Source organism: Hakea prostrata, chromosome 3, assembly GCF_041222555.1.
Source record: "Hakea prostrata isolate BN-2017 chromosome 3, UWA_Hpros_2, whole genome shotgun sequence".
NCBI classification, from domain to species: domain Eukaryota; kingdom Viridiplantae; phylum Streptophyta; class Magnoliopsida; order Proteales; family Proteaceae; genus Hakea; species Hakea prostrata.
Window position 1 is genome coordinate 40157860 of NC_142602.1, and position 72089 is coordinate 40229948.

Sequence of the window (72089 nt, forward strand, 5' to 3'; positions counted from 1 at the left end):
GACTAGAGAAAGAATCAAGACAGCGTAGTCCTGACAGAAGTCTTACGCAAACAAAAGGAGTGACATTGAGTTTCAAGTTGGAGAAAGAGCTTTTCTGAAAGTATTGCCTATGAAGGGAGTAATGAGGCTTAACATCAAAGCATAGCTTAGCCCTAGATACATTGGATCTTATGAGATCATTGAAAAGGTCAAACCCATCGCATATCGGTTAACCCTGCCATCATCATTGGCCAGTGTGCATGACATGTTCCATGTGTCGATGCTATGTCAGTGTGTGGAGAATCTAGAGCACCTCCTACAACAAGAACCAAAAGGTATAGGTGCGGACCTCACCTATGAAGAAGAACCAGCTGAGATTTTGGATCATAAAGACAAGAAGTTGCAAAACAGGACCATACCTTTGGTGAAGATTCGTTGGAAGAACTATACCCCTGAGGAAGCTTCTTGGGAGAAGGAAGATGAGATGAGAGCAAAGTACCCTTATCTTTTCGGAAACCCAAGTACGCTTCCAATTTCGAGGACAAAATTTTTTAAGGGGGGGAGAATGTGAAATCCCCCATGATCCTAACTCAAAAATCCATATTGTAGGTTCGAGACCATCCAGATAAAACCGTTGGATCTTAACCTAAACCAATCGAAGTGGATGGTGAAGTTAATGAAGTTGGAGAATCATTGAAGTTTGGAAGAAGATCTTACTCAAACGCTGACGAATATGGTAGCTGGATCAAGAGTTCAACGGCGATACGTTCGGAGGGTCCCTGAGATCAGGTAAGAACTCCCCTAAGTGTGGATTTAGTGTTGGAGAAGATCCAAAGGAATAACCACCTACAAAACTGCTCCAATAGAAATACCGAGGGTATGGGTTGGTTGGTGTATGGGTCTCCCGAGGCAACCCCTACCCACTACTTGAGAATAAAAAGGGAAGATTAAGGATTTCGGTGTTTTAAACCCCTATTCAATGGTTTCTTCGACGTAAAACGTGTTATTTCACTCCTAAGTCATCAGAGAACATCTAAGAACTCGTGGCAAAGAGGGAGGACATTTCTGAAACTGTCCGTAGAGCCGTCCGTTCACCAACTAAGTTTTCTAAGGTTATTATATTTTTTCTTCTTCTAGTTATCTTTCTTTTCTTATTCTTCGCCGTTAGAAGATCTTTGTGGGAAGATCTTTGATTGAAAGAGACCCAAACCCTATCCCTATCTTGTTGTTGAGTGATTCCTTAGTCACTCTCTTTCAGTTGTTTTCTTTCTGGATATATTTTGGAAAATATCTAAATTAAGGTTCAATAGTTTTCATTTCAATTCGATTATTTGAATGCCTATCATTGTTAAAACTTGTTCTTAGATGTTTTCAAAGTTTTCTACTTGCTTTAGTTGAGTTTCAGAATGAAATCCCAAAGCCCACAGTGTACTGGACCATTTTTTTGTCCGTACTCAGACCTAGGTCTCCCGACAAGGGTCTCCCCAATCAAACCCCTATCAGACACTATTCATGCAACCCGTACCCCTTGGGTTGATTGACCATGGGTCTCCATAAGCAACCCATATCCCCCCTAGGTTGATTGACCATGGGTCTCCCCAACCAACCCATACCCCCCCCCCCAAGGGCTGATTGAGCAAAGGGTCTCCCCAACCAACCCATACAGGTACTGCTCATGTGGCCCATACCCCCCCCCCCTTGGGTTAATTGGTCAGGGTCTCCTCGGGCAACCCCTACATGCCAATTTTGGTTTTGTTTCTATTTATGACATAGGACCTCAAGGGTTGTTTCTAACCTTTAACCAACATTTAAATAGGATTATTTGGGGATTGTTAAAGCACTTTTTGCTTCCTCTTAAAGTAGCACAAATCAATCGCAAGGTGAGGGAATTCATTACTTATGCTTATTTTTTGTTCTTAATGCGATATTTGACTTGTATATGCAATCACATGTCGTTGTTTGGAGATGTTTTCATTCTTGTAATGCACTGAAATTATGAATTATAACTATTCACATGAACTATTTTGAGTTAGAATAAAAGTAGACTCAATCTGGGGTTGTGGTTTAACCATTACCCTAGGAACCTTGGAAGAACATATAGGGTAGAGAACATCCCTAGGTGGTCTGGTTAGGCAACCCGTCATGTCATTACCCTATTGGTAGGGGTACTGAGGCCAAGTGACCCGTGGCAGTAGTGTGGGGTGGTAGGAGCTCAAAACCAGTAATCAACCTGTGGGAGGACACAACCACATTGTGGGGGTCATTCATTAGTAGGATTTTCTATAATAGGCTTGGGCTCATGAGCGCTCAAGATTAGTGAGACTTCACGAGAGGACATGAGAGCTTCCCGCCCATTATATGTGGATGATCAATAAGGTTAAGGGAAGGCATAGTCCGAGTTGGTTGGAGCCATAGTATACGTTGCCTCTAGATAAGAAAGAAACTGAACCAAGAAGGCAAGAAGCATGAGGGGAGATATACGTACCTAGAATGATATAACTAAGTAGAAGACTTTACATTGGGCTAGGAAATACCCGAACACATGCCAGTTCTCATACCAATGGTCGCAGTGAGACAGTGTGGCCCTAATCCTTAGGCATGGTCAATGATTGGACTGTTATTCATATATCTCGGTTGTGATGCTCATAATCAGTGAGAGGTCTAAGTGAGACTACCCAGAGGAGGCTGGTGTATATCTTAATGTGTGTCTACTCAGTTAGGACTTGCATTGGTTATAAAGAAAACTACTACATTGCATTACATAATCATGTCACTTCATATCATGCTAGTATGTTATATTTTTACTTGATGCTTGAATGAAAGATATGCATAATTATATGAATTACTCATTGTGTTCTTCGGAACTCACCCTTGTGGTATGTGGTTTAGATTTTGTTGCAGAACAGATGCCATGGCAATTCAAGAATATGAGATGCATACTACTGATCTATACTGTGTACCGGATTATGGGGATGACAACATGCATGGAGACACGAGTGCATACTACGACGATGCCTACTATGATTAGTCCCACACTCCAAAAGACGAAGACGACTCGAGAGACTGAACATTTTGAGTTTCATATTTACCATTAGTTAAAATACTTACTTGATGTAATTCCTTAGGAGTTATGACTCATTCCTTTCCAATTAGTTTCCTTTGAGAATTAGTTTTATCAATTTTGACATAACTTCCTCTTATTTGTTTTGAGATCCTTGATTACTTTTGATATTCATTCGTTAATATTAAACATCTGATTTATTCTTACTCATGATTATGTTATGATGTGGAATGGTGTGTGATATGACCTGAAACTAGATCTTGTGACTGTGAATTACTCCCTCGGGTATTCAGGTAAATGGATATCGGCTGGGCGAATGTGACATTGTACGTCGTTACTCTTGTAATTCAATACATCGTATACATTGGTCGCCGACATCTCGTAATCTTGAAACATCGAAGCATCTTGATCTGCAATAAAATCTAAAACAACAATTCCAAGAGGGATGAGTTCCGAAGAACTCAGTGAGTAGTTCAAAGAAATATGAAAATCCAACATAAAAACATGAGATAATAATAATTACATGTCGATATGATATGAAGTTATATGATGGAGCAATGCGATGAGTTAATGCTCCCATACTCTAACCAATGCAAGTCTCTATCAAGGTTGACACGTATTAAGATATAACACCATCCTCCTCCGGGTAGGTCTCGTCACTCTGATCCCTCAAGGACTAGTTACCTCTATTGGGATCTCGAGTAAGGGGTACAATCACTTCACACCTTGGCTGGCGTTTAGGTCACCACTCTCTCACCAACCATTGGCATGTGTACAGACATGTGTCAAGGAAAAGCCTAACCCAATGCAAGTCATCTACTCATTCATATCATTCTACATTCAAATACCTCCCCTATGGCACCAACCAACTTGGTTCAGTATCCTTCCCTATCTAGAATCAACGTATCCTACGACTCCAACCAACTCGAACTACGCCTTCTATTAACCCTATTGGTCATCCATATATAATGGGCTGGAAGCTCTAATGTCCTCTCACGGATTGGTTACCGGTCTTGAGTGTTCATGAGCCTAAGCCTATTATATGCAATCCTACCAATGAATGATCCTCACAATGTGGTTGTGTCCTGTCATGGGTTGATTACTAGTCTTGAGTGCCCAACACCCCACACTACTGCCACCGATCACTCAGCATCAATACCCCCCCCCCCCCCCAATACGATAATGACATGAGGAGGTATCTAACCATGTTTCATCTAGACAACCTAGATATGCCACCTAAGCTATATGTTCCTTCTAAGGTTCCTTGGACAAAGGCTACTCCACAACCCCAAATCAAGTCCACTTTTATTCCAACTCAACAATAACACTTATAATTCAGTAAACAATCATGATTCTTCAATTTTAGAACATTAAATGAATATGAAAGTCTCAACAATAGCATACAATTCATTAAGCAAGTCTAATATTATACTCAGAATTAAGAATAAGCATATATAAATGATTGTCCTCACCTTGCGAGTAAATTGTACTTCAAAAGAATCAAAAGATAATCTAAAATGTCCCAAACAATCCTATTTAAATGTTAGTTAAAATTCAAAAACAACTCTAGAAGTCTTACGTTGAAAATAAAAACAAAAGCCAAAACAGCAGGTTAGGTGTTGCTTGGAGGGTTGCCTCGGGAGACCCCTGTTAATCGAACCTAATGGGTAGGGTAGCTTCAATAATGCCCAGTAGGGTCGCTCGGGAGACCCCTGCCGGGAGACCTCTCTCCGATCACGGACAAAATTTGCTTCCGCAATTTAGACAACTACAAGATTGGGTTCTAAACCACTTCTAGATCGAATAGAAAATTCTAATAACACCTAAGAATGAGATCTAACAATGGTAATCATTCGAATACTCAAATCAAAACAAAAACCTGACAAATCACAAACAGATATTCTCCAAAATCTTTCTAGAAAGAAAACAGCTAAATAGAATGATTGTGGAATCATTCTAAAGTAGAAACAAGAATAGGGTTTCGGTTCCCCAATATTATGAATTTCTCCACATAGTTCTACTAACAGAAAAAAATCAAACGGAGATGGTCTATACTAACAAAGGAGTAGACTAACCTTATAAAACTTAGTCGAAATATGGAAAGCTCTCTATATGATCTCCACAATGTTCTCCTTCGTTGCAGTGGACTCTCTGATGTGGACAGACGCTCTCTGACGGCCAAGAAGTATAAAAAATATGTTTTAGGTCAAAAGACACTTTAAATAGGGGTACAAAACTCAAAATCCCAAATTTAGCCCTTTTGACTCACGAGCACTAGGTAGGGTCGCCCCACCCCTAAAAATTACCCAAGAGCAAGTTTGGAGCCCCATGGCTCTACTTCAACACGTAGCCCACACCCATAGGGGGTCTTACCTGATCTTTGGGACCTTCCAAACGTGTCGCCATTGAACTCTTGATCCACTTTCCGAATCCGTTAGCATTCGAGTGGGATCTTCTTCCGAACTTCAATAAAACTCCAGCTTCATCATCATCACCATCCACTTCCATTGGTTCAAATTCCAATCCAATGGTCTCTATCTGGATGGCTCACAATTGCTTTATACTAGCATTTCGGGTTCTCGAACCTATAATACGAGTTTCTGGGTTAGGATCATAGGGGATACCACAACATGGGAAAGGAAGAGTCCCTTCACTAAAAGAAAACCTTTGCTCATCAAAAACTACATAGAGGGAAATAATCAACTTTCCAGTGAGTTTATCTAGACATTTATACCCACGATGTCTAGAACTATACTCGAAAAGACATGAATACCAGATCTATAATCAAGTTTATGCTTATTAAAAGGCCTAAGTTGAGGATAGAAAACATAGACAAAAACACGAAGAATCTAATAATTAGGGTTTTTTCCAAACAATTTAAATAAGGGAGATACATTTCCCAAAACCCTAGTAGGCATTCTATTTTATCAGAAAAACCAAAATCTCAAAAGCATGAGCCCAATATCTTTTAGGAGTATGGGAATGGGCTAACAATGTCAAACCTGTCTCAACAATACGTCTATGTTTGTGCTCAACAATCCCATTTTGCTCATGGGTGTGAGGACAAGGCGATCTATGGTCAATCCCTAACCAATGAAAAATTTGGAGACTGAATAAAATTCTCCACCCCAGTCACTATGAAATTATGATGCTATGACCAAATAAATTTTCAACCAACTTCTTGAATTTTTGAAAAAACACCAAGAACTTCAGATTTAATAGTCAAAGGATATAACCAAATAAACCTACTAAAGGCATGTACACATGATATCGGTAGACTTCAACGGAGAAGTAGGTGAAGGCCCCCAAATGCCTGAATAAATCAAGTCTAAGGCTGCGTTTGTTTGCTGGAATAAAGGTGGGGTGGGAAAAAAGGGGTGGGAAAATTCTTGAAAAATGTGTAAATTTCTTACTTTTCCTTTAAATCCTAAAATGGTAGAGTGTTTGGTTGCTTGGGGTGGGAAAGTGGGAGACAAGGTTCCTTGAATCAAGGAACCTTGTCTGCTGATGTGGCAGTTCAACTTTCCCACCCCATGCTATTTTAAAACCCCACATATTTGATGGGATTTTGTGGGAAAGTTGGGAAAAGTAAAAAGTGGGACCCACCTCATCACTTTTCCACAAAACCCTTTCCTTTCCTTTTCTTCTCCCTCACCCCACTACATGTGGGACCCATATGTTTTTTTTTCCCACCCCTTTTTTCCCACCCCACCTTTGCAAACAAACCCCCCCAAAAAAGAGCAAAAAAAAAAGAAAAAGAAAAAGGGGGGGGTTTTTTCCCCCCCCTCCCCCCCACCCCCACAAAACAAAAAAAACCATTCCTCCTTTCTTAACAGAAAAACAAAACAACCAAAAACTATTTATAAACCCCCACCCCCCCCGCCGCCCCCTCCCCAGCCCCCTCGGGGGAGACGAGTTGCCCCCCCCCCCCCCCCCGCCCCCCCCCGGCATACCCAAGTGTGTAATCCACAGTCCCGAAGATCAAGTATCGAGAAAACCAACCTCCCACATACACAATAACATAATCATAAACAAGATGTAATCAATGTAACATTATATAAACAATGAGATCAAGATAAGAAGAAGAGAGAATGACAATATAATCAGAGTGCGAAAAGCATGATACCAATATATAATAATCAAAATGTAGAGTGTGCAGAAAATCACTCCACAACTACAACAGAAATGTAGCTCGAACAAAAAGGAAGATTACAACCGATTCTCAAAAGAAAGGAAAGAAAAGAAATAATCAAACTAAACTAATGTCTCTTCCGTCTTATAAATAATGTCTTCATACACATAAACAAAAGAAACTAAGCATGGCCGCTTTCACTCCAGAGTAGGGCTAATCTTGGTACGCAGCATAATCACTTGAGGGATCTTCAATGTAATCTTCGTAACCGCTAGCACCTTGAGTGAAGTGTGCTTCATCGGTTTGTGTCTGGTAGTACTGGCCTTCATATTCTTCAATACCTACAGGATAATCTAACAAATATATTTGCACAAAAAGGAGTGAGTTCAAAAGAACTCAGCAAGGCAAGCTATTCCATAACAACATAAATAACATGATAGCAAAACATAGCATGATGCAATATGATATGAAACAGACAATGCATGTATGAGCCTAACTCTATGTATGTTGGTATCTATAGGCAGGCATGCTTTAAGGCATAGCACCATACTTCTTTGGAAAGGTCTCAAATCACTCAGAATCGGTTGGTAATGGGTCATGCATCCATCTTGGACAATCCATGGATGGGGTTTAAGTCACCACTCTCTCACATCACCATTTGGTCTAAGTATAAGTGCATGTCAAGTTAAAGCCTAGCCCAATGCAAGTCAACTACTTGGTTATATCAACTAAGATCCAGAAATGTCCATTCCTCACCCTGGGCCATCCTTTCCGGTATCCTTCACACTAGAGTCAGTGTATCTTATGGCTACAACCAACTCGAACTATGAACTCATTAAACCTATTGGTCATCCACAATAATAGACAGGAAGCTCTCATGTCCTCTTACAAATATAATTCACCGGTCTTGAGTGCCCATGAGCCCAAGTCTACTATTTGAAACCATAACAATGAATGGCCCCCACAATGTGATTCATGTCCTCTCATGAATATAACTCACCGGTCTTGAGTGCCCACAAATCCCCATTGCTACCACGGGTTACTCGGTCTCAATATCCTTCTGAATCAGGTATGATATAACAGGGACATCCTAGCCAAACATCGCTAGACAAGCCCTAGGTATGACAACCAATAATCCAGGAAAGCGTCAAAGGGAACCATCGAAAATATCCCATACTATTTCCACTGATGTCCAAGGATAGAAATGTCAAAAGGACATTCCCCAATCCCAAATCATACCTAATCAATCACAAACCCAATTCAATCATAACATACACAATCGATATCCCATTGTACAAAAGGATACATAATAACATGATCAATCGCATATGTAAATGACAAGAACAAGTATTCATAATAATAAAAGAATACATGAATATGGTACTACTGTATTTGAAGTACTTACAGCAGTAATACAATACTAAGAAAATACAATAATGGTAGTGAATCTAAGAAATTTCCAAAATAGGAACTAAGATTCACGCAATCTATGTAATTATAGAAACAATTGTCCTTACCTTAAATAGATTCGAAGATATTCTAGAAGTCAAAGACATCAAGTCCAAAGTTAGCAAATAAACCCTAGACAAGCATAGATACAACATCAGAAGAAAAACCTATAAGATCGCAGGTCAAACAGATCAAATCGAACGAAAGCATCAATGCTGTCCACAGTTGGTTGACTGATGGGTTGGTTGATTGATCTAGTCGACCAGGTGAACAGTAACCGAAGCCAAACTGAATTTTTTATCCGAAATACTTTCAGGACTCAAAACACTCCGAAATTAGAAAGAAATCTAAGGAACAGTAAACTAAGACTATCTAGCAAAGATTAAACATCAAACAAGGATCAAAACCATGACTTTCTATTTTGAAAACATGACTTTCTAATTTTGATCAAAGCATTGTTTAAAATGAAAACAACCATGGATGCAAAGGAGAATGGAGGATCATATCACAATGATCATTAGCAATGGATCAGGGATGAATACTATCATAAACTTAGATCTAATATGCTAGAGAAATCAGATTAGAAGAATGATCATGCTTCCATGAAGAAAATCATATAATCATGCCTAGAATCAAGTATGATGATCATAGCATTCATAAAATGAATGGAGATTCATTCTAACTCAAAGGAGACTGTAGAAGAGATGTTTGCAAGGTTGCAATACCTTCCTCATAATCACAGTAGTAAGAACTAGATCAAAACATGACTAAATCAAACAGAAAACAAGAGATTACTAACCTTGAAGATGAACTTGAGAGGAAGAACAATAGATCTTGCAAGAGTTCTTCACAACCACCAAGGAGAGGCTTTGAGAGAGGCTTCACTCATTCTCAGAGAGTTCTAGCAACAAAGGAGGCTAATAACCACGAAATCTACTTAAATAGAACCTTAAAAGACCTAAAAAACCAAATATTCTCGGATCTCAAAATCAGTGGCTAACTGATTGGTAGACTGGCCAGTCGACCAGGCTAGGACGGCAAGCCTAGACAGGGATTTGACAGCCTAGATCAACTCAAAAACAAGCGGGCTTCTTCCTACTTCTCAATTGACTAGTCTAGGTTAGAGAATTACCTTCAAATCATGTCCAAGGGTGCATTAGGTCCATCAACTAATCTCTCCTTCTTCAAGGTGCAGTTTCTTATCAAACACTGCCAAAAGCTTCCAAGTATGGAGCACCATCATCAATCTCCATGGGTTCGGAGTCAAACACCATGTCTTCTATTGAGAGGGCCCATAGTTGTTTTCTTCCTTCACTTTGGGTCTTCGGACCTACAAACAACAGGGTTTCCAGGTCAAGGTTAGGGCTGGATTTCACACTAGTCCTTTCACACATGAAAGCCTTTGCATGATTATGAAAATTCTTTTGGGGGGAGAGATGAAACTGGTAAAGCCCATTGTTAGTCCTGCCTTGCAAAAGACACCTCCTCGTTTTGCAATCCTTCCATAACATACATCAGGATGAAATTCAAAAATGATATTGTTATTTGTTGTATATTTGAAATAAAGAGCAAATTTTTCTTGATATCACGAACATATAGAACATCTTGAAGAATCAAAGAACTAGATGGGTTTAAAGAAATATTACAAGTATTCATGATGGGCAAGGATGTCTCATTGCCGATTTGGACTTGAGCTTCTCCATGATATGGTTGAGGTGAATTGATGGACCCAAAATCAAAGGTCATATTGCGGGTTGCACCCGAATCTAGATACAAGGTTGAATCCATAACTCGTGAGTAGTTATAAGCTGAAAAGTTTGTTGCAAATAGATGTATTTGACCCACTTTGAAAAGCATGGTTAAAACGTAGCCTACAGTCCAAAGCTTTATGCCCTCTTCGGTTGCAAATCTAACAAATTTTTTGAAAATGCAGGAATTCACTGTTATTGTTAAAATTCTGAAATCCATTTGCATTAGGAAAAGTCTAAGATCCATGACTAATGGATTGGTTATACTGATTGGAAAAGGGCCGACCTCTATTATTGTCGCCTCGGCAACCAAAATGACCTCTATTGGTGGAGAAATGAGGTAGATTAGGTTCAGGAACAATAGTAGTTTGAGAACCAATAGCCACATTGGCTGACGGTTGTAAATCAAAGGAAGCAAAATCATCTTTCAATCGGATCTCTTGGGTTAATAGTACAACAACCCCCGTATTTCTAACCCGAGATCCGTATTGCAGGTGTGAGTACCCGAAGGTCCCGCCAGAATAAGTTGTGGAGTGTTCGGATTGAATTTCATGCTCCATACCCTAAATCTATGAATCTAGATTATGTTGATGAAGAACCTGCCATCTTGGGAATTCAAAGGAGATCCATTGGAAACCCTAACGAACTGGGAAAGTGGATCACCAGCCAGAGACAAGATGTGATTGAAGATGTCTGAAATCAAGGTAAGATCACCCGCACATGTTGGTTAGGGTTAGGTTTGATTTGGGGATCAACCACTTGAGCAAATCACCCAAGTACTGAAAAGTACTAGGGGTGGTTGCTTAAGATGGTTGATTGACCAATCGACCACCCCAAGCGACCGCCCATGTTCGTTTGTAGGATTTAAACCCTAAATTGCTCCAGTCCACTATAAATAAGTAACTTCGACCTTTTCTCTCATTATTATATTCGGGATTACTGCTGCGGACGGTTAGCAGTCACAAAACATGTGGTGGAAGGTGAAGGAAGTGTGATTTGCGAGGAAGATCCAATCCCTTGTCAGTTTAGAGAATCATTCGAAGGTAAGTTGATCTCACACCCTCTATATCCTTCCCTCATCTCTTTGAATGGTGAGAATCTATCCTCCTTGATTCATAGTGAGTTATTTGTGATGGTTCTATCCTTCCATCAGTGATTTTGGTTAGATCATGTCCGAAAATGGATCCTTGTATCCAAATAAAGGATTGATCTTATTAAAGGAGATGATGTGGTTATTTAATCATTAGAATTCTAGGGTTTTGGTTTGTGCTTGTGTTGTAGCCTCCATAAGGACGAAATTCGGATCTAGATCATCCCAAAATCGGATAAAAAATTGGGAAATTAAAAGTCGGAATTTTGGACTTGGAAGTTGTCTAGAATAGTGGAGGTTGCTTAGGGCGGTCGCTTGACCAACCAACCGCCCCAAGCAACTGGCTAGTTCATAGTAGCTAAGTCAGTCCAGTTGTTGCTCTGTTTTGACTCCTATCTTTAATGTATTTTTACAACCCTATTCTAAGTAGTCTCTGAAGTTCTTTGGACTTTCTAATTGTGAGGTTCGACTGCAATTATAGTAGTTTTTACATTCCAACAGGTAAGCACACACTCTTATATATGATGATATATGATCTATGATGAACAATTTAATTAATTGTATGCGTCATTATTCTTATAATTGATGTAATGGTATGATGCAATGATTCGTAGTTGAATATATATTGTGGATCATGTTTAGATGTATTTCAATTACTTTATGATGTTGAATGACTAATTATGTAGTGATGAGTTATGATGTGCTGTAACTATGGTAGAGGGTATCCATTCCTTAGGATATCAAGGGTTGTGGTATGAGACACTGCTTACCGATGCCCCCAGCACTATCATGGTTGTTGGATGACATACCTAGGAGGTCTAGAATGCATGGCTAGGTACCCATACATGCTACTACGTTTCGGTAGGGCAATTAAAGCCGAATGACCCGTGATGATGGTGATGTGACTCTGTCTCATCCTATAGTTGTAGCCAGTCCATGCAGAGATTCAATGGTTCACTATTGATCATGCATTGGAAGGGTTGCATATGTTAGGGTTTGGGCTCATGGACATCCAAGGATCGGCCGGGAGTCGTGAGGGGTCATGAGAGCATCCATCCCAATAGTATGTGGATGACCATAGGGTTAGGGAATGGAGTCCAATAGAGGTAGCTAGTCCATGAGGATTCTCATTCCTAGGTAGAGAAGGATAATGAACTGAGTTGGTTGGTGCCATAAGGAAAGGATCTGGACTACATGTAGTATGTCACTATATGACCTTGCACTGGATTAGAAACCCTGACATGTGCCACTACTCATGCCAATGGTCGTGGTAAGAGAGTGTAGACCTAAACACCAGCCATGGTTGATTGACGAGGACTGAACCCCTTGCCCAGGATCCCAACAGAGGTAACCAGTCCGTGAAGGATTAGAGTAACTAGACCTACCCAGAGGAGGGCTGGTGTTATATCTTAAAGCATGTCTACCATTTAAAGACATGCATAGTTAGATTTATAGCTACATCCATATACTTGCATATCATTCTTTATATATTTTGATTACCATGATATGATGTCGATATGTATGTGAGATGTGTTTCCTTACTGAGTTCATCAGAACTCATTCCTTTTTGTATGTTGCAATATATTATACAGATGGGTATACTAGATCAGGAGAAATTCCATACGACTGGAATGACCCCTGTGAAGAGGTTATGGAGGTGCCAATTGGAAATGATAAGCATGCATTTACCATTATTTATTTGATTTAATTCCTCGTACTTATTTAATTGAAGAGAGCTAATTGAGTATTTTTGTGTATTTTTCAAGAATAAGGTGATTTTGGATATTAGAGATAATATGGAGTAAAGTTGGCAAATATATTAGATATTGGTGGATTTTAAATCATGACATTCAATCTTGCTGCCCAAGAAATCATGAAAAGTGAGATCTTGGCTAAATTGGAAACAGGTGGAGGTCTAAGGAACAAAATTGGTAATAAATCTGAAAATCGGGTAAACAGACCTGCCTTCAGTATTTTGGGCATATCTCTCTCGTATGAGCTTGGATTGCGGTGATTCAAGATGCTATGAAACGATATTGAAAATATATACAACTTTATAGGTTTGAGTTTTTCCAAAATCCGAATGAATAAAGGTCAAATTGACGGGTGAAGAGAGGGGATTCATTGTGTGCGGGAGACATAAAAGAGAAGCCAGCCACAGAGAAGAAAAAGACGGCGAACGCGGCTCTCATCTCTCTCATTACTGAAGAAGAAGACCACATCTCTCTCTCTCTCCCTATGTTTCATCTTTATTTTTCTTATGAACTTTGTGATAATGAGTAGCTAGTTCCTTTTCTTTGGGATGTAGATGAACCATGCTTATTTCATTAATTTGATTGTTCTGTATCTTCTAGTTGATTGTGTTTGAGTTTGGCCAAAGATGTTCTATAGCTCAGCAAACTAAGCGTGCCAAGCTTCCGCGAAGGACAATAGTCTTGCGAAAATAGGGCATATCTAGGAAGATCATCCCTAATTTGCTTTGAAGTGTAGAGTTATATCAGTTAGGGAAAGCATTGGGGATTCGAAATCCCAAAGATCTTCATGTATTCATAGTTAACGTTTTTGCATTAATTAGTAGATTTAGTTTAAATTTAGTTTTGTAGAATTCAATCTTAGTGACTTAGCCTTTTAGTTCCCTATAGTTCAACCCCGTACTTTCTACTTGCTAGATTAGTATAGGATTTTATTTTTGATTGGTTAGTGACACAATCAGAAATGGAGATGTATATCATGAAGCGACCTGCGGATGCCTGGAATGCGCTTATAGCACCCATCGATGGCAAGAAGAGGCAGGTAGCACACCATTTTGAGAAGTCAGTGGAGAAAGCTAGATGGCTCCCTTCATTGCAAAATTTGAAGAAAAAACCATTGCCCTCGAGCGAACTAAAAGAATCAAACTAAATTAGTTTAACTTTTGCTTCTGCTAAACTCTACAAATTTTGGAACATAATTACTTTATTTCTTTTTCTTTGATTATTCCTCTTGAGTATTGGACTTATGTAATCCCCTTTGTCTTATTAGTTGGATAATTTTTGCTCTTGATTATTATTGCGTGCATTATCATTGATGGTAAACCATGCATCCTGTGACTGTGAATCGCACCCACGAGTTGTCATGCAGGACATACCAGCAAGTGGGGTGTCACAAACAGCATACCACACAATTCATATAAAAAACTGAATTCTCAGGAGTAGAAATAGAGGTAACAAATGCAATATATTCAGGACCAATACTATTTAAAATATATAAGCACAGATCCTCATGGTTACAGTCTTGCAATAGAAGCTAATTGATCTGCAATAGTTAAGAAGATAATCATGAATGGTGTTACCTCCCTTTTTAATATTTTGAAGATGAAGACGGAGTTGCATCACCCAGGCAGTGGAGGAAGTGGACTAGAGCTCCTCCAGTTGATCCTAGACTTCTTTAGAATTGGTGCAACCGATTACTTGGGCATGCATACTCTCAGTTAACGATCCAATGAGCCAACACATTAAGAGCTGATGCTAGTGTATCCGATGGTTGTACTTCATATCAGGAACTTGCATTGGAGGGATGGAAGTTGTGGAAGATGAATCTGCAATGGTGGCAGGTGGGCATGGATCCATCCCATCAACAATCCCATATAGATTATACGTACATAGTAGTGGAATAAGTTGAGACTTCCACATGAGGTAGTTACTTTCGTTCAACTTGATGGAGAGAAAGTTATTGAGGGATGGAAACGCATGGGATGGGAGACCGACCTTGGCTTATGATGCAAAGTTAGAAATTGATATTGTATTTGAGAAATAGAAGAAGTAATAGAGAAGAAGACACAAGGTTTTAACGCAGTTCGGTTGCTTGATTTAACCTACATCCACGATGGTGAAGCAGTTGTGATTTCGTATATTGATGTTGAATGGTATGTACTTGACTTATAAAAGAATTCATAAAGAATTTCCAACTAAGTTACAACTCTTGAATTCCAAATCTTGTTTGAGAGAGTCCAACTGCTAAGATTTGAATCTCGAATCTTCATTGGATAAGCGTGAGAATCGTTTGAATGAGTCCAACTGCTGAGGTTTTAGAGTTGTCTTCTGATTTTGAGTTTCAAATTTGAGTTTATTTAAAAGGAGATCTCCATGTTTGATTGAAACAAGTTGAGGTAAGTCACTTGAGATAAAACCGTTCAAATTGGCCTCTGCGATTTGCTGTGGTAGAGTCCCTGTGGGACTCGTGGAGGTTCACCAATAGTTTCAGCAAAGAGTATTGTTATGCGGACACTCTCAGCATGCTATGGCTTTGGGAAGGTGCCACTAAAGATGGAACCCTTTAGACAACCAATCCAAAATAAAGAAATAATATTGAGTTTCTTTCAAGAAGCTCATTGCCAAGATTAGCAATAGAATACCCGAAGTAGAAAAATGATTTTACAGAAAAAGCCCACTGCACCACTAGCTGTAAGACAGCTTATTGTAGGAAGAAAGCAAATATTGCTGCTCCGCAATCTAGAGCTCTCAAAGATTGAAAAGAAAAAAACACAAAAGTGTGAAGGAGAAAAACATCATTTGTCCAAACGAAAGGCCTCAATTCTACAGTATCAAGTTTCTAGATGAAGCATGTTATATATGTATTTTAAACAAGCGATTTTCAAGATGTTTCAGGGAATTAATTCTTATATATTTCACATTTTGTTCTCCCTTATAATTAGATCCAAAACCTCCACTCTGGATGTTGATTATAAAAGTTTCTGAGTGTTGATTATAAAAGTTCTTCATGACAAGAGTTTAGTGAAGTCAGGGAAGGACTGGGCTGATTATCACTCGATGGTTGTATCAGTTGGAAGGAAATTTGGACGGAAGAGGATGGCCACGGAGAGATAAATTGTATAGGGCATCGCAGTTGTTCTGGCTTATGAATTCTGTGAAATTTTGGTCATGAACTACTATCATATTATGAGGGTAGTTGATGTTGTTGACCTAAAACCTGTGTCAATCATCATCATCCTTAGAAATAGCAAGTTCAGCCGACTTGTGCAAAGAGAGGTTTTCCAGCAGCAGACAGTGCACAGAGAGATTTTCCAGCAAGGGTGTGGTGGCTTCCGGTGAAGGTGGGCAGCTTTTGGCGAAGAGAGGTTTTCTTGCAGGGGACGGTGAGCAAAGAGATTTTCCAGCAGGGGTGTGGTGGTTTCCAATGAAGGTGGGCAGTTTCCAGCTAAGTGTAGGTAGAAGATGGGTGAAGGGGCCCACCCAAGGGTTGGGGTATGGGAGGTTTTAAATGGGGGTAGTAATGCCATTTGACTTTAATGAGAGGGTAATATCATCATTTCACTCATAACTTAACAGAATCTGGGATGGAATGTTAGAAGTGTGCAATTTGTAGTTCTAAGAATGTACAATCTATAATTTAGGGCATTAAAGTGTGCAACCTAGAGTTTATGCCCCACTAAAGCATGCAACTTGTAAAAAAACTCTAAGATTTATCTTGGTTTTAACCGATTAAATTGCATGTTTGGGTCACTTGCTTCTTGATATTGTCGACCTGAAATAGACCGACTAGGGTCGCGCATGAATGAACTAAATCGACCAAGGTTGACCATGAATGAACCGCAAGGTCAGGACTTGGTCGAACATGGGTGACCTAAGTAACGTGACGTACGTTAGAAGAATTAAAACAAACTCTCCGTTAACTTCCAAATAAGATTTTTGGTCTAACATGAAGTCAGGATTAGTCAACGAGTTCTGGTTGAACTCAATCACCATTATATCAGGGATGACCTACATCTGACAATTAGCATGTTCAATCACACTGTCAAGGTAGCTTCCTAAAACCTATTTAAACCTAGCACTTAGCCATAATCAAGTACGCATTCCCTAAGTACTCCACCTAGCATTTAAAGCTCTACAACTTGTGTTCTACTTCTAATGTTATGTGCATTCCCTAACTTGCTTGTCAGAGGCGTTCCTCAACCAACCAGGTATAGCACATTTTTGCAGGTCAGTTCGCTTGCACTGACGAACAAGATTTTGGAGCAACACTTCTTATATTCCTTGATCATTATACTTTTCTAAACACTTTAAATCCTTCAAAGACCTATCTTGGTTTCAACCGACTATACATATGTTTGGGTTTCTTTTTTGATTCCTAGTCACTAATGTCTTCTATTCCAAATTAATCTACTGACATGGGTTCTGTAGAGAATTCAAACAATTGAAACCTCATGTTGTGTTCATTTGGTTATCATGCTCTATCAGGATCTAACGTTTAATTGAGGGAGGGAGTTTGGGGAGTCTGAGGAGGACGAAGACTCAGAGAAGTAGAGAAGCAAAGAGAGAGAGAGAGAGAGAGAGAGAGAGAGAGAGAGAGAGAGAGAGAGAGAGAGAGAGAGAGAGAGAGAGAGAGAGAGAGAAGGAGACCAAAGAAGATGTTAAACTGTTCGCCCTTTTTCATTACTTGGGGTCCCATTATATATTGTGGGTCTTCATAAACCATATTACAAAATTATGGTCTCATAGACCTTATGGATACTTCTTTCATTACGTGATATAGTCGGTGAGATAAGTGGGTCGGTGTTTGTTTCTCCTGGGCCTTACTGGGCTTGCCTCTTCTAGAGTATTCGTGACATTGCACCTCTGAAAAAGATACCTTGTCCTCAACGTGTATGTCAGGAAAGTGACAGTGGAGCTGTTGGATATCCTCCCAGGTTGCTTCTTCAGGAGATAACCCATCCCATTGTACCAGCACTTGGGAGATGCTATGATTTCCTCGGTGCAACCAGCGTTTGTCAAGAAACTCAAGTGGGCGGAGTGATGGAGTCGGATCTGCTGGAAGAGGTGTCACGCATGGAGCTTCCCCAACACAAGGTTTCAATAGGGAGATATGGAAGACAGGGTGTATGCTTGATCCCTCCAGCAACTGCAATTTGTAGGCGACTTTGCCGATGCGGCAAAGGATGACATATGGTCCGTAGTAACGTCGGGACAACTTGTGACAAAGCCGATGAGCAACCGTTATTTGACGGTAAGGTTGTAAGCATACATAGACGAAGTCGCCTGGTTGAAATTCCTTTTCTCGACATTTGTGATCCGCTTGGAGCTTGATTAGTCCTGAGCATGGCGAAGGTTTTCCTTGAGTGAACGGAGTAATTGATCCCTATCCTGCAGTTTAGAGTCTACCATAGTGTTAGACAAGGTGCTGGGTATGTATTGAACGAGTGTGGGCGGCGGGCGACAATATAACGCTTGATAGGGTGTGCAATCCAGAGAGGAATGATGCGCGGTGTTGTAGGAATACTCTGCCCAAGCTAAGAATTTTGACCACTATTGCGGTTCGTCATGAACAAAGCATCGTAGATAGTTCTCCAAGCAGCGATTGAGTGCTTCTGTCTGACCATTGCTTTGTGGGTGGTAGGCCAAGCTCATTAACAGTGTGGTGCCCTGTAATTGAAAGAGATCTTGCCAAAAATTGCTAAGGAACACGAAATCGCGATCGCTAACGATGGACCGAAGGAGGCCGTGTAATTTGACCACTTATGTCATGAAAACTTCAGCAACCTTACGGCTGGTGTAGTGGACAGATAAGGCGACGAAGTGAGCATATTTCGACAATCTGTCGATAACCACCATGATTGTCGATTTGCCTGCCGACAGTGGAAGCCCTGTGATGAAATCCATCGATATATCATCCCATACTTGGTCTAGAATGGGTAACGATTGCAGGAGCCCCGCTGGTGAAGCTTGAATTGTCTTAGTCTGCTAAACGATATGGAAATTGGCAACAAACATTTTGGTATCTCGCCTGATACTCTTCCAATGAAGGTTCTTGGTAAGTCGTTTGTATGTGCGAAGATATCCGGCTTGGCCGCCGTGAGGAGTTGTATGAAATTCAGTCAAGAATTGGTGTCGTAGTGGTGAATCAGAAGCAATGACTAACCGATTATGTCGAAACAATAGACCATCCCTTAAAGCAAGTTCTGGGTATGTTGACGGGTCTTGTTGCAAAGCTTGACATAGTTGTTGTAATTCACTGGACTGTTGAACCTCCATTCGCAGTTGATCCAGTACGTAGGGGGTAAGGTTTGTAAAAGCCATTAAGGAGGGATGTTCCACTCGAAACAAAGCGTCAGCTGCAATATTGTCTTTGCTAGGCCGATACAAAATTTTGAAATTATATCCCAATAGTTTTGAGAGCCATGCTTGTTGCTCCGGCATCTGAATTACTTGAGTAGTGAGCTCCTTTAGGCTACGATGATTTGTATGGATAAAGAATTTGCGTCCCAATAAGTATTGGCACCATTTCCGTATGGCTTGAGTGATGGAAAGCATTTCGCGAGCGTAGGTGGACTCTACTTGTGAGCAAGAAGAGAGCTTCTTGCTGAAGAAGGCAATGGGGGTGTCCCTTCTGAGATAGGACCGCTCCTATGCCGACCCCAGACACGTCGATCTCAATTGTGAACGGCTGAGTGAAATCTGGAAGGGCCAGGATGGGTGCGTGTGTCAAACATCGCTTGAGTTGGATAAAAGCTTGTTGGGCTGGTGATGTCCACGTGTAGGCCCCTTTCTTGAGTAGATCAGTTAATGGGCCTGCAATGCTAGCATACCCACGTATGAATTTACGATAATATCCTAATAACCCAAGAAAGGCACGTACCTCTTTGAGGCACTGTGGGTTGGGCCAATCACATATAGCTGCAATTTTAGAGTGATCCACCTCAAGGCTGTATGCTGATATGACGTGGCCCAAGTAGGCTATGGAGGTCTGCCCAAATGAACATTTGACCACTTGGCATAAAGTGTGTGGGCTTGCAGAGTACTCAAGACTTGTTGCAAGTGATGTAAGTGATATCTCCATGTGGTGCTGTAGACTAATAAATCATCAAAAAATATTAGTACAAACTTTCGAAGGAAAAACCGAAATACACTATTCATCATAGCTTGAAACATGGAGGGTGCATTTGTAAGGCCGAATGGCATCACAAGAAACTCGTAGTGGCCCTCGTGGGTGTGGAAAGTTGTCTTGGGTATGTCGCTATCTTGGACTTGTATTTGATGATAGCTTGATCGGAGATCTAATTTAGGAAAAATTTGTGCTCCATGGAGCTCATCAAACAGTTCATCAATCATTGGAATAGGAAATCGATCTGGCACCATGACCGCGTTCAATGCCCTATAATCAATACAAAACCTCCATGTCCCATCTTTTTTTCTTTTTACCAATAAAACTGGAGACAAGTACGGGCTGGTGCGTGGGCGAATGATACCGGAGGCCAACATTTCACTGATTTGTCTCTGAATTTCATTTTTCTGAAAATGGGGGTATCGGTAGGGTGTTACACTGATTGGAGTCGTGCCATGTTGCAAGGTAATAGCAGGGTCTTGTGCTCGTATGGGTTGTAATCCCTTCGGCTCATCAAACATTGTGGAATGGGCCATAAGTAGTGCAATCAAATCTGGGTTAGATGGATCGATTATGGAGCCCACGGATTGGTCTAATTCCATCTTAAAATAACACATACCCGTTTGAGTGGTTAGCATGCGCCTGAGCTCATGATACATAATTTGTTAGGGGGTAACCGTGGATCCCCTTGTAGCTTAATGGGCCAGCCCAAATGTTGGAATTCTAGAGTTAATTTTTGATAATCAGACAATGCATGCCCTAATTGGGCCATCCAATGGACCCCCAATATCAAATCTGCGCCAAAAATGGGCAGAATATATGCATCTACTTTGAATTGAGAATTTTGAATTTGTAGTGGTAGATCTCTTACCAAACCCTCGCAAACCAGTCAGTTTCCATCGCAGATGATCACAGTCGTTTGAGGCACAGTTTCGGCTGCACAACCGAGCCACCGGGCAACTTGGCTTTGGATGAAACTATGAGTTGCTCCCCTGTCCACTAAGATCTACACCGGTTGTCTCTGTATGTACCCAGTAAAACAAATTGTTGTTGGAGAAGGAATGCCATTCATGGAATGGTAAGATAATTCTTTCACAATCCCGCTTGAGTCAGAGGCAGGGTTTTCTCTAGGATCAAACTCATTCTCTAACTGGGAATTTCCTTCATCATCATATTCCAGCAAGAGGAGCTGCTTCACCTTACAATGGTGGCCAAGAGCAAAGCGCTCATCGCAATTGAAACACAAGCCCTAATCTCATCACTGTTGCATTTCCGTAGGAGGAAAGGCTTTTAATCGGTAGAGTGGTGCTAGGCACTTTTGGAGTCAGTAACAAAGGAGGTCTGGTTGAGATCGATACGGTTCTCGAATACATTCGCTTTGGCTCAGTGCTTCTAGTATCGGTGAGTTTAGATTATTGTAGTTTATCTAGATCTACTGCTTCATTCAGATCTAAAGGTCTAAACGCTAAAACTTCCTTACGAATATCAGACCTAAGTCTCGAGATGAAACAACTTACCAAGGCAGAGGACGATAGTCCTGTGACTTGATTAGATAAGGCTTCGTAGTGGCTCTGGTATTCAGCCACAATCGTGATTTGTGTTAGCTTAAACAGGGCTGCTTGATGATCCTCATATGCTAATGGACCAAAGCGCTTCTCTAGTGCGTGCGTGAAGGCTTCCCAGGTGGGTAATTGCTTATCCTTGTACATCCATTGGAACTAGTCCAGAGCTGAATCATCCATATGAAATGCAAAAGCTAGCAGGCGTTGCTCATCCTGAATAGCATGATAATCGAAGAAGCTTTCAGCCTTGAAGATCCATCCGGTGGGATTTTGCCCAGGGAAATGGGGAAAATTTAACCGAACTGATTTAGAATGATTTTCATATTGGAAATTTGACCCAGAGGTTCGGGTGTTGCCTGAATTTGACGAAAACGAAGGTGAATGCTCTGCTACTATTGGCGTTCGCATCGCCTGAGCCATCTGTCCACTAAGGGCCATGATTTGCGCCACCAATTGAGACATGGTATTCTTCTGTTCTTGGACCGATGTTTGCAACTGTGTCATGGTTTCCTTCTGCTCAACAACAGAAGAACACAAGGTAGTTAAGATCGCACCTTGCTCATTAGTGATTATATTCAGCTACTTCAAGGTTTCATCCATTACTTGCAGTCGCGTGTCGTCGGCCATCCGGCAGGTCAGACCAATTGTCAGGATCTAACGTTTAATTGAGGGAATTTGGGGAGTCTGAGGAGGACGAAGACTCAGAGAAGCAAAGAAGCAGAGAGAGAAAGAGAGAGAGAGAGAGAGAGAGAGAGACACTAGAGACAAGAGAAGAGGTTAAACTTGTTCGCCCTTTTTCATTACCTGAGGTCCCATTATATATTGTGGGTCTTCATAAACCGTACGTATTACAAAATTATGGTCTATGACCTTCTGGATACTTCTTTCATTACGTTATATAGTCAGTGAGATAAGTGGGTTGGTGTTTGTTTCTCCTGGGCCTTACTGGGCAAAGGCCTCAATAAGCTGTATACCAAGTTTCAGGCATTCAGCTCATATATAAGTTTGAGCAGTGGATAAATTAATTCAGATACAACTCTACACTTTCGTTGTTCTTCAAGCACACCATGAATATATTTTGAGAAATAAGAGCAAGGTTGGTGGCTTCTTCTTTAGATATTTCTTCTTCTTGCTCGTCATCATTTGTGTCATGTATGGTTTCAGCAATGTAAGCCTTCTTCTTTGGCTCTTCAATTTTCGAGTAATCTAATTTGAAGTGCCCTGGTATTCTACACTCAAAGCAGACAATATCTATCGAGTTATATTTGTCTCTTGATGTAGGCTTACCTCTTTGATTTTTGGCTAGTGATCCTTGCATGGTTGTCCTCCGTTCCTTCTAAGAGACTTGTTGAACTTTTGGTTATGATGGACATCTCCTTTTCAAGACCAAATTCGTTTTCTTCATCACTTTCTTCAACGTTGTTGCTTGTGGACTCGAGGGAAATAGGCTCTCCTTTAGGGTCTTCTGTTTCCTTATCTCGTACCTTTTCTCCTTCTCAAGTCTAGCTTCATGGGCTAGAAGTGATCTTATGAGTTCATCGAGTGTCAGATTTAAGAGGTTTCTAGCTTCCTGAACAGCAGTCCTTTTGGGTTTCCAAATGGGAGGCAGTGCCCTTAGGAATCTTTTTGTTCGACATTGCTAAAACCTTTCCCAAGCTATGTAGATTGTTGACAACATTAGTGGAGCCATTAAATTAAGCAGTAATATTTTCATCATCTATCAATTTGAAATTCTCATAATGTACCATGTATATGTCAAGATTCATCTCTCTAATGAGCTCAGTTCCTTTATAAGTGACTGGCTTTGGCAGATTTACAAGTGCCACATTCATTCTAGATCTTTTTGCTAAGAGCACATTGAAGAAACATGATTGCTTTGTGGTTCAATTAAACCTTGGCTTTGTCCAATGCATCTAGTTTTCTCCTTGGCCTTTTCATTATGTTTTGTCTATTTCGTCGTGACAATTGAACCTTTTTCTATTACATCTCACACATCCAAATCATCTACACAGATGTAATCTTTTTAAACGGATTTTCCAGTAGGCATAACCTTCCCCCCCCCCCCCCCCCCCCCCCATCAAAACAGAAGTTAGACATACTGGGCATTAGATCTTTTACTGAAGCATCTGGTCAAACTATTGAGAGTTCTGATTCCAGTTGAAAGTCAATCTAGAGGGGGTGAATAAGTGAGACCAGGAAACCACACTTGTTTTTGGGAAAAAAAATAATTGAAAAATTAAAGTGCAAAAATAGATCAAGTAAACAAGGCAAAATGATTTATAATGGTTAGATTAATCTAAATCTACGGCCATTACCCTCTATCACCTTCGGAGGATTTCACAGTGTATTTACTTTTAGTACAATGAGCGGGAACACAACCCTCCATCACCTTTCGAAGGATTTCACTAGTGCATTTACTTTTAGTATAATGAGTGGGAACACAATGCCAATTACAAAACCCTTGATTCCAGGTAAGAGCACCCTTTAAAGTCTTTACTTTCAAGCGAGAGTATCCTACCGAACCTTTGCTTCTGCCAATTATGGATAAATTTAAATAAGAGCATAAATCCAATTTAGAACACTTTTTCAAAATCTTAATGAAATGAATGCAAGTGAATGAAAGAGTTTCTACCGGACAAGTCTCTACCTTGAGATCTACACCTCAGCCTTCTTGAAAAAGAGGGAAGGGATCCCCAAGGGGATTTGGACTAGGTGAGGCTAAATGGCTATGATAAGTGTACAAGAATAGTAACTTGAAGCTCCTTAGTATTCATGCTAAAGAGTACCATAAAAACCTCTATTTTTAGGCAAAATTCCTAACTTGAATTTTACATGTTCCCTTTTCTAAAATTGTACGTGGACTTTAAAGAAAGTCTTCACGTCAATCTTTGACTCTTGAGCGTGTATTTGCACGTGGGGAGGTCCATTTCTTAGTCTACCGCACCTTGAGTCACAGTGGTCTTCCTTTCATAGACTTTGGACAGCTTCAATGCAAAATACACTATTTGGATTTGGCTTTATACATGAGTGTCCCTATCTTTGAGAGCAAAGACAAGTAGATCATTAGCTTAGGTCAATTCATTACCCCAAGGGCAGTTAGGCCAATTCCCTAATAGAGGCTACGATTATGATCAGCATGCTGATATGATCAATAGGTTCTGATTATGCTTAGAATATCATAAGGGTGTCAATTGTGTACCGAAACCGTTTAATCGTACCGTTCAAAATTCGATACAGTACGTACTGAAACCGAATTTCTTCGATACGATTCCGGTTTTAGGTACTCATACCGTTGGTACATACCGAAACCGTACCGAGTTGGTACCGTACCAAATTAAGAGATATAAATTGTAATTTTACAATTAAAATACTTAACCTTTTCCCTAATTCCCTATTTCAATTTTTCGTTTCATCATTCACTTCTCTTCTTAGGTTTACTTGTTTTGTCTCTATTAATTAGATTTATTTGTTTTATCTATGTTAATTTCAAATTATATCGATTAGTTGATCACAATTTCATTAGGATCTTAATGAACTAATAACAGAAGTGGCATAAGTTCATTTGTACCAAAATTGTACCGCACTAGATACCGTGTTTAAGCCGTTTTCCCGTACCGATTTAATACCAAAAATGTACCGAACCGTTTTTGTAAATACCAAAACCGTCTGTACTGTTTAAATTCGGTACGGTACGGTTCTGATTTTCGGTATTCAAAATTGATACCGCATCGAAACCGTACCGAATTACCGTAACAGTACCGATTGACACCCTTAGAATATCATACCAAAAAAATGATTATGCTTTAGAATCGAATTTATTTTTCTCAGGTATGTTGCACTAGGTTAAAATTGACTAACCTAAATCAAAATGATTATGGTTAAATCTCTAGTTTCAGAATTTTATTTGGGTTCTTAACAGATCTGAAACAGTAATGCTGATAGAAGTATAGGGACAAATCAGCCAACGCAAGATTGCTCGATTGGTAAGACTGGCACCTCTTAGTGAAGAGATTATGGATTCAACTCTTGCTGATAGCATATGTAGTATCCCACAACAACAACAACGACAACAAAAACTCTAATCTTGTGCAACATAAATTGAAAGACAATCACAAAGCAAATAAACAACAAACCACCACAAGAATGAAAAGGGAAATGCAAACAACACACAAGAATTTTATGTGGTTCACTAACCCAAAATATTCTAGATTAGCTACATCCACGAGGAGGGATTTCATTATTTTAATTTTCAAAATATCCCAATATTTGAGTGTGATACAATGTTACCTTAACCGGTCATATAACCTCTCAAACCTCCTTAGAATACCCTTTCACCTTAAGCTCTTGAAGAAAACCCTTCAATCCAAACTCAAGCTTCAATGGAGTTGCAATGAAGAACACAAGAGAGAAGAAACCCTTTTCTTGCAAAACCACAAGAAGAAGAAGACTCCAAAAGCTCAATCTCGTTTTTGCACAAAACCCACTTTAGAAGTCACTAGAAACTCACTTTTTCTCACTCCATTTACCTCTCTCAAGGCCCTCTTAATGATACCAAACACCTACCCATGTTAAACACTAAGTGGGACCCACCAAATTCAAAATTTGAATTCAAACAAAAATAAAGTGATTTTTATCACTAAACCCAACAATCTCCACCGGAAATCACTTACTTGTCAAATCATGTTTCTTGAAACCAAGAGAAGATAAACACCAATTCAACTTCTCTTCTTGGACAACCTTGGTAAGCATATTCGCCACATTCTCATTGGTTCCAACTTTTAATAATTGGATCATTCCGTCTTCAATGACTTCTCGAATGTAATGATATTGTACCAATTGGATTCTTTTTTATTTATTTTATTTGTTTTAAATAATGAAAATGGGATATCACATAATATACCATCAACAACAGGATCAAACTACAATGGTTATTGAGCAGTTACCATCCCCTCCAGAGTGTATACGATCCAGAAGTATGAAGATAAGATATAGAAGAATCCTTGCTTGACAAATGAAGTTCTCTATACTAATTTACAGTCCAAATGTACAAAGATGAACTCACTCAAATGTGGTGTATTAAATACACAAATTATCTCATGAAAAAAGCTGGCACCTCCGGTACTCAGGAAAAAGTTCGCTGTAAAGAAGATAATATCTCACTCTTGACATACATTATTTATTGTGATTTTTTAAAACTTTTAACACGGTTTTCTTCCATTGCAAAATGAACCTTCAAAATGGAATTAGTTTTCGCTGGAGTTGCCTTCATTTAGCCGAGGAATTCTCTTATACTCAAAGCTGTTTATGTCAACTTTCTCTTGCAAGGCCTGTAAAAGATAAAAATATCAACTAAGCTTTATTGCTGCAGCATCAAATAAATACAGTGATAAGGCATGTGAACAAAAAGTACACAAGTCACACAACGTTAAAAAAGCTACCTTTAGCTCATCTTCAAGTGAAATTTTCTTGGGTTCATAAGCTTTCACAGGTCCAGTTCTTGACAATGCTTTTCTAGCTTCAATTATCTCCCACTCTTGATCGTCTTTCACCTTTTCCACATCTTTACTGAGTTACCAAACCAACTCAGTAGGAAATGTTAGAGATGCATTTGTCATTAAGATAATAACAAACCGGCAGAGTAAACAATTCATCTAATCCATCTCATTATGGAATTTAGAACTTCATAGAAAGTAAGTTTTGTGGAAATTAACTCAGACAGAATGATGGTGAAATTCTCAAGAACTGGAGAAGCCTAGAAATTAAAACAGACAAAAACTAACCTGCCTTGCAAGAGCTGGGCAAGGCCACCTGCCCCAAGGATGGTGAGTGAAATCATAGGTAGCCCATATCTAAGAAATGGGTTCTTTCTTCCCCACCTTTTAAACTGTGAAGCTGAACCCCTGATCCTAGCAGTAACGCCACTGGCTGCCATCTTCATCCCATTAGAAGGTTCCGTTGCTGTTTCGAAGCTCATCACGGTTGCTGTCAGAGCTTCGTTAGGGTTTGTTCCTCTGTTTACCCGCAAGCACTATTGGTTGTTCAGGACATTGAAAGAGCTGTCTGTTTGGCATTTCTGTAATTCAAAACATATACCTGGTGAGCATTTTCAGTCTTGTTTGAATGGCAAAATGCCGAAATCTTTCCCGCACAAATTTCTGGGTGAGTAATTGTGTAGCAACAAATCCACAGATGCATCAACCATGATTTAATATATATAACCTGAACAAATGTTAAACCATAGTTTCGCAGAGATATACAAAGCTTAATTGATAGAGTAAGAGCTCAAAGTAAAATCCACAAACCCAAAATAGTGTGTTCACCACAGGAACTAAGAAAATGAATAATACCCATCTCACCAGCCAAAAATACTAAAAACGACTCAGGAATATGAAAGAAAAACAACGCAAGAGAGGCAGGAAATCAATAACATACATGCAGGCCAGCACTGATGAAAGCCTCAGCCATCTAGACAAACCCAATCAACATCTCTGGAGAGGGGTATCCTCGTTTTATGAGTCGAAGATGGTGAATACTTCGAAGGAACCATGGCATCCTTTCAAGCCATCTGAAGAGAGCTTTTGCCAACTCTATCAACAATGGGACAAGACAGTGAAAGCCACTCTCACCCTCTACTTCAATCTTAGAGTCCTCCCAATAAGGAAAAACAGTACTCTTTTGTGCTAACTTACACCAGCAGTATTTGTTGCTACACAATCACTCACCCGCCGATTAGTACGGGAAAGATTACAGCATTTTTGCTACCCAAACAAGACTGAAAACGCTCAATAAGTTTATATGTTCTGAAATTACAAAAATACCCTTTTATAAGGAAAGCTCTTTTAAAGTCTGGAACAACCAATAGAGCTTGCAAGTAAATGGAGAAGCAAATCCTAACGAAACTCTAATGACAACTATGCTGAGCTCCGAAACAGCAATGGAACCTTCAAATGGGATGAAGATAGCAGCTAGAGGCATTAGTGCTAGGATTAGGAATTCAACTTCACAGTTCAAAAGGAGGGGGAGAAAATAACCATATCTCAGATATGGGCTACCTATGATTTCACTCATCGTCCTTGGGACAGGCGGCCTCGCCCACCTACTGCAAGGCAGGTCAGTTTTTTCTGTTCTAATTTCTAGGTGTAACCAGTTCTTGAGAATCTCACACCATCTCCGTCTATTGAGTTGATCTCCACAATACTAAATTTTCTTTGAGTTCCCGTAATTTCTTAATGAAATGGATCAGATAAAATTGTTTAATAGCAGTTTGTTGTTCTTTTAATGACGAATGCATCTCTAGCATTACCTTCTGAATTGATTTGGTAATTTTGTTCAGTTAAAGATGCGGCATAGGTGAAAGATGATCAAGAGTGGAAGACCATTGAAGCTAGAAAAGCATTGCCAAAAAACAGACCAGTAAGGTTATGAACCCAAGAAAAATTCACTTGAAGATGAGCTTAAGGTAAGAGTGCCAATTCATACCATGTATTGTTTACCAAAATCATAACCGTGTTGCTTATGCTGCGTTATGCCGCCCCAAATAAATATGATATGATATCAGTAAAGACATGGTTGTACCATTTAATAAGTGATATCGTAATGGTATGGGCAAAATGATACAAATGAACCATACCACACCATTACCATACCAAATATCAAAAAACATTTTGTATTGAATAAATATGATATGGTAATGGTATGACATTCGTTCCATTTAGTATTTGGTACAATAAGGGTATGATGTGAATTTATTCAGTACCATACCGACACCGTACTAAATAACAAATTGACACCTTTAGTTTAAGCTAGCTTTAGACATTTTGACCTTACGTCCTTATGTACTTTTGTTCACATGTTTTATCACTATATTCTTTTGTTGCTACTGTGATAAGGCTTAGCTGATATTTCCGTCTTTTACAGGCTTCGCAAAAGAAAGTTGACACAAACAGTTTTAAGTATAAAAGAACTCCTCGGCCAAATGAAAGCAAGTCAAGCAAGAACTAATTCCATTTTGAAGGTTCATTCTTCAATGGAAGAAAACCATGTCTTAATAAAAGAATCACAACAATCTACCAGGAAAAATCACAATAAAGAATAAAGAATCTAAATCAAAGTGAGATATTATCTTCTTTCCAGAATACCTTCTCCTTGAGTACTGGAGGCGCTAACTCTCCTCATTAGATAATTTGCTATTTCATGCATCACACTTGAGTTGGGTTCATGGTAGATTTGGTAGTCTAAAAGTTAACACTAGGTAAGTGTAGGCTGTAAAGACAAACTATAAAGAACTTCATCATTTGACTTGAGAATTCATGTCAAGAACTGACTATATATTGTCTGGATCCTCTACTCCAGCGAGGACAGGAACTACTCAACAAACACACTACATCCTTGCAATTTATCTGTTGTGTAACCAGAAAACTTTTAAATTACAAGGTGAAACCATTTTCATATGACTAAACATATTGTTTTTTCCTTTTTTTTTTTCTTTTTTTTTTTTAATTTCCTATTCCTAAATGCTAAAACTGTTGGACCCCTGTCTCCTAATTCTCTCAATGGTGTGCCTATTCGGAACTTTTGCATGAACCTCTCCCATCTCCATCCTCCGGGGAACCAACAAGAATGTTGGGGCTTGATTATGCACCTCTTAGATTGGCTTTTTCTAGCATTTCCTTGGCACGTAGAGTGTACACTCGTAGTTTATGGAGACTAGGGTTTAAAACTTCTTCGCCTGTCTCTCTTATCCCACCGCTTCATGGGAAGCTAGGCTCAGGTTGATGTGAATTTTTTTGTAGTCTATTAAGGTTTTGGTGGCATAATGAACTGTTTAAACCTATTCTTTTGTGATTGCTATTGTCATAGATAGAAAATCAAAATATAATCCTCTGAATCGATAATCAAATGAGAAGCTTTAACCTAACGATGGCATTGCTTGTTGATCTGATGCAGAGGAATAGCAAATGGTAGGTTCCTTAATTGGTGATTTGATTGTTAATCATCCTGATGAAAATCAGATCTAGCGCTAGGGGTTTTTGGCAAATTTCCCAAGATTTTAGGGCCGCCCAGGAATTCCAGCAAGAGGGATGGGTGTTTCAGGGGTCTGAGGATCTTCTAGAGCTTCAGATAACCCAGCAGCAACTGAGTATCAGATCTGAATTTTAATGTAATTTAAATTCCACTATTCCAGATCTGAAAATTTGAACTAACAGTCAAATTAGGGTTATGGCAGGTTTCAGTTAGGGAAGGAGAGGGTTTTGCAGCTCTGCACTTCAGAACTAGGTTTCAGTAATTTAGAGGTTTAAGAACGGTCTGAATGAACTAAACTAGGGTTTTCAGAGGTTTTAAGATTCTGAGAACTTCAGATGAAGAAGATGAAGTGCAGAAATTTCAGAAAGTGAGAAAACAGGACCTAACCTAGAGATTAACTGTAGGATTAATATCACAAAGGTGGGGTGATCTAAGGGAAGAGGAAAGGAGACTAGAGGGGATGGGAATTAAGGGATTAACTGGGTATGGGGGGTTGCTGCCATCACAGGAAGAAGGGAAAGGGGAAGGAGCTATGATTGCTTGGGGGAGGGGTAGGGGCAGGCAGAAATTAAAGGGAGGGGAAGGGGGAGGGAGTATTGGTGATGAGGTTGGGCCGGGATTCTAGGCCTGGGCAAGACAGGGGGAGGGAATGTACTTACTTGGAGGGACGCTGGAGTTAGGTTGCTTCTGAAGCTTGAAGAAGAAAGAACATCTAAAATTGCAGTAAACACTGGCACAATTCCATTCCTCCACCTTGGGAAACCCACGACTTCTCTCAAGTCTTTCTTCATCTCAAATTTTATTCGTCCAAAACAGAAAATTACATAGACTCATTTAACTAGTTATAACAAAAGACTTTTATTAGGGGTGGAAATCCTTATTTGACAAGGATCCCACCTCTTGACCAAAACACTCAAAATGGAATCTAATTACTTAAAGACCACAACCCTAGATCTAGAATCTACTACACCAAATGTTTAAAACTTTAACTTAAAAAGCACATGCTAATTAAGATAACTTAGGGCTTAAGCAAACAACTTCCTATCGAAATAAACTCTTAAATAACTCACAAACTAAGACTCTAACTAACCAAAGAAAGTAGAAAAGGACTCCATAAAACTAGCTGGGGACTTATTCCAGCGAAATAGGACTCGGACCAGGGGGTGGATAATGATCAAAATACCCCTGTATTGGTTCGGCCCCCCAGGTTTGCCACAAACTGCTAATGGGCCTGGGCCCAGGCCCTCTTTCAACCCTTCTTGGGCTTTCTCTGGCTGGTTACATCACATCCACATTTTTCTGTTGTTGAATTCTCTCACCCTGTGCCTCATCTCCCTCCTGTTTTGATGAATTCCTTCAACTGATCAAGTATCTTTAGCTCCTTTTTCTTCTTCATGTCTTTTCATCCCTTTTCTTCTTTACTCTATTTTTGAGTATGAAGTTTCCTCTTTTAATTGAATTGAATCTGGTGATAGATAGTGTTTTTCGTAATTGACGGAGAAAGAGGGGGTGGAGGGTGGAGTTATGTAATTAAAAGTTTATGGCTTTGCATGTGAGATAGCTTTGTTTTGCATGGGGATAAGTGGGTCCATGACTGTGTATTGAGGTGCTAAATTGATTCAGGGCCCAGCCAGAGGTTCATGAGGGTGGTCGCTGTTACCAGACCACCATAAGTTTCTCAACTTGATTTTCATATTAGACGAACAGCTGAAGATGAATGACACTTCGTCAGAAGTAGGAGGAATTCACAGGCCTCATAGCCTTTATGTTAAAAAGAAAAGCCATAATATAACAATGACCAATGTATTGCCAGTTATACAAAGGACACGTGGCATATCACACACATGTCTGTATAACTTCTCTCCTTTGTGGGGGGACAGGTTCCTGAGTCATCTTTCAATAGATGCTTGATTGAAGCCCAACCATGCAAAAATAAATCTCCAAGCTCTAGATTGGGTTAAAAATCCAAGCTTCTGCTTTGTTCAAAGTACATATATTTGCTAGGTTAGAGCAGGAGTAATCATGTTATTTTGTTACATTAAAATGCTTATTGAGCTGGATTCATGCTTACATTCTTCTTTCCACTGGTAACTAGCAAAACGAATCTATGCATCATTGTCATCACATGATACCTTGGATGATCACTCAGACGGGATTAATTGAACGGGAAGAATGTATAAGAGGACCATCTGCCATTCAGGGACAAAACCACTGTAAATTGTTCCTGGACAAAACCACTGTACAATGGAACAATTTACAGAATGATCATATCTCTCTCTTAATAGCAGCATGCCAATTGCCACATCATGCTTAGCCAGACTTGGATGAATTTGAACTTGAAGGAAGAAGAAACACTCTGCTTTTTCTGAATCATCATCCCCACAGACTTGAGTGCACAGGTCTAATGGGTTATCATCACTCAGGTAGGACTTGAAAGTAAGGGCCTCCAATTTTTGACTAAACTACAAACATGGATACTAAGCAAACCTTTTCCTTGGCTCAGAAGTGAGTCCAATTCGGCTAGGATTCACCACATGTGAGATTATCACTAATATCATATGTAAATTATGACATTTGGTGTAATAACAGTATTAGGATACTGTAGTGCTTCTAGTGAGTTCACAGATTTTAACTATTACTCAGTGATTTCAGACTTGTTTGCATGGCAAAATGCTGATATCTTTCCTGCAGGAATCACGGGGTGACTGATTGTGTAGCAACAAATCCTACTGGTGTAAGTTAGCCTCAGGGGAATATAAAGCCATAATTGTAAGAATTGGTGAAGAGGAGAGATGGGACATTGACCTATGGGTTAATAACTCTTTTTAGTATTTATCCATTAAAAGAGTTGATTAGCTAATCCAACTAAGTACTAACAGGTACAAATCCTTGAGAATTATCAATCTGTACCCACTGATTTATTTGGGGCACGCACCAATTTCTAATACACTTTACACTGTAAAAGCTAAAGTATCTTGGAAGTGGTGCTAGGTGATACAAACTATGAAGCATAAGCTTCTCCTTCAGCAAACTGAACTAAACCAGAAGCAATGAAAATTTCTGAATTATTCAAACCCCCCCCCCCCCCAAAAAAAGAAAAACCCACACACAAAAAAAAAGAACACTGAATTCTACCCCATTGATAAAGGGCCATCAAATCAAAGGGGTGTTGATACATTTAACCGATATAGTTGTATAGCCTCGTACATAACATCCAATCAGAAGTTTAAAGGGAGAAAAAAGCACACTAACAGAACAATGAGAAATGAAGGGTACCAAATTAATAACAATCACAATTGAATGGCAAAACACAAATTTGATGAAACTAAACATCACATATCCACCATCCAAACAAACAAAATCCATGTCTACAATTCGACAAACATCAATAGAGGTGACAGAATATCTAACAAACAAATCAATAAACCTAAAAATATAAGAGTTCAAAACTAAAATTACCTCATCTTTGCTGCTTCCTTCTGGCAGAACCCTGTTCCCAAAATAAATAAATAAAGGATTAGTCACACCAGTAGATCCAACTTGACATGTATATATAAACATAAATACATATACATAAAAATAAAAAAGCACAAAAAACTTAAAAATCTTTAGCTGTAATCCAAGCGCAGACCATAGAAGAAGAAAAAAATTCGTTCAAAAACTTAATTCAGGTGAAAAGATTTTGAGCTTCTAAATCAAGAAGAACAATCATTACAAAACCTGGTATCAGAAATAGGTATTAATGTCAAACCTTTCAAATATATTTTATTTCTTTGCCGAACGTAAAGAGAGAGAGAGAGAGAGAGCACAAATAGATCAGATAAGAAAGACAGAGTTCTTCACCCTAGAGTTTATAAATCCGAATATGTGGTACGGGGATAAAAATACTCCGCTGAGTACATTTCTTGGCTGCTCATAGCAGTGCAGCAAAAGAGAATGACATCTAGAAGATTCAAGTTTTGCAGTTGAGATTAAAACCCTCTTCTAACTGTAAAAACCCTAGGTTGAAATGGATCAACTCTACCCTCTCATGGAAAACCCAATTCAACCTTAAACATAGCTAGGGTTCTCAGTTAACATTTTACAAGGATTATATTTTCCAGGGTAAAAGTTTACTAGTACTAAGACAACAAAAAAACAAAAGGTAAGATAGAGATTGAGGGAGGTCATGATTGGAAATCTACTGGTGGACAGAGAAGTAGAACCTGATTTTATCTATTACAATTTACAAGTCACATTCAAAATCGGCTTCAGAAAACAAATTTTCAACCAAAAAGCTTCTGGAATGCAACAAATAGAATCACTAGGATATGATTATCTTTGGAGAAAAACTATATGAACTCTGTGAGAGAAGTACTTTATTCGCCATGAAGTTCAAAGAAAACCAGAAAAAGAAAAAAGAACAAGACTGAACCAACCAAGTATTTTGGAGAATGTTCGGAAGGTTAAAAGAATCCACAAAATTTTTCTGAAACTGAGACAAATAGAAGCAGAATGCTCTCAACTCTGATAGTCCTAGGCAACTTGAATGTCGATATCCTTTGTGAGAAAAGTCCAATTAAAACCATCCAAAGTAGCTCGAAGAATCCCAACACAGTAGAGGCCTCCAGCCCCATCAGGAGGAGGAAAGAACAAAAAGTGAACAAATCCTAAAAATTTGCAAGCTGATTCTGGGACGATTGAATTGACTTGAACTCTGAAAAGAAGCAAACATTAGGCCTGTAGTTCTTGATATTAACTTTAATTTCCTTCCTTGTCAGTTGACGCCCATTCCATGCCAACTGAAACTTAAGAGTTTCGTGGTGCAGAGGATGGTTGAAACCAGCCAACCATCAAAACCTCAGGAAAGAAAATCTCAGCTTCACCCATACTAGTCTTCTTCCAAACATTAACTGGAACAAGGCCATCATTTTCTTCTTCTTCAGGTTCATCTTCAAGTTCATCGACCAAAAGAAACTCATCTACTTTCACAATGTTGGGCTTCCTAATTCTCTTAAAAATGTTTTGCAATTCAAAGAGATTGACAGTGATGCCATTTGGGACCCAACCCAGAAAGAGAACCTAAGGTTGAGCTTAACCGATTCAAACTTATTAGCCGAGAGACTGACTGTCTCAAGAGGTCTCACCGGAAGCTCAAGCTTGGTGGACAGAGCCAGGATAAAACATTCATCTACAGAGGGGGAAGGGGGTCAAAAGACAAGGAGAAAAAGGAAGGATTCATGGTGTCAAAGGTGACAGTTATAGAGTATCTGACAAGGGTTGTTACAACTAATACTGAGATCAGAGGACTTTTCCAGGGTATTACAAGGAGCTGTGAATCCCAAACGTGAACCCAGGGGAGATAAAAGGATGAAAAAAGAAGAAACCCGAAGAGCGAAAACTGGAAGAAAAGTTAACATGCATAGCCACCTCCCCAGAAGACCAAAGGGGAGACCTCAGAAAAAACAGACCAACACAGCCTCAAAAGACAAGAATCAGGAAAATGATAAGAGCATAAGCATTCGAAAGGCTAGAAGGGCTAGGTTAGACAAATTCAATACTTAATTCACCAAAACAACATAAGATAAAACCCATCAAAGCATGTAGGAGCTCAAGATAAGAAGAAGATGATGAATCAAAACGGGAAAACCAAAAGCACATCACAAAACGCATGCATGTAGAAGCACATATTCTCAAAGCAGAAGGAAAGCTGGAATAATTAGTAAAAAGGATATGCTTACCCGGCAATAAGATAAAAACCCTAAAACCTGAGGGTCAACGACCTAGATCCTGAAGAAAACGGAAGTGCACCGCCTTGATCTGAGAGGATATAAACAGAGGGAAAAAGATCTTACACCGAAGGAGGAAAAACCCAAACCGCTCACTGCCAGATGAAATTCCAGAAACGAGCTGCTCGGACAAGGTTGGGAGAATCAAAAAGAGGAGTAGAAGGTGATCGCTGAAGCAAGGGGACGAAGAAATGGTGCGGGCGATGAGCAACGGAATTCTCCCTCTTGCTCTCTCTCCGTTTCGTTTCACATTGTCTGCCAAAAAATAAAGGGGAGGCGGGAAATTTCAGGAGACCCCAAAATAATTGACAAAAGAACATATTCACCCCCAAAAGCCAAAACCATGCCATATTCGCACTTGGCAGTTACTCTTTCACCCCCAAAAGGCCAAAACCGTGCCATATTCGCACTTGGCAGTTACTCTTTTTCCCTCTTTTTTATATTTTGGTAAATGCCTTCTTTACCGTGTCAACAATGACAAATATACTATTTTTGATGCATCATTCTACATATTATTTTATAATACAAAATAATAAATGGAAGAAGAAAAAAGAACTGATAGTGGAAGAAAGAAAATTTTATTTATAAGAGACAACATTGTAAAGTCATGGTGGTGCGCGCCTATATTAATTATATAAAAAGCGCCTTGAGGATGTAGTCGTGGTGCGCGCAAGCTGGCCCAAAAAAAAAACATTGTAAAGTCAGAAGAGATTAAGAATAACATAAGAATTATGAAATTATTTAACTATGGCTTAACAAAATGTATTAACTGAGTGTATTATTTTGCAAATCTGAGAGACATTTGAAGTGTTTCTACCAATTTGATATATTTTTTGGTTTTGTACTTTTTGCCAATTATCTTGGAATGTCTCTAAATTTTTTTCTTTTTTAAGAACATTCAAAGTAGAAGATCTTTGGGTATTTACTTAATTAGTTACAATTACATTCTTAACAAAAATAACCACTCAATGTTTCAATTAGCAAAAATTGAGAGTTTAGAGTTTGGGGTTTGGGTATACAAAACTAACGGAAAGAGTGGTTATAATATGTTTTTGACAATTTTGCCTCTTGGTTTTGCTTGACTTCTTCCTCTTGTAAAAATAGAGGTTGCAACCCCTATTCTCTTCATCTTTTTCCTCCTCCTTCCCATTGTAATCCTTTGCACTATTAATATGAAGATGAATCAATTTCTCATCAAAGGAGGAGAACCCTTAAACGAGTGGACAGATGAGCAGGTCTCCAAGCTTAGAGATGATTGGTGTCCTTCGGCGCAAAAGAGGAGCTATGCTATCTTCAAGATGCGAGCTTATATACGAAGAATTCTATTGAAACTCCTCTTGTGTGGAGAACATTAGGGGTTGCAGACCCTATTTTGGTCGGAGGAAGAAGAGGCAAAATCGTCAAGAATAAAGGAGAAAGGGACAAAACTATTAAAAACAAATAATAGCCAATGGTTTGGCTAACTTTATAATCGAACCCAAAACACTCTATTTTTATTAATCAAGTACAATGAATGGCTATTTTTGTTAATACAAATGATATTGTACCCATCTAAGTAATTTTCCCAAAGATCTTAATCAAGTGGGCTGCAATTTCTCTGGAAGTGTGGTTATTAAATGGGTCGGTTTTAATGAGAGTTATATGCCCAAATGATATGATTTGCACCACCGACGACCTTCCAACAAAAGCCTTCAATCACTTCAAGCTTTGTTCCGATGAGCTTGCGTAAACATATTGGTATGTTCTTCAAGGGTGGAGTAAGGGTGAGAAGCAAAACAAGTGATTTCTTGTTATTTGAGAGCTTGAAAGTACTTGGGGAGTAGCTGATCAATTGGCAAGGTTCAGGCTCTTAAATGGGGTGAATTTGGCTTGTATAGATGGCCTTCAAATGCCTTAGCCCAACCCCCAACTGATAGAAAACGGAAAAATTTTGCCTAGATGGACTGCCATCTATCTCAGACCGATGTCTCATTTAAAATGAAGCCGTTAAAATTAGTCGTTGGAGCATTTTTAACCAGACGAAACTCCGTCTCAGACGGATGTCCCTTTAGTCATCTAGTCAGACAAAAATTCCTTCAAAGCTTTTGTGACCAGACAGACATTCATTTGCAGCACATAAAACCTATTATAGGGAAATACAAGGACTTACAGGGGTTTTAGGGATTTCTAGCCAACCCTAAGCCTCATACATTCTCCAAACATGTTATAGATCAATCTAATGACATAATATGTGTACAATCGAGTGCAATTACATATGAGTGTACATGAAGTGACTTAAGTCCTAATTTGTTAAGTCTCCTTGCTTGAGCTTAAGTTGATGATCATTGATGTTCTTAAGTATTCTTACACTCCATTCTTCATGCTCATCTTGACTTAAGCTTCATGTCCATCTTGGCTTGGTCTTAGCCTTGACTTGGGCTTAAGAATTCAGCGTTGTGTTGGATTTGGTCTACTTGCTCTCATATAAACACAACTCAATATAGCCATTAATAATTCATGTTTGTTGTCATCAAAACAAATGAAGGCTAATGTAGCAATGTTGACATGGCATTTCCCAACAATCTCCCTCTTTTTGATGATGACAAACACATGAATGATGGAAAATATGAATAGTCATTAATAACAATAAATCATCATTTATATGTTTTCTTCATACAACTCTTATTGCATCACATTCACACAAGGGGTAACGTGTCACACCCTTGATTAGGTAGTCTCTGACCATCTATTATATTTGTATGTTTTCAATTATAAGTCTAGGAAGGCTAGAATTGGTTTTGGGTGCTTTTGCCAATGAATAAAGATTGAAGAGGGTGCTCTTGCTTTATATAGAACAAAGATTGTAAAAGGGTGCTATTGCCCCGTAACAAAGATTGTATGTCACGACCCCAGTTCACACAGACTTAGGGGGACCCACATTACAGACATCCAACCGAGACACATGATAGTTCTTCTTAGTTGGATGCTCTTGCCTTAGGATAAACAAAGATTATAAAGGGTGCTCTTGCCTTATATAGAACAAAGATTGTAAAAGGGTGCTATTGCTTAGTAACAAAGATTGTATGTCACGACCCTAGTTTACACAGGCTTGGTGGGGCCCACATTACAGACATCCAACTGAGACACATAATAGTTCTTCTTAGTATCAACCTGATTAAAAGCTATTAAAAACAATACTAAACTAAATACCTCCAAGGACTAAGACAAATAACCAGTTTGACAGTTTCTCTCATATGCATATGTACACATCCCAATGTTATGTTTTGATTTCACCCAAATTTTCAACAGTACCTAGTTAAGTACATATAGTCTCAAAAGAAATATATACATTCCATAAACTAGTTTACCAAACATTAGTTGCAACAAAAAGTTTCCATCTTCTACTTTAAAAGTGTTGTTGGGTAGCAGCACCCTTACCCTTGTCATGTATCTAAAGACATGTCAATGTTTACAATAGTGAGTTTCGCAGCCCAGTAAGCAACATAGACAACCAAGTAAGTAAATTAGCCAAATCATCATGCTTCCCTTATCACATCAAAGTCATATAGAATTATGTATTCCAATTTTCTTTTCATTTTCATTTTTCTTTTTCTTTATTAAACCAGACCTAAGCGCTACCTGTAGAGAAAACACCCTCAGTCTAAACCATACAAGTGGCATCAGTCTCAGTCTCAAAGGTTCACATTAAGGATTCTATTTTTAGTCTTTTAGCACAAGGCCAGGTGTTCTCCACAGGAGGTCATCATCGGTCTAACATTTTATTATTTTTTTAATCTCGTTATTTCCTCCATTTTCTTTCCACTTTTTCAATCTTGCTTCATGCCCTCCCATTTGGGTAAACTAAGTACCAAGACTTACAGAAACTATTAACATTATATTTCTTATTTTTATATTCAATTTTAGTATTGCACTACTATACCCTGTCCATTTCAATATACCTCTTGCATTTCAATCATCACTTAGCCTTATCTGAATAAAATTCATACAATCCAATCATTTAAATAAGAAAACATAATAATTATAAATTTAACAACCATAAACATCATTTCAAATTCATAATTTCACAGTTCAATCATACTATTAGCATTTCAATTCCAACATTTCCATCAAGTTCTTAAGTTGTCATTCGATCTCATGCACTTATGTTATATTCACAAAGCAATATGCATATAAATTGCATAAGTGAATAAATAAGGTAGATTTTATATTAACATGTGAATGCTACCTGTTTACTAAGTGGAACCATCCACTTATAACATACATAGGTTAGTTAATATCACTTCCATGTTCCTGTTCCATGTACATCTCTTGATCTTGACTTAGTGAAAGCCCGCCCTTTCTCATGTATTTAGGATGATTGTCAGCTATTTTAGAGTATGCAGGAACCAAAAGGCTTTCCCTCACTTTCTCTCTCTTTACTTTCTCTCTCTTTACTTTCTCTTTTCTCTCCTCTGTCTTTTTCTCTATGCGTTCTCTCTCTTCTCTTTTCTCTTACTATTCTCTCTCCTCTCCACTTCTCCTCTCTATGTTCTTTCTATTCTCTCTCCTCTCCACTTCTCCTCTCTACGTTCTTTCTCTTCTCTCTCCTCTCCACTTCTTCTCTCTCTTCTCTTTCTCTTCTCTATCCTCTCCACTAGGGGTGCAAGTTTGGCCCTGGCGGCCCTGACCCGCCCTAAGCCCACCTGAGCCCGAATAGGGCTTGGGCTAAAGATTTTGGCCCTAAGGGAGGGTTAGGGCCAAAATATTCTGGCCCTGAACTAGGGCCAAGGGCGGGCCTCGTATTACTCTTTGGCTCACCAGCCCATCCCGGTTTTTGGCCCTGTCCCAAGCCCTGATTTTGACCATGATCTTGGCCTTGATTTTGGCCCTGATTTTTTGCCCTGATTCTAGCCTTGATCTTGGCCCTGATCCTGGCCTTGATTTTTGCCCTAATCTTGGCCCTGATTCTGACCTTGATCTTGGCCCTGATTTTGGTCCTGATATTGGCCCTGATCCTAGCCCTAATCTTGGCCCTGATCCTGGCCCTGATTTGAGTCTAGAGACTCTAGAACCTCCACTCACATGGAGAGGAATTAATTGTAATACATATGGGTGGATACTTGACACGTGTCAAATTTTAGAAACATGATCATGTTTTATAGAAAATTAATAAAAATAAATTATAACATCATTACCAATGTAATAAGCATCTATTTTATTTTGGCCCTAATCCTGACCCTAATTTTGGCTCTAATCTTAATATTAATTTGACAATGATCATGTACTACAATACTAGATTTTTACCCTGATCTTCATACTAATATTGATATAAGTCTTGATTTTGACATTTAGTCACTTTGATCATATTAGACTATAAATTCACTTTTTATATTATTTTAAGATAATTTTTATTTTTCCAACAAAGTCATTTTTAGTTCAAAAAAATATTGATTTTTTTTTTTGACTAAGGCGAGATAATATATTATAAATAATAATAACTATTACACAGAGAATTAATATCTAACAAATCTATACCCCAACTTCTCATCATGAATATTGACATCTTTCTTTTGCCTCTACTGTGATATTTCAAAAGAATTTATTAAAGACATATAACTATGTTTGTAACTAAAACATCATTTTCTTTAACTACGAAAAAAATACATTTTTCTTTGTTGAATACTAAATTATCGTCGATTTACTTGTTAACAAGGTTTTGAATATGAATTTTTTTTTGTATTGAATAAAGATATCAATTTATGGAACAGTTGTGAATGAAAACATACTTACCTATGGCTTAAGTGCTTGAATTTGAAGATAAACTTTTCATTTTATCAGATCCCTTTTGAATTATAAATCTCTGATGTTTCTAAGTTTACAAAAAGAGTTTGTGTAACATTCTCTATAATTGACTTGACTTTCAAATATGCCTAAATTTAATTACAATTTTCTCTCTACCTGTTCTATTTCATGAATAACTTTAACTCTTTGCTATTGGAGAAAAACCAAAGGAAAAAACAGAATAGAAGAGAGAGAGAGAGAGAGAGAGAGAGAGAGAGAGAGAGAGAGAGAGAGAGAGAGAGAGAGAAACTTGGGTGAAAGACAAATTGGAAATTTGGAATGAACTTTGACCATTGTCTTAGAAGTTAGAAATTGAGAATTGAGATAAATCTTTTTCTTTTTACCTTCGAGCTTACATATAATAAACATAATTTTCATCGAATAGCAAATTAGAAACCCTAGAAATTTGGATTTCGCTATTTCTCTAAAATCTAAATGAGTATAAATAGTTAAATACATATTGAATATAAGTTTTGGACTATTTGTTGACATCTTTACTATTTTATTTTCCAGAATTGAGTTTGGAATTTAAGAATTTAATTACTTTAATATTTATTTCAATAGAAAATCCAAAAAAAAGATCACTTATCTCAAGTGAAAATTTTATTTAAAAAAACTCAAATAAATAATATAATTAAATAATAATCAGTCTGAAGAGTATTACCATATCCACATCGGCACATCAAATGGATTTGGATACCCTTAAACAGATGCTGATGAATATCCGAAAGCGGATTTCGGTTCTTCGTTTTGTCATTTACATGCTGAGCAACATTATATATTTTATTAATAAAATTTATGTAAATAAATATGAGTTATTTGTAATAAAAAATTATAATTCAATTAAATTATAACTTTTTTAGAATCAAACTTGTAAATAAATGGGGATACATTTTAAAGACCACAAGTCTTTTGTCTTTTGAAAAATATTATGTTGGTAGGGCCTAAAAGGGGTAATCCTGATACAGATTGTAATTGTCATTGAAATCGTTTTGAATCAAACCTATATTAGTAAGGCCATTTTAATAATTAACATTAATAATTAATAGTAATTGTGAGAAAAAATGTTCGCTTTGGATAGACTTTCAAATCGACTTATCTCCACTAACCTTTTTACTCAAGGTATGAGAGTGGATCTGTAGAAAACATTTGAAAATTAGTTTTAGTAAATAGAATCAAGTAATTTTATCAGATATAATAAGAAAATGGTACTTTTGATTCGAGGATTGTTGCTCTATCATTTACACCACTAAACTTGCCTTTTGAGTAGGAGCGCATGGGTTAATGGTTATCAAGTATTAAATCTACCGAAAAACCTCAAAGAGAGTCCTTCTGGCAGCAAAAAAATATAATTAACCCTCTTAGGTCACTAGTTAGTACTTAGTAGTTACATTTTTTTTTTTTGGTCCTATTTCTTTAATATTTTTGTTATCAGATTTGAATTTTAAATGAGCCATGCACTATTTTAATTATTAAGATTTCTAAGGGAAAAACAAATTTAGCTAAGGAAAAAGTGAGAAAAAGCTCCCCATTTTAACATATGATCTTACCAAAGTATGATTTAGCCTCCCTTAGAATTTAATACGGTTTATGTTTTTGGCTGTAGGAGCCTAATTACTTAAAAAAGTGAATTCTATATGAACAAAAAACCTGGACGGTTAACCATTTATTCCCCACCTTAATTTATTAAAGAAATGGGTAAGTTTTATGTTATCTATTTTAAGAAATCATTATAATAATGTAGTTTAGAAAGTTGTCAATTGTTCCTTAAGGCTAGCTTTATTAACTCAAAGTATGATTGAAAAAAGATGATTTTTTATTTCTATAGTTCTGTTCATAAGATTAGAATCATTTCTATAGTTCTGTTCATAAGATTCATAACCATCTCAAGTCATTATTTGAACTGGATGTTCTTTTTAAAATATTCAAATTTTAAAAGGACAAAAACTTTCTCTTACTTACATTTAAGGAGAGAAAGACATAAAACAATATTTAAAATATAGTCACCTATCAAAGTCAAATCACATTGGAGGAGACCAAGACATAGGAAATTGGAATAAACACTTAAGAACTAAGAAGTGTGTTTAACAACTAACAAGTAAGGGTGAGTGAGAAGATGTCCTTACTCCTTACCAAACAAGATTTAAAAAAAACTAAAAAAAAGCCCAAAAGCCATCTTATTCACCTGTATGGTGTATACAGTACTATTTTGCATTTCTTTTGTTCTCATTCTCAAACTCTAAACTCTCAACTTTCAACTCTCATTTCTCAACTCAAGTCTAAAATCGTCTTCAAAGGTTTGAAGCTTTCATTAATTCAAGATTTCAAGGCCTGCAATTCAAGGTGTGTTCCCATTCGTTGAATTTTTTTTCCTTTTGTACGTTGTGTTTTTCATTTTTTTGGTGGTAGCGTTGGTAGGTTCAAGCGTTCAGCTGTAAATTCTATTTTAGATTCTCTGCTGCTTTTGAAAATACCTTGATTAACATGCATGGAATCATTTAATCGAATAACTCATAGGCAAATGGTGTACAATAGAAGCATACAAGGGGCTTTCAAGAACATGGAATAAGCCAAGCAACTTTGTGGAAAAAGCAAAGAAACGAACAACTTATTCTGACCTACATCACCCATCTGCCAAAATCTTCTGATTTAATTTTCCATAGCCAAAGATTAGCGTTGGAACACATAGGGAAAGTTTCTTAAGTTAATCGGGTTAACCAAGTTTGGACTTTGATTTAAATGGTTCCATGTCCACACAGGTCAGGGCAATGTAAGTTAAGTTCTGCATGAGAAACCATCAAGATCATCCCCACCTCCATCAAACTTAGAACTAACCCTCAAGTACATCACGCTAAGCAAGCCAACATATTAATACTATCAATTAGACATCTGTCATTATCTCATCTTCTCCTTGTGCCTGTGTGAACCCAAAAGAACATTCAAATGAATTGTGCAAATAAGAGATAAAGCTCTTTAGTTACTCTAAGAAAAATCTTTCAACATAAAGATTAATCACTTGGTTGGCATTATAATGAAGCAATTCTTTATCAACTGTAGTAGTGAGGCATCACTCAACAATGGATGACAAGAAAGAATTGTTACTTACAAGCCTTACATTACATTTTATCTAGTCAAACACCAAGAAATCACAAATAGTAACGGAAACAAATCAATGCAACAAAAAGATATAACATGGTTCACAAACCAACACTGTGCTACATTCTTTTTCTTTTTTTTTGGTAGAACACTATGCTACATTTATGGGCAAAGAACTTTAGGTCTAAATTAACTTATAATAACAAATATAATTATCTAAGTTCATATGTTTTAATACCTTTCTTATGATGTTTTTTTGTAATAGTATTCGTAGTATGTATTTTTATGCAAATGTAAGTTGTATTCTTATGCAAATGAATTTTACATTTGCAGATATTAACAGTGCAAGAAAATACCAACTTAAGTGCAGCATATAAGCCAAGCGGTTCTACCCATGAAAATGTTGCTTCAAGTGATGTATCTTCTGGTAGTAAAATAATAAGACCAAGTAGTGTTTGGAATCATTTTACCAAATTGTACCTCCTAGTGGCTCAAAAATCACAAAATGCAAATGCAACTAATTCAATGGAGAATTTTCATGTCTTAGTTCAAGTGGGACTAGTGGATTAAAAAGACACTTAGAAAGATGTTACAAATATCTTGCTAGTTAAAAAGATAAGAAGCAACAGTTGTTACATTTTTCAATAGAGGAGAGTGATGGTAAGAACGTTGATTCTTTGTCAAGTTGAAAATTTGAGCAAGAAATTTGTAGAAATGAGCTTGCCACTATGGTCATTATGGATGAGCTACCTTTTACATTTATTGAACGGGAAGGTTTTAGAAGATTCCTTAGGGCATTAAAACCTAGGTTTAATCTTTTGTCACGTACCACTGTGACAAAATATTGTTTTGCACTATACTTGGAAGAAAAAAAGAAATTGAAGGATGTGTTCTAGAAAAATGGTTATCAGGTGTGTGTTACTACAGATATGTGGACTTCAATCCAAAACATTAGTTACATGTGTGTAACAACACATTATATTGATTTGAATTGGAATTTACAAAAATAGATTATTAATTTTTCTATTGTCCCATCACAACAAACCGGTGAAATGATTAGTAATGTTCTTGAGTCATGCTTATTAGATTGGGGTTTAGAGAAATTGTGTACCATTATTGTAAATAATGCATCTAACAATGATGTGGCTGTTCGAAATTTGAAGAGGAGGTTGATAAAAAAAAATGGATTGTTGTTGAATGGTGAATATTTTCATGTCAGATGTTGTGCTCATATTTTGAATATAATTGTTAAAAGTGGTCTTGAAGTTTGTGGGAACTCAATTGCAAAAATTCGTGCCGGAGTGAGATATGTAAGAAGCTCACCTGCAAGGTCCCAACAATTCAAGCAATGTTGTGAACAAAAAAAAATTCAATGTAAAAAGACTTTGTGTCTTGATGTTTCCATGTGTTTGAATTCTACATATCTCATGTTATGAACAGTTTTAGAATTCCAAAAAGCTTTTGAATGCTTAGAAGATTGGGACTTGAGCTTTGCAATGGATTGTAACGATATGGTCTCGAATGATCAAGATTGGGAAAATGCAAAAATATTATGTAATTTTTTGGAAGTGTTTTACAATGCCATACCAAGATTATCAGGATCACTTTACATCACTTCAAATTCTTATTTTTCTGAAGTCTATGGAATTGAATCACTTTTGATAAAATGGTCAAGAAGTGAAGATCCTATATGTCATGATATGGCATTAGTAATGATGGACAAATTTAAGAAGTATTGGGATAGTGCAGAAAAAGTTAATATCTTTTTTATTCTTGTTATGTTTCTTGATCTCCGCTTCAAATTAGCATTTGTGGAGGCTTGCTATTTGGAAAAGTATTCTCAATATGATGTGGAAATGAAGATTGGAGAAATTAAGAATGTCATGATTCACCTTTATAACTTCTACCAATCATTTGAATTACCTCCTAAAGCAATTGAAGCTGCTTTAACTTCTAAATCTAGTGATCTTCCAAAGAATTCTGCAATGGATATTCAACACAGCATTCTTCAGAAAATGAAAAATAGGGTGAATTTACAAGTGGGAAATGAGTTGGATCATTATTTATTGGAGACTATTGTAGATACTGGGGATAATGGAGATACGAACTGGGCGGCGAACTGGGGGAAATGGCAAAATCTCGGCGAGATTTCGCCGAGTAGCCGGCAATATCGTTGATACTTCAGTAGGCTTGACAGGAAAGGAAACCAGGTCTTCTGCAACTTGAGGGCCTGCGACACTGTTGGGATATGAGTCTCCTCCGGCAACTCCGGTGATTCTAGGTCCAGATGAGCCGTTCTTCCCCGAAGACCCAACAGGGCAAAGCTCCATCAGCTCCTGTTGCTAATGACTCTTCTCCGATGGTTCCGGCTACGGCCGCTTTGCCTAGTAATCCCACGAAGAAAGTTGCAATTGCAATCTCAGTTGGGATTGTGACCGTTAGGTATGTTATCAGCATTTGCGTTCTTCTTGTACCGACACCGGGTGAGACAGCGGGCCGGAAACTCGAAGCTTGTGGGTGGTGGTGGTGAGAACAACTCTCAGAGATTCGCGCAGGAACAAGCGGGGCCAACATCTAATCTTGGACGAGGGTGTTGGAGATCTGTCGCCGCTGCTGTTTCTCTTTCTTTCTTTCTTCTCCTTCTCCGGCGATGTTGCCGCTGCTGTTTCTTTTCTTTCTCTCTTTCATTCTTCTTCTTCTCCTCCTCCTTCAACAATCCGGCAGGTTGAAGATATAGTTTCGCCGGAAAATCGTCGATTTACCGGCGAAATTTGGAAGATTCGTCAGAAAATTGTGGTTTCGCCGGAAAATCGTTGAAATCTCGGTTTCGGTTCCTATTTTATTTCGCCCACTAGCGAAATGGGCGAATTTCGGCGAAATTCGCCGAAACTAAGTTCCATGCTTGGACCTAATGAAAGAGTTTTGATTTAAGTGCAAATGAATACTTTTAGTAATGCCTCAAGCTTTGATTGAACGCATAATTGTGTCTTAACGGATGTTGTAACCAGTATCATGCTATATGCTCTGTTTAACTCAACATTTGCTCAGCAAGTATTCAGAATTTAATTTGTTGTTGTGTTGTTCTATCCCCAATTTTGCAGTATTTCTTATTTCATGGTCAAAAGTATACTTTCTTGCATTGGTGACTCAATTTTGAGTATCATGCCAGTAACCTATGCATTCAAGAGAAACTTAGTATTCATACTTTCTTTTGTTGGTTTGATCCTTGAGAAATGTCAACTTTTGTTCCCAAATCATGGGCATGTTATTTTAGCATATGCTTCTCCCATATTGTTCTATCCCATTAGTAGTTCGGAGGTTTGATGTTTGGTTAATGTACCTGGACAAAAGGTGCCTTCTCTTGGTAATGGTGAAATGGCCAAGTATTTGAAGACTGTAGTGGCTTCTCAGGTATCGATAATTTGCAATATGATGATGTGTATCTATGTTTAGATTGATGCATGAACCTAGAAGTTTGGTTGTTATTTTGTCTTTATTTATTTGTAATAAACATCAACTAAGTTATTCAAGATTCTCACTTCCTGCTTTAATATGTACAAATAACTACCTGATGTATGTTTCAGATCCCCCTTGAGCTGTATGATGCCTTTATAGCTGCAATTGACAAAGGAAGCATCAAAACAATGCCAAACAGAAGTATGCCAACTGCTCATGTTCCTACTCCTGGGGCTCTGTTAATGGGTGATGCATTCAACATGCGTCATCCATTAGCCGGTGGTGGAATGACCGTTGCATTGTCTGACATTGTTGTGGTAAGGAATCTTCTTATGCCTCCGCAAAATCTCAATGATTCATCTCACTATGCAAACATCCCTCTGGAATGGGTTTTTTCTTAATGTGTTATATTTTGGTTTTAGCGTAGGCTGACCTCATTTAGTTGGGTTAAGCCTATGTTGATGGTGTTGATAATGTTGGTTATTGTCTTAGCTTGACTTTATGATGTATCCAATATGTTACTGATATTATACATTTTGTCCTAGGTTGCTAGAGATTTGGATGGGAAACTGGATGAAGAGTCTGCTAACTTGATACTTGATTCAAAGCCTTCAAAAGTTGTTTCAAATGAATTGACTGTAAGTCAAACCACAAATGTAGTTGTTTCGTGATAATAGGCATTAACTTCATGTTCAATGGTTAGAGTTCAAAGTGAAATGAATGAATTAAATGAACAGTTGTGTCTGGTAGAGTGCAATTAAACCAATCCTACTAATTATTGATTGAGAGGGGGGGGGGGGGTCAAGGTTCTTCTTGCATTATAAATTGAATACGCCATGAACATTCTAACTCCTGTTCATAAGATCTACTTCATGCATTAGAACATCAATACACTATGATCATTCTGATTCATGTTTCATAAGATCTACTTTATTCATTACTCATTAGGCATTGAATTTACCATGATCATGTATAATAAGTCTTTTGTTCTTTTATCTTTGCTGAAGTCCTCGCTTCTGTGAGATACGTTGTTGTCCTAATGACTTGAACTCACTTGTGATATCTTTCAATAAGTGGCCCTGATCACATGTTGCTGCTTTGTTTTGGGAAATTTATGCAACAAGCACTAGTGATTTTTAATCTGTCATCATTTATGATTTTTGTGTAAGTTCCGTCTTTTGTCACATGAGGACATGAGCTATATGGTGGAATCTATAGAGTGGTAATTGTGGTTACATGTACCAAAACTGTTAGTCCTCAAGTTGAGGTACCTACTTGCAAGAGGATAACTCAACAGGGACAAATGAAACTTTTCTGTGTCATATGCTAAATCTAAGAGCTGGCTTTGTTGATATTCACATTATTCCCAAACCACAGTAGCATAAGATAGGGGTGCAAATCAGGCTGGCTTGCATTTGGGGTAATATTTTAAGCACATTGAGCCTGGACTGAGCCTTGTGCTTATTTTAAAATCTATTGATTGCCCAATCCAGTGTGTGCTAAGTTCCTTCCCTTCCCACCCCCTTGCCCTTGCACCTCTCCTCAATACAAAGGTATAAAAATGGCTTCTATAGGCTGCATACTTCTACAAGAGTAGAGGCAAACCAACAAGGTATCAGGGGCCAAGGCAACTAATGCAAGAGCCTGATCATAACCATTGGATGTGGTTTGCTCTTTTATTTTGGCTCTGTTATGATGGTGTATGGTTATGAGCCTTATGTTTCAAGTGTTTTTATTTGTAAATTGGCTCAGTTATAAGGCCTGGAATTTAGGTCCAAAGTGGGTGCACAAAATTAGTATTTTAGTTAGGGAGTTAAGTATTAGTACTGGGAACCTATTGTAGCTATTAGTTATACTTTTATGAGTCAAAGGAAAGTCAGGTTAGTTGGACTTCTATTTTGTCCTTTTTCTTTTCTGTTTTATAAACAGATGTACGCCATCATAATTCATGCATTATTTGGAATAATAGAATGGTGTTGTTTTAGTTTCTCTCTCTCTCTTCCCCCCCCCCCCCCCCCCTTCCCATGCTTTTCCCCATGATTTCTTGATCATTGTATTGCTACCTGTCTTACATTTGATATTTAGGACCACAAATATGGCCAATTAGGGCCAGGGCCAATCAGGGACAGGGACAGGCCAATCAAGGCCAATCAGGGCCAATCAGGGCCAACCCATCCTGACCCGGCCTAATTAGGGCGGGAATGGGCTTGGCTTGGCCCTGTAGGGCTTAGGGCCAGGGACAATAATCATTGGCCTTGAACTAGGGCCAGGGCGAGAATGGGCTCAAATTAGAACATATAGGGCTGAGCTTGGGATTGCAAAAGCCCGGCCCAGTTGTAGCCCTAGTTGTTTGTAGATTTTATGCTTTTTTTGAAATAGACAAGACATTTTGAAATATCGGGTACAATATATGCAATTTTATATGTAAAGATGTTTAATTTAATTTCTCAATTGCAAAGAGGGCCAACTTTAGGTATAAGGAGACAAAAGTGGATCGAAATACAAACTAAGGCTAGATCAATCATTTCAAAGAAATTATTTACATTTAAGGGATTAGGTTCATTTCATTTTTTTTGGAAAAAAGGAATTCAAGGTGTACATTTTAGGTCCACAAAAGTAGTCAAAGATTAAGACCTCCGTCCAAATTTTCATATTATTCAAAGAGTTTATAAAATCTTTTATTTTTCTTAGATATTATTTCTTTCTTATACTAATTTTCTCTCTCTTCCCACTTTCCTCCCTCTTTTTTTCTTTTTCTTTTTTAATTATTACTTTTTGCAAATTTTTTCATAATTGACCACTTTTCATATTTATTCTTTACTCTGATAAAACGAATTCTCAAGAATGGCAGTGGGGAGTTATAACGAAAACCCTAAACAACATTTCAAGTCCTTCCAGTAATTTCCCTCTAGTCTCATTCTTTTTGCAGCTTGGGCTTCCAGCATGGCTCCTGAACTCTGTTGATATGATCCATTGTGTTGGTATACACAGTTGGCTCCATTTCGACATCCCCTTGAACAATTGAAGTACATGCAAGGCTCTCACATTTTGGGTTTTAAGTCTCTAGGTTTAAGCTTCGTACAAGTTTAGAGCTGGTTCCTAACATTTGCTATCTATGATGATTACTAAAATGTGTAATGTTGATTAGGGTTTTCGGATTTGTAGTGGCGGGTGATTTCTGACATGGTGATGTAGGGCGGTGTGAGGAATCAATGGGGTTTCTTTTTTCTTTCTGTTTTTTGGATTTTTATTAATGTATGCATTTTCCAACCCAACTTTTAAAACTATAAAAAACTATCTTTAAAAAAAATATGTTAAATGTGTTTTATAGTAAAAACTAGATTTTATCTATTGGTTATCAAATGATTTTTGCATTTTTACCTAATATGATTTTTAATTCTGTTTTTTAAAAATGGATAAAATAAAAAAGGGTAATTTTCATTTGGATCCCCTAAGGTTTGGTACAAGTCATTATAAAATTTTCTTTTGCATTTGACTACTTTGTGGTTTCCAAAAATGACTAAATAAGGACACTCAATGGTCAATGAAAAAAAATATCCTTGGTTCTTTTTGTATTTCTTTATTTTATCCTCCATAACCTGCCATTAACAGTACCTCAAAATAGAACCCATCGCTGAAACAGTCACCACGACGTGAGGAAATCCAACTCCGCTATACATCCCGTTGTCGGAACAATCACCCCAAACACGAGCCATTTTGCTTTGTACATTCAAGTAAAGCCAAAGCCTATCTAACGTTAAATTAGTGAAGTGAGTTTTGCTCAACCATTAATGCTTTCCATGAAAGTGGGAAAACCATTTAAAACCTTATATAACTCATCGTTCCAATGTTACGCAAAAGTTTTAACAAAGAAAAACCGACAGATAACAGAATTCCCAGTGATACAGTCGGTTTAGACAGGTGTCCGTTTAGACTGATCGACTGTGGTAGAACCAAATGCAGACCGCGTGCCAAGACTGTACGCACTAGGTAAGGTGTGGAAAGTAGCGATAAGCAACTTCAACTAAATTCTCGAACACAGTTCCTTATTGAATAAGGAAGACATTATCAATTATAGAGTCCAAGTCAAACTCAACCATCATCCATCCTAGGTTTGCCCTAAATCTGATAGTCAGGGGGTTTCGGGAAAAATCATACGGATAAGGTAACAAACTAGAATTTATATAAACCCAATACATTACCATTATCAGGTACATATGCTCTAGTCTATGATGTAGTATTTAGGTCATTATTAGGTATGCACGCTCTTGTCTACAATCCAATATTTAGAGCTCTATAACTTGCATTCTTCTTCTAAAGCTGTGAGCATTCATTCACTTAATCGTCGGAGGTGTTCGTTGGCTACCTCGGCCGAGCACGTTGTTTTGTAGGTTAGAAAGGCTTGCACTAACAACAAGTTTTTGAAGAAACCGTTTTTTGCATCGTCTGTCAAAATGCGATCGAGAAGCCATGATGGTACTGAGATCAGGGCTTGAAGCTAGTTAACAAAATGACCTTGAGACACATGAGACCCAACATGAAATTTGCAGGGGGTACATAATCGATCTGATCCCGCTCTCAACCTCCCACCATGCCCGTCTAACAAGTATGTGATGATGGATAGATTCGACTACTTGCAAAGACAGATCATGGAGCTTCAAGAGTTGGTAAGGGCCAGCATTCACTAACAAGGGATCCCTCGGGATCCTAACCTTTCATTATTGTTTGCAAAATTAAAGTAACAGTAAGCATGGTATCATGTAGCTAACGGGTCGATCTCAGGGCGATAACCACTTTAGAATTTAACCTCTAAATGATAACAATGGAGTGCAATGATTCAAAATCTTTAAATAACTAATTAAACTAAATGAGCGGTCCTAACACATACATCTAATGCGATTGAATTGAGACTAAATATAAAACAAACATAACCTCACCATTCATCATGTCACACCCCACCCAACCAAATCCGAGCATACTTGAATACCCGTGGGGGTGATACACCACAAGACCTAGGTTCAATGACAATTTCATATCACATATGATATAGTAAAATCAAACGGACAAGAATAAATCAAGTTTCACATATAAAGCTATCAAATCTGAAATAATGATTACAATCATCCATTACTTCAAATCAAAAGGATATAACATCAAAGTTTTGAAAAGAAAATAGAGTAATTTTCATCGTTGTAGAAAACTAAACTAGACTAGTTCTCTAATGGAATCCAACCCAAAAGAACAGTCTTAACATTGGCATGTAGCTTCATGTGTGTCCACTTCTTCTTCGGTCACTCCTTCAAGAAGATATGTCGGCAACGAATCCTCCATTTGGAAGAAGTCCTCATTACTTGCAGTATAATCTAATAGAAAAAGACATATAAAAAGGAATGAGTTCAACAGAACTCAGCGAGGTCAACTCAACATCATATCATGCATTCATTCACAAGATTTCATACCACACATATAACATGAATATCGATAATGTAATTAATCATAAGATATATGAATGATTATGATATTATGCTCCTAACTCTATCATGAAGTCTCTATGGTAGACACGGATTAAGTCATACACCAGTCTTCTTTGGGCAGTCTCAGTCACTCTTCCCTCATGGCACTCAAGCACATCTATTGGGTTTTTTGCGATTGTTGGGTAAAGTCCTGTCAAGCCATGGTTGGGGATTAGGTCACCACTCTCTCACATTACCATTGGTATAAGATCTGGCGTGTGTCTAGGATAATCCTAGGCCCAATGCAAAGTCATACAGTCTCGTACTACATGTAGTATAGATACTTCCCCTATGGCACCAACCAACTCGGTTCAGTATCCAATATTTCCTCTCATGCCTAGTGCCCTGTTGGTTCGATACTTTCCCACCTATGAATGGAATCCTCAATGGGAGTCATCTGTTGGATCCCATTCCTTAACCTAGTGGTCATCCACATATAATGGATAGGATGTTCTCCATGTCCTCTCACGGATTGGTTACCGGTCTTGAGCGCCCAAGAGCTCTTATCTATTATATGCAACCCTACCTTTCTATGATGATAGTGGTCCTGGTTGACATACAGGACCCAGCCACTAACATCACGGGTTAACCGGCTTTAATACCCCTGACAAAAGGGTAGTAGTACTCATGAGGTCACCTACCTACCTCTTTATGATGATAGTGGTCCTGGTTGACACATAGGACCTAGCCACTAACATCACGGGTTAACCGGCTTCAATACCCCTGCCGAAAGGGTAGTAGTACTTATGAGGTCACCTAACCAAACACTTCTAGGCATGCCCTAGATATGTCAACTAGTAATCAGGGAAAACGCTAAGGGCACCATAGGAATGCGTCCCATACCACATCCACTGGTGTCCAATGACAAAAATGCCAAAAGGGCATTCCCCATTTTCCAATCACAATCTAGGAAATCACATGATGTCACTAGGGCAATGGGTGAGCCCACAACCCTAGTTTGCAACATTAAATAAAAGGAGAAACTTAATTCAATATCATCCATATATTTTTCATAACAATAATTTAACTAAAAGAAAATTTTAATCCATTCAATCTCATCCATCTCATACATTCTCATATCACCATTCAAAGAATATTAACAATTAAAAGCAAATTTATTTTCTTACCTTTCAACAGTCACATACATAACCACAAGATATACTAAAGCAATGCAAGATATCAATAATGAAATTAACTACATCATTACATTATACATATAATATAAGGTTAAGGATATTCTTCACCTTCCACTTGATTCTTTTCTCCAAATCCAAGAATTCACTCCTGCAAATTGGTGACTAAAGATATAAGATACATAAACATATTTATGCAAAAAAAAAAATTATCACAAATTAGAGTCAATTTGGGTTTCAAAAGATATCCCAAAATCTTCCCACGAAAATAGAATCCTGACAGTAGTTAAAAAAGGGTAGTTCTCAATCTCATTAATGAATGGTCTCTAACTTGCCACCGATTTGAAGTCTAATCGAAACGAAACTTTGGGGGAAGTTAATTGGTAGCATAAGGATCCTATGGGTACCTTCAATTTGATCCAATTTGACCAAGATAAAAAAGCCCCAAATTGGTTCTCCTAAATCACCCGTGGGCAACTCGGAGAGTCAAATTCCGAAATCTTTTGCAAGGGGACGTACCACTACTCTCATACACAAGGGAAACATTAATACAAGAAAAGATGATCATCCAATGTCACATCCACTCAGCCGGTACCCTACCTGGCATACCTGGGTATGTGATCCACAGTCCCAAAGATCAAGTATCGAGCAACCATGCCTCCCATATACGCGATAACACAATCATGAACAATAAAATAATCAGGGTCAAAGCGTATACACAATGAAATCATGATAAGGATAAGAAACAATATAATCAGAGCGTGGAAATAAACGATACCAATGTATATAATCCACAAGAAAGAGAGTGAGCGAAAATCACTCCCTCAAGTAGCAAAGAAAGTAGATTAAATCAAAGTTAAGTGTTACAGATCCAAGTCTTAAAAAAGGGGGAATAACAAGATAAAAATCTAAACAATCGTTTCCTCGGTCTTATACAAAATGTCTTCGTAAGTATAAACATAAGAGACCAAGCACGGCCGCTCTCACACCAATGTCGAACTAATCCTGGTACAAAGCGTAATCACCCTCGGGATCTTCACAGTAATCTTCATGGTAGCTAGTACCTTGAGGGTAGTATGCCTCATCGGGGTTCCTCTCAGTGTAGGTGCCATCAAATCCTTCCGTACCTATAGAATAATCTAACAAAACAATTGCATAGAAAGGAATGAGTTCGAAAGAACTCAGCAAGGCAGTTATTCCATAATACACAAGTCACATGATCCAAAACATAACACGATGCAATATGATATGAAACAGATGATGCAAATATGATTCTAACTCTATATATGCTAGTCTCTTTGGTAGACATGCTTTAAGTCATAGCACCATACTTCTTTGGGTAAGGTCTCAATCACTCTTCCCTCAAGCATTTAAGATATCTTGGGTCCACCGTTGGTAATTCGGTCCTGCATCCCTCGGGACAATCCATGGCTGGGGTTTAAGTCACCGCTCTCTCACATCACCATTGGTGTATCGGCGCATGTCACGGTAAAGCCTAGCCCAATGCAAGTCATCTACTCAATTGTATCATGTCAGATCTGGATATTTCCCCTATGGCTACAACCAACTCGATTCGGTATCTTTCACACTAGAGTCACGTAACCTATGACACCAACCAACTCGGACTACGAACTCATCAACCCTATTGGTCATCCACAAATAGTAGACGGGAAGCTCTCACGTCCTCTCACGGGTTGATTACCGGTCTTGAGCACCCGTGAGCCCAAGTTTAGCCATTTGCAACCCTACCAATAAATGGCCTCTAATTAGTAACCGCAATGTGATTTATGTCCTCTCACGGGTTGGTTACCAGTCTTGAGTGCCCATCAAACCACGTTACTACCACGGGTCGTTCGGTCTCAGTGCCCTTCCAATTCGGGTCTGATACAACAAGGACATCCTAGCCAACACTTCTAGGCAAGTCCTATATATGTCATCCAATAATCCGATGTCCAAGGACAGAAATGTCAATAGGACATTCCCAAATCCCAAATCATACTTATCCAATCACATTCTCAGTTTCATTATATCATACATAAGTGATACTTCATCATATTGAAAAGTAAGTCATAACATCACATGATCAATCATATATGTAATTGACAAGAATGAATAGTCATGATAAGCAATAGTATATAAACATGGTGCTACTATCCTAAAGTCTGTACAGCAGTCATATGATGTTCAAATACAACAAATAAGCTAAGCCTACTAAGTTGCCAACATCAGTGTAAGATTCATATAGTCTATGCATATATGGGGATAACTGTCCTTACCTTGAGTCGAGATGAAAACAATCCAATAATCACAAGAGAATGATCCAAAAATATTATATAGACCCTAGACAAACATAGATGATAGATTAGAAAAGAAATCGGGAAAATTGGATGTTGAACGGATCAAATCGAGAAATTACACAATTCAGCAACCAATTGATTGACTAACTTGGTCGACTAACCCAATCGACCAAGCAATCGACCAAGTGAACAGTGCGGGGCTGAATAGTGCATTTTGATCCGAAACCTAGCTTCCAGGGCTCAGATTGAACCGAAATTTGGAGGGATTGATATTAACAGTATAAGAACACTATCTAGCAAGTAATCAGCATAATCTAATGGTCTAAATAGAATCCCCAAATTGAAACCCTAAGTTCTATATGCAAGAATCATAGTCTTCAATGAAATCAAATGCAATTGCAAGGGAAATTAGGGAATTAGCTAAGGGAATTGATATGCAATAGATTACAATCAAATGCTAGCCTAAAATCAGACCTAGCATACTTAACCAAATCAGTTTAGGACAAGATAACAAGTTGTTAAGAAGAGAATCATAGAAATGCATAGCTAAGAGTCAAAATGAGAGCATAGCATAGGTAGAAATGGAAGGAGCTTAAGCTTTAGCAAGGAATGAACACATGAAGTGGTGGCTGCAAGGTTGCAGCACCAACCTCATGGTTACAACAGCAAGTAAGAGAAGGGAATAGAGTAGAATAGAGAGTGAGATAGAGAAATCATACCTTAGAGATGATCTTGGGGATAGGAGGCAATAATTGGCAATGATGGATGCAATATTCCTTCACCACTACCAAGAGAATGTCTTGGGAAGCTCTCCCCTCGTTCTCCTCAAGCTAAATGAGTAAAATAGGGTTCAAGTCATGAGGTTCACTTAAGTAGAGAAGAGAATATCCAAAAAGCATCAAATTCTCGGATTTGGGAATCCTTTGGACAACTGGCTTGGCCGACTGGCCCAGTCAACCAATCAATCGACCAAGCTAGTACAACAAGCTTGATCCAGGGAATTGAAAGGCTAGAACAACTCAAACTCAAGTGGGTTTTCTCCTATAAGTCAATCAACAAGTCTAGATTAGAGTATTACCTTCGAATTGAGTTCGGAAATGCATTAGGTACTTCAACTAGACTTCCCCTCTTCTAGGTGCAACTTCTCACCGAACACTGACAGTGCATCCAAGTAAGGGGCACCATCGTCAATGTCCATGGGCTCAGAATCAAACACCAAGTCTTCAACTAAGAGGGCCCACAAATCTCTCCTTCTTCCACTTCGGGTCTTCGGACCTACAAACATCAAAGGTTCCGGGTCAGGGTCAGGATTAAGATAGGGCTGGATTTCACATCCAAGATACCTAACACTCTTCCTTTTCAAGATGTCACAAAAGAAGAGAAGAGAAATTACTCCTAAAACCATGTATAAGAGAAGGATTAAAGAAAACTAACATTTCTTAATGTTTTCGCGAAGATTCAAATCACAACTCACCTTTGGAAGGATGGGAACCGCTCTTCTCCTTGGTTTCTCCTCTTCCTGCAGCCTCAACCTTGTTCTTGCATAAAGAAATGTAGTTACGGATGAATTAAAACATAAAATAGGGCTTAAAAACCCGAAATTCCGTTTTTGCCCCTAAAATGAAAATGGGGTGGGGGTTGGTTCACTGAACCGACCCAAATTACTGTCCATGGTTGGACCCCCAAACGGACTTCGAATTCGGTTATTTTTGGCTCGTTGAAAAAGTCAAAGCCGATTTGATACCTTATTTGTGTCAATCAGATTCTCCATTGCCGATCTACGGACGTTCCAAAATCACCCTTTTTACACCATCGTGATTAATCTTCTCTCTTCACTTAAACTCTAGGAGAGTTGTTGAGTCATCACAAGGGTCATCCGCCAACATTGGTTCTATTTCTCTTTCAGGCTTGACTTGAATGGCTCATAGTTGTCGCCGACTCAAGGCCTAGGTTCTCTGTCTTGAAACCAAGGGTTAAAGGGGTAGAAATCCAAGGGATTTCACACATCATCTAATAAATAAATAAATAATGCATAAATAAAAGCCAAGAATAAAAAAATGCGAACAATAAATAAAAGATAAGTGATCTGAGTGTCAGCTCTAGATCGAGGGAAGGGGAGTATAATTAGGATGACTTGACCGTGGACCCTTTGTCGTAGCTTACAATCCACCGATTAGGGGAACAAATATTAAAGAGAAAAAAATGCAAAAAGTAAATGTCAAAACAAATAACAAAGTAATAAAAGGAAAAGGGAAACCTTAACCAAAGAGAGACACGACTGTAGGCATCTTTGATCAAGGACCTAGGGGAAATGAAAACAACAAATAAATCTGAAAAATAAATCCTAAGTTAAGAATATAGAGGGGTAGATAGAAGCGGGAATGGGGGGGGGGGAGAGAAGATTATTGACAAAGGCTACTTACTTGCATCTTTGAATCTTGAATGACAAAAATAATCCTTAAACAATCAATTCGAATCTCAACCAACCCTAACAACCAGATCTGGAATGATCCAAATCTGCAATTGCTAGACCTAGAGAAAAACGAATCTTCTTGAAAATTGAAACTCAAAACTTGAAGATTGAACTCGAAATTGAAATTGAAGTTGCTCAAAAGAAAGAAAATATACTTGCATAAAATAAATTAATCAACTTCAATATTCCTTGCATTACATAGAAAAATTGAACCTAAACATTCAATCTAGAAATTAGAACCCTACAAAGCAATCAAAGAACTAGAGAACACTTAAATAAACTAAAGAGAAAGAAAGTGCAACCTAGGTCTAAGAGAAGAGAGTATATTTATAAGAGATGGTGAATGATTTACAAATAAGGAAATAAATAAATAAAATAATAATAATAATAATAATAATAATAATAATAATAATAATAATAATAATAATAATAATAATAATAATAATAATAATAATAATAATAAAGAAGAGTGAAATAGGAAAAGGAAAAAAAAACAAATAAAGAAGAACCTAACTTCGTTGAAAATTCTAAGGAATAAAGAGAGAGAGAGAGAGAGAGAGAGAGAGAGAGAGAAAATGAGTGAAGAAAAAAATAAAAATAGTAGTGTAAAAACTTGGAGAGGAAAGAGAGAAAGAAAAAAAGATTTTAAGAAAAGCAATGTGACTTAGTTAAAGAAAAAAATTAAATAATTAAGTAAAAGAAATATAAAGTGGGGGGAGAGAGAAAACTAATTAAGGAAATATATAAAATCTAATAAAATAAAATATTTTAAAAAAATTATAGAAAGAAAATAAAATCCTAATCTTTGACTACTTGTGGGCCCCATACATTTTTCAGTTATGATAAAGTAAAAAAAAATCCTATCTAATATCAGTCGTAGATCAAAATTGGCTTCTTCATTTATAAGATATTCTGGAGTTGGCCCATAATCGCATCTCTAGCCCATCATGCTCCAAATCAGACCCTTTTCACACTTGAGAATTTGAACACACCTCTTGACGTGTAAACTTACATGTTTCATACCTAAAACTTCAAATATTTGCTTAAAAAAAATCTTAAAATCTACAAAAACAACATAAAACCCAAGGTAACTCCACTCTAAATGTGTAAAATGCATGCTTTATGCCCTAGATTTCACATCTAAATGTGCTCATCAATTACCAAGCAACAAAGGAATCTGCCTAGGCTACCTCAAGATGAAAGGCATGACTACAGAGATTCAAAGTAAGATGATGGTCAACCACCTCTAGTTGACCCCCCCCCCTCAAAGAAGTATGGATGGGGAGAAAGATAAGGCTAGTGATCTAGTCCAAGCTACACGTGGGGGAGCGTTCATACCAGAGTTGGATCCTCCCCTCGATAGAGTAAGGGACGACCACCTCGGTTGGGAAAGATCTGTCGTAGGAGGTGGTCAACCACCATTTGAGCACCTAGAAGGCATGGGCAATCATTACATATCAGGCCAAGAAATTGCCTATGTTGATCAGCGGTTCGAAGAATATGAAAAGCCAAAGAAGCTGAAGGACACAGGAAAGGAAAACATGTATTCCATTTTTAATCTCGATCCATTCGTTTGAGCAATTTCAAAGGCTAATATGCCCAAAAGCTTCAAATGCCCGACTGATGTTCACGGTGTTCGACTTTACTTAAAACCCAAGGCAACATATCATGCACTTCAAATCAGTGATGTCTTCTATAGGAATAGCGAGGTGGCTTTGTGTTGAACTTTTCCAGCCTCCATAATTAGCCCCGCATCCCAACAGTTTTTAGGCTTGAAAGATGGATCAATCTCAAATTTTGATAAGCATGCATTTATAATTATTTATTTGATTTCATTTCTCATATTTAATTAATTAAAAGAGAGCCAATTGAGTATTTTTGTGTTTTTTTTGAGGAACAAGGTGATTTTGGTTATTACAAAGAATATGGAGCACAGTTAACAAATATATTAGATATTGGTGGATTTTAATCATGGGATTCAATATTGCTATTCAATAAATCATGAATGCTGAGATCTAACTTAATTAATGCAAGGACAACATGAATCTTAGCCAAATTGGAAAGAGGTGGAGGTCCAAGGAACAAAATTGGTAATAAGATCTGAAAATCATGCAAACTGACCCACATTGAGTATTTTGGGAATATCTCTCTTATCTGAATTCAAATTGAGGTGATTCAAGATGATATAGAAAGATAACAAAAATATTTACAACTTTCTAGTTTTGAGTTTTCTCAGAAATCTAAATGAATAAATGTCTAATTAATGGGTAAAGAAGACGAATTAATTGCGTGCGGGATATATAAAAAGGAGAAGATAGCACATGGATAGGGAGAGGATAGAGAACATGGATCTTGGCTTTCATCTATCTCTCTCATTGCCCAAGAAGAAGACCACAACCCTCTCTCAGTTTCATTATTATTTGTTTTATGAACTTTGTTATAATGAGTAGCTAGTTCCTTTTTCTTTGGGATGTATATGAACATTGCTTATTTCATTAATTTGATAGTTTTGCGCCTTCTAGTTGATGCTTTTAATTGTGTTTGAGCATGGCTGAAGATGTTCTATAGCAAAGCAAACTAAGTGTGCCAAGCTTCTGTGAAGGATGATAGTCTTGCAAAGACAGGGCATATCTAGCAAAGACCATCTTTTGTTTTGAAGCGTAGAGTTATATCGGTTAGTGAAAAGCATTGGGGATTCAAAATACAAAAGATCCTCACTTATTCATAGTTAAATTTTTTTGCATTAATTAATAGTTTTTTTTTAGTAGAATAAAAACAATTCATATTTACTTTAAGTTAGGTTTTGTTGAATTCAATCTTAGTAACTTAGCTTTCTAGTTCCTTTCCTCGTAGTTCGATCCCATACTTTCTGCTAGCTAGATTAGTATAGGATTTTATTTTTGATTGGTTAACAACATAATCAAATTTCAACTAGCTTGTTCGAGTATTTATATTGCGCTTTCAGAGTGGAATAAATACAAAGAAGAGGACATATATTTTTTTCTTGGTGAAGCAAGGCCATTTAGAGTTGATTAGAGACTTAGTATCCAAATTCAATAAATTGACCATCTAGATTTGAAAACTTGGATGAGAAGATAGCATTCCATGCTCTGTACCAAGGCATCACTCAGCCACGTCTGTTGGAGAATCTTATACATGATATGCCTGAGACATATCCAGACTTGCTCAACCATTGCCACAAGCAAGCAATGACTTTTGAAGCAATTGAATCTTGGAGAGAGAGGAAGGAATCTACCAAGGAAAGTAATGCCAGTAAAGATAAGCTCCAGTAGAACAAGAAGCAATCTTTAGAGGACGTACACTCCCCTCAATACAAGCCAATCAAAGATTTTGATGCAAATCAAAGGTCAAGGCCTTCTCAAATGGCCGACCAAACTCCAACCCAGACGAAGACCGAGATAAGATCAAGTATTGTGATTTCTATAAAGACCACAGTCATTGTACTGATAATTGTAGGCAGCTCAAGGAAAAGATTGAGAAGCTTATATCCTAGGGCCACTTGAAGAAGTATGTCTGAGGCACTAAATAGGATAAAGCTTGGTCATCACCTAGAGACTAGAAGTGGGCAAGGTCGACTAGTAGAGAAAGACACCGAAGTCCTAGTATGGGTCGACTGGGCTCAAGGGGAGACGACAATTGAAGGAGAAGACAAAAATCCAATTTATACAATGCTTAATGGTCTGACTGAGGAGTCTATTAGATAGGCAAAGAGAAAGGCTTGATATGTAGGCAAAGCAGAGGTCGGGAGGGTAGAATCTTTGGTGACAACAGAACCCATCACTTTCTCAAGGAGAGACATGCAAGATGTCAAGACTTTGCACAATGATGCTCTGATGATTAAGGTAATATTGGCCAATTGCGAAGTCCATCACGTTTTGGTCAACACTGGCTCATCAACAAATATTCTATCATTGGAAGCTTTCTGAAAGCTTAAGATGAATGAGAAGATGCTTGTCCCATGTAGTGCCTAGTAGTATAGATTCACTAGATCCTCTACAAGAGATGAGGGAACAATTCAGTTAGACTTGAGAATCTGCGAACATCCCCAAGACATGGTCGTTCCATCATCCTTTATGGTGGTTCAAGATATGTTAGATTATAATGTGATCCTTGGTTGACCACGCTTTAGTGCCCTAGGAGCAATGGTATAATGCATAAAAATGAAATTCGTGACAAAGAACGGAATTGGTAAATGCAATTTCAACCATAAGGCTTCTCAACAATGCTATGTTAACTAGATGAAGAAGAGAGCCAGAAGAAGCTCCACTATGACATGGGAAGCAAGGGATGATCAAGACTAGGAAGCAATGCAGAGGGCATGGCCAATTGAAAAATCTCAAAAGGATACAACTAGGTTCGAAGGATCTAACTCAGGGCACCATTATTGGTGTCCTGCAGGAAACGGATTTCAGAAACAAGTTGATAGAGTTCCTAAGGGAGAATTCTGATGTCTTTGCCTAGTCAGCAAAGGACATGCCTTGCATTGAAATGAGAATGGCCAAACACCGACTATGGATCGATCCGCAAGCTATCCAAGTTGTCCAAAAAAGAAGAAACTTTTCCACTGAGAAACACGAGGCAATCCAAATAAAGGTCCATAAGCTAAGGCAGTCAGGGTTCATCAAGCCAATAGATTGTCCAACCTGGTTGGCCAACGTGGTGCTGGTAATGAAGGCCAATGACAAATAGAGGATGTACATTGATTACATTAACCTTAACAAGGCTTGTCTCAAGGACTATTACCACTTTTGAGGATCGACCTTCTAATAGATGCCACTGTGAGCCATGAGATACTTAGTTTCATGGATGCTTATTCTATATATGACTAGATTCTAATGCATTCCAAGGATGAGAAATACATTGATTTCATAACTAATTGAGAGAGCTATTGTTATAACTAATGCCCTTTGGACTGAAGAATGCTGGAGCGACCTACCAGAGAGTGGTGAATAGGATTTTTGCCAACCAAATGGGAAGGAATATGGAAATCTATGTTGACGATGTGTTAGTAAAGAGTGTGGCCAAGAAGGACCACATAGCAAATCTTGCAAAAGTTTCATGCTCTTAGAACATATTGCATGAAACTAAACCCTAAAAAGTGTGCATTTGGAGTTTCTTCGAGCAACTTCTTAAGCTTCATGGTGTCCTAGAGGGGAATAGAGGCTGATCCAAAAAAGATCAAAGCAATTTAAGGCATGCAGTCACCCAGAACGATAAAAGATATTTAGTATCTCACTGGTCGAGTAGCAGCATTAAACAAGTTCATTGCTTGATCAGGGAGAAGTATTTGCCCTTTGTCAAAGCCCTGAAGAGCTTACACAGTCAAAAAGAAGAAATATGGAACGAAGAGTGTTGAAGAGCTTTCAATGAGTTGAAGGCAAGGTTGGCGAGTCCACCATTGCGTGTCCGACCGATCCTAAAGAAGGAGCTCTTGTTCTACCTTGCAACGTCACCCACTGTCAAGCTGGGAAGGTACAAAGAGTGTCATGCTCATCCAAGAAGAAGGTACCATTCAGATCATGTGTTGATAGATGCTGAGACCTGATACCTAGTGGTCGACAAACAAGCTTTAGGCCTTATAATAGTTTCTTGAAAGCTCCGACCATATTTCTAGTCCCATCCAATAGTTGTATTAATCAATTTTTTGCTAAAGAATATCTTGCACTAACTAGACTTGGCTGACAAGTTACGTAGGCGGTTGAGCAAGTCCAAAGGTGGGTCCTATAATGGATGGCTCTAACAATGCTCAAGGCAGTGGGGGCAAATTTGGTTCTTCAAAGCCCAGGAGGATTCGTGATTAAATTTTTTTTCTTCGATTTAAATTCAGAGCCTCCAACAATAAAGCTGAACGTGAAGCATTGTTGGCTAGATTATGACTACCAACAGAATTCGATGTTTAGAACTTGGAAGTCAAAAGGCGATTCACCACTAGTCATGAATCAGGTGAATGGAATATATGAAGTGAAAGAAAAGAGGAAGGGCAAATACCTCACATTGGTCGACCAACATAAGAACCATTTCATAGATTTATTGGTAAAGCAAGTTCCTAGAGTAGAACGACTAGGTAGACGCATTCTCTTGCTTGGTAACAGAAGAGTTAGACATCTCAGAACCAGTGGTTTGCCTGGAAGAGTTGAAAAGTCCTAGCATTTACGTGGTCAAGCAGGTGCAGGTAGAGGTCGACCACAAATGGGTGGACCTAATTATTTGGTTTTTAGAGCATGATCTACTCCCTACAGATAAAAAAGAAGACCAAATTGTCCAACAAAATGCCGCTCAGTACATGATCAAAGGTGGTCTATTTTACAAGAAATTAGTTACTTGACCATTACTTCAATGTTTGGGATCCTCAAAGCCGAAAAGGTTCTTTGGGAGATACATGAAGGAACATGTGGGGCACTCATAGGGGGTAGAGCCCTAGTGGATAAAGCCCTAAGGCAAGGTTATTTTTGGCCGACCGTATAGAAAGATGCCAAGGGCTACGTCCAGAGATGTGACAAGTGCCAAGCACACACCATAGTACCTCACAATCTAGTAGTGCCACTAATGTCAGTTCTGTGTCCCACACCTTTTGTATTGTGGGGAGTAGATCTGGTCAAAAAATTGCCAAGAGCTTCAGGAGGGAGAAAATACCTGGTGGTTGCAGTTGATTGCTTCACTAAGTGGGTCAAAGCAAAGCCTTTAGTGACAATAACTACTACCCAAATGCAACACTTTACTACACATAGTATAATATACAGATATGGAGTTCCCAAAATTATTGTGATCGACCAAATAAAAACAACTTTCAACATTTGAAAGGTTTTGCAAGGACCAAGGCATTGAGCATTGTATGTCTTCGGTGGCCTACCCTCAAAGTAATGGCAGGTTGAGGTTATGAATCAAATCGTGCTTGATGGGTTAAAGAAGAGGCTCGACTAGGCAAAGGAAAATGGTCAACGAGCTCCCGAGTATATTATGGTCATATAAAAAACCCCACGGATGACACTGGAGAGACTCCCTTTCGACTTGGTTATCGAGTAGAAGCACATGTACCAATTGAAGTACATGTTGGATCACTCAGAGAAACAAAGTTTGATGAAGAGGCCAATATTGAAGGCAAGTATAGACTTGGTTGACGAAGTCAGAGACAAGGCACAATATCGCCTCGAGGAGTATCAACAATGCATTGCAACTTACTAAAATGCCAAGGTAAGAATGAGACAATATTCCCTAGGAGACCTGGTCTTGCGCCGAACAACAGCTTCAGATCCAACCAACTAGGACAAATTGGAAACTAATTGGGAAGGCCCATATATTATCATCCAACAGGTTCGACCAGGTGTGTATCACCTACGAGATCCTGAGATTGGACAAAAGATCCCTCGGTCTTGGAATTCAAACAATCTCAGAAAGTATTATCAGTAAGGTGGATGCTCCTCAATTTATCTCCTTACAGTTTCTATTATTACTTAAATAGCTTTGTAAAGGTTTACCCCTAGTTTTGATCCTTACATGATTTATTGAAACCACTTTGGACAATTTTTGTCACATCCCCCCAGCCGGTACCCTAACTGGCATACCCAAGAGTGTGATCCACAGCCCCGAAGATCAAGTATCGAGGAAATCATCCTCCCACATATACAATAACATAATCATAAACAGGAAATAATCAAGGTTTAAATATTATAAACAGAAGATTAAAGTCAAGAAATGAATAGTCAATATAATCAGAGTGCGGGAAATGATACCAGATATCCGAAGATATCAAACTAGAGTAGAGAGACGCGGAAACTCACTCCACGGATACAGCGGAACGTAGTATGTAAGTCTAAAAGAATTACAACTAAAACAAAAGAAAATACGAAAGACAACCTAGACTTAAGAGTCTTCTATCCTATAGATAACATCTTTAAAATAGTGGACTTCGTCAGTCCAACATAGATGTTCCAATTCCACATTGTCACTAATCGTAGTACGAAATATGATCGCTTGCGGGATCACCAGTGTAATCTTGATGGTCGCCAACACCTTGCGTGTAGTACTCTTCATCGGCTTGCGCTTCATCGTATTGTCCGTCATAGTAGTCGGTACCTATAGAATAATCTAACAAAACATTGTACAAAAGGAATGAGTTTCGAAAGAAACTCAGTAAGGCAAGTTAACTCATAACAACATAAATACATATATCAGAACATAACAAGATGCAATGCAGTATGAAACAAATAATGAATGTATGCATCTAAACTCTATGTATGCTGGTCTCTATTGGCAGACATGCTTTAAGTCATAGCACCGTACTTCATTGGGTAGGTCAATCACACAACGCCGGTTGGTAGTGGGTCCTTCATCCCTCGGGACATTCCATGGCTGGGGGTTAAGTCACCACTCTCTCACATCACCATTGGTATAAGTACTGGCCACATGTCAAGGTTAAGCCTAGCCCAATGCAAGTCATCTACTCAGTTACATCAACTCAGTTCCAGATACGTCCATTCCTCGTCCCTGACGATCCTTTCCGGTATCCTTCGCACTAGAGTCAGCGTATCCTATGGCACCGACCAACTCGGACTACGGACTCATCAACCCTATCGGTTATCCACATATGGTAAACGGGAAGCTCTCATGTCCTCTCACGGGTTGGTTACCGGTCTTGAGCGCCCATGAGCCCAAGTCTAGCCATATGCAACCCTTCAATAAATGGCCCCCACAATATGATTCCCGTCCTCTCACGGGTTGGTTACCGGTCTTGAGCGCCCGTGAATCACACTGCTACCACGGGTCGTTCAGTCTCAATACCCTTCCAAATCGGGTCTGATATAACGGGGACATCCTAGCCAAACACTGCTAGACAGCCCTAGGTATGACAACCAATGATTCGGGAAAGCGTCAATGGGCATCTTCGGAGAACATCCCATACTATTCCCTCCGATGTCCAAGGATAGAAGCGTCAAAAGGACACTTCCCAATCCCAAACCATACTTAATCAAACACATTCTCAGATCATTCGTGACATACACAGCCAACAATTCATCATATAAAAGAGAATGTAAAAGCATAAGCTAATCGTTAAGCAATATAGTAATAAACAATGCATATAAGCTTGAATAATAAAAAGAAACATAAGTGAAGTGCTATTGTAGTACATCAGTAGTATAAAGTATAAGAACAGTAAACAAACTCATAGTTTCATAAAGTAGAAACCAGAGAGCATGCGATCTATGTTATTATGAAATAACTGTCCTTGCCTTGATTATCGCCAAAGATAATCCAAAGATCAAAGAGAGAGACTCCAAACTTGGCAAATAAACTCCTAACAATCATGGATACAATATTAGGAAAGAAGCCTAAAAGATCAGAGAGCGAACGAATCAAATCGGGTGAAAAATGAAGCTACTGACTCCTTTGGTCGAGTGCTTGGTAGACTGGCCCAGTCGACCAAGCAAGTCAGTATGGAATTGTACGGACTGCTTTGGCCATAACTTCATCGTTTGAAGTCGGATTTATCCGAAATTCGAAGGGGAACTTCCTAGGATTTATAAGAATCATATGGGAAGATAAAATCATCAAGTCATGGTCAAAATATGGGTTCTTGATTTAACCCAAGAAATTAAGGTTTCAACCTTTATGGCTCCCAAGAAAAGGTTATGATCACAGAATGAAAGGGAATGATTGCTATCAAGAAAATAACAAGAAATCATAGAAAATATAGTTTAGGTTAATAGAAACATTTCCCATGAAGTTTCCCTCGCATGGGAGGTTACCAAAGGTTTCCAGAAAGATCATACAAGGTCAGGCTTTCAAGAAATTTATTCGGCTAGGGTTAAGATCATGACGATGATCATAGATCTCAAAGAAACGAATGAGATCACAAAGGGATGGTTGCAAGAATGCAGCATCTTCTTCCTGATCTCAATCAAGAATAAGATCGAAGAAAAGAAATTCGTAATGTCGAAGTGATTACTAACCTTGAATTGTCAGAACAGAGATGAGAGGCTTCAGATCTGCAGAGGAGTCTTCGAAATCACCAAAAAGAGTTTCGGAGAGGTCTTCTCACGTTCACAAAGTGTTTAGGAGGCAGCCGTAGCAAAGAAACACGAAGTATGGTTTAAATAAAAGCGAAAAACCCTAAAATTACAAATTCTCAGATTTAACAATCCTTTGGTCGAGTGGTCCACTCGACCAAGGAGTTGACCAAGGCAGACAGTAAGGCCAATATAGGGAATTGGAGGATCAAATGGGCTCTAAACCTTATGGGCTTTTGCACACACATCAAGTGACATATCTAGTGTGTAGAAATACCTTCAAACCAAGTCAGATAATACTCCAAGTCCTTCAACTAATCTCATTTCAGACAGGTGCAGCTTCCTTTCCAAATCTGCACAGACTTCCAAGTATGGAACTCCACCATCAACATCCATTGGTTCAGAGTCAAACACCATGTCTTCTATTGAGATGGCCCATAGTTGGCTTCTTCCTCTACTCCGAGTCTTCGGACCTAAAAACAACCGGGTCACCTAGTCAAGGTCAGGGTTAGGTTAGGGCTGGGTTTCACAATTTTCCTCAAAAGTATCGTGTTGCAAACTTATAAATTCATTATTACAGCCAAATCATGGCCTAGCATACAACAATTGCTCAAAGTTCGAGCAAATACTTATGGACGAGAAAGGTCCTCGTCCTCAACATTTGGAAAAAGGTATCCAAAGATGTTAGACACTCCAAATTACCATACTGGGGGGGTAGGTGAATGTAAACCTACCAGGTGTTGAACCATGGTAACTTGGAAACAACAAACAAAAAAGAAGATAAGGCACTAAGCATAAAAGACCGGCATCGTAAGTTGCAAAAGTTAAGTTGCTAGCTACAAGACTTGCTCAGCGTATGATTGAGCAAACAAAGTTGAAAAGGTTCATAAATATCACCAAAGGTTCATAGATAACACCTAACAAGCTATAGAATATCACAAATATTTACAACAAAACATTAATTGTTCTTGGCCACACAAGACAAGTCAAAAACAAAAAATTGTCCAAGCACATTCTGGACAAAGTAACGTGAGAAAAAAAGACAAAGGTTGTTCATTCTTGCTTCTCCTGGTTGGCATCTCCCCCTCCTCTGAACTCTCTTCGTTGCTGCCCTAGTCGCCCCCCTCTTGCTCAATTTTGACAACTTTGGCTTATGTTCCTTCCTCTAGGGCCAGCTCCTAGTGGAATTCAGAAAATCTTGTACATCTATCGGGTTTCCCATCTTGAAGGTGTCCTTATTGGCTGCCCACTTTGGTCGAGCAATCCCCAGCTCGTCATAAATCTAGGGTTGACAACTTCTCGAAACCAGTGACATCGAGATCCTAGTGCTTACTGAGAATGTCCACGTAGGCATATCGTTATCCAAAGTAAAATCCAGGATGACAACCTTTGCCAATAAAGATTGGCATTTAGTAGTCTTGACCTAGTGCTTTATCATATCATGGTGAAGCTCAACAGACAAGTCATCAAAAGTGGCCAAAGAAGCTCGAGCAAGTTGAGTCTGCAACCTGTCAGCCTCCTCCCTAGTAGTAGCTCTCTCTTTAGACAAGTCCTCAACCTCTCTCTCCCTTTATGCCTACTCCTTT

At 38.4% G+C, this 72089-nt stretch overlaps 1 protein-coding gene across 1 annotated transcript; it reads right to left on the reverse strand.

Moving 5' to 3' along the window:
* Nucleotides 1–26877: 26877 nt before the first annotated feature.
* Nucleotides 26878–36999, reverse strand: LOC149022218 (uncharacterized). Its single transcript, XM_089150392.1, has 5 exons — nucleotides 36643–36999; nucleotides 34382–34412; nucleotides 27679–27971; nucleotides 27337–27463; nucleotides 26878–27225 (listed from the first exon to the last, which is right to left on the reverse strand). The coding sequence occupies exons 3-5, from the start codon at nucleotides 27870–27872 to the stop codon at nucleotides 27142–27144; spliced, it is 405 nt and encodes a 134-aa protein (XP_089006518.1). The 5' UTR covers nucleotides 27873–27971; nucleotides 34382–34412; nucleotides 36643–36999; the 3' UTR covers nucleotides 26878–27141.
* Between the last annotated feature and the right edge of the window lie 35090 nt (nucleotides 37000–72089).

Coding starts and splice junctions, on each gene's coding strand:
- LOC149022218 (XM_089150392.1), bottom strand. CDS start 27,872: ATGAGCTTCGAAACAGCAACGGAACCTTCTAATGGGATGAAGATGGCA. Junction 27,464..27,678: donor GCCCAGCTCTTGCAAGGCAG/GTTAGTTTTTGT, acceptor TTGGTAACTCAG/TAAAGATGTGGAAAAGGTGA. Junction 27,226..27,336: donor CACTTGAAGATGAGCTAAAG/GTAGCTTTTTTA, acceptor TATCTTTTACAG/GCCTTGCAAGAGAAAGTTGA.